Source organism: Fistularia commersonii, chromosome 17 (assembly GCF_037954325.1).
Source record: "Fistularia commersonii isolate RoL2024-O1a breed Wild chromosome 17, RoL_Fcom_v1.0, whole genome shotgun sequence".
In the NCBI taxonomy this organism is placed as follows: Eukaryota; Metazoa; Chordata; class Actinopteri; order Syngnathiformes; family Fistulariidae; genus Fistularia; species Fistularia commersonii.
In genome coordinates, this window is record NC_141300.1 from 17,806,530 (window position 1) to 17,875,345 (window position 68,816).

Sequence of the window (68,816 nt, forward strand, 5' to 3'; positions counted from 1 at the left end):
CAATTTGCAGTCATGGTCGGTTCTTCAATCCTCTTATCTCCAGTTCCTCTTTACGACGTCCGTATCAAATATTGAGGGCAAGGCAGCGCTGCTTCCAGGACATCTGTGAATTATGGCCTCGGGCCGGCGGCGTCTGGCGGAGTGTGATACCGAGGCCGTAAAGGTGCAGGCGAGAGCGCACGGCTCGCACGCTGGAACCGGCTCTAATTCAAAGTTAGACTCGAGTGTGTGAACACGCGAGGGGGTGACAGGCCGGGCAAAGGTTAACATCTTTTTTTTAAAGGTGCATTTACTGAATCAGTACAACGGCGTGTTTGTTCGCAGGTCGAGTTTGGCCGTAAGACCGCTGACGTGCGCTTGAACAAAATACCGGGCCGGTCAGCGTCTCCGGGAGAAGGAGCTCGATGTCACTGAGATAGAAACATTTTTATCCAAGAGAAGCTCGTGAACCGTCGTGCCGTTTCATTTAATCCACAAAAGACTCCTCCAGAGAACAACCGGTGACGGAGTCTCCGCCGGCGAGAACCTTCGATGGTGCGCTTGTTTAAGCTTTTAGCAAGTGACACCACAAGGTTATATTATGTCGGGATAATTGTTTTATAGTCAACATTTTCCAAATCTATGCTGAGCTATGACAGTTGCTGCATTATAAACAATTCACAGTCTTAAGTTTTTACTGTCTATGAATTTAACAAAAGTAAAGGAACAAACAAGAATCCTAATAACACAATGAACAATAGTAATAATGTAAACCCATAAATACAAAGATCTATAAAAAAATATAAATACTAATTACAAACACAAAAGAGTGATGTCTGCTGGGACGAAGTCCTCGTCGCACCAGGTGATCTTGGGCCTCAGAAGGTCGACGGCCGAATGAAAAATCAGGAAGTGGTCGAATGAAAACTGCTGTCACCTCCTGCAAAGCAAAGCGGGAACGTCGTTAACTTGTCGTGGTTCATTGTTCATCATTTTTTATACTTTTGTACTGCAGTATTGACAAAGATTGACAAAGATTGACAGAGAAGTTGACTATTTGCATAGCAGCGCTTTGGCGCCCTCGTGTGGCAGAACTTGTAACTGCAGCGTGATGCCACGCATCCGTCGGTCCCGCCGACATGCGGGGCTTCTTTGCACGGAGGCGCTTGTCCCGCAGGTGAAGGGAACAGAAACCGCAAAATACTCTGTTTTTTATTGGTAATTATTCCGCCGTACCTGCTGAGTTTGAGATTGATGGTTCGTTTGACAGAGGTCACTGGCGTCATGGAGCTGGGCGTCCAATCAGAGAGCTCGATGGGAGACTCCTGGGAAGAGACAACAGATTATTATTATTATTATTATTAGTATTATCATCATCTCTTTTTTATTCTTATTATTTATCTCAGAAGGCACAGACTCTGGCCTCTCCGACACTGCGCAAATATTATTGAATCTTCTTCTTCTTTGGTCTTTTCCCTTCAGGGTCTCCACAGCCAATCCACCTTCTCCATCTCACCCTGTTCTCTGGATCCTCCTCTCTCACACCAACCACCTTCATCTCCTCTCTCACCACGTCCATCCATCTTCTCTCTGGTCTTCCTCTAGACCTCCAACTCCAGCGTCCGTCTACCAATATCTTCCCTCTCTCTGGTCTGTCCATGACCCAACCATCTCTGACCTTCTCTCCAGAACATCTACCATGTGTCGTCCCTCTGATGGACTCATTCCTGATCTTCTCCATCCTGGTCACTCCTAAAGAGAGCCTCAACATCTTCATCTCTGCCACCTCCAGCTCTGCCTCCTCTCCTTTGGGTCTTTACATCTGTCTCTTGTAAAAGTCCTCTCCCTCCCTGACGTGCCCGGACAGTTGAGGGTCTCAGATGAACCTCCCAGATGTTTGTGGACGGTTGGCAGAAGGACACACAGACACGGGGAAAACATGGAGACTCCACACAGACAAGCCTCCTGTCGAGGACCTTCTTGATGTGAGGCGGAAGTGTGGACCACTGCAGCCCCGTGAACACGCCACATCAACATTGTTTGCGAATACGACGGCTTATTTTTGTACTTTAATGCACAGATGAATGTGTTTGGTTGGTTAAATTAAGTCCGAGCGATGGATCGCCGCCTCATCTGGCGTCGATTTATAGTTCAGACGGTTGGATTCTCACCAGATCACACCTGGACCTCTTCCCTGGCGTCCTCTCGGGGGTCGCCGGCCTCTTCGGACTCACCGGGTTCACGTCTGGTGAGGGTCGGGCGGCGGCGGGTGTGTTTGCGTTGCTTTCAGCGGAGCAGGAGGGCTGGTTCGGGACGGAGGCCGACCTCACAGACTGCTGCGCAGAACCAGACATGTTTTCTGACCCTGGTGCGAGGACGCTTTACTGCCAGCGCCGGAAGCCGTGCTCTTTGTCAAACTGAAGGAAAAGGGGAATATCATTGAGTTACCTCAACAGGCCTCGGTTCCTTCTTCTTCTTCTTCTTCTTCTTCTTGGCCGCCTTCCTGCCCTTCCTCTGCTTGTCCGGTTGGTCCGAGCCGACCGCCGCCGCCGCCGCCGGAGTAGCCGTCTCTCTTGCGCCGCCTTCCTCGGGCCTCGGCTCGGGGACGTACACCCTTTTCTTCTGACCGTTGGGGTTGACAAAGCACAGGTCCTCCCTCTTCATCAGATTGGCAGACAGCAGAATGCCCTCTTTGTTGATCTTGCAGCACTCCGCTTGACTGTAGACTGCAAGAAGGAAGGATTTGTTGTCTTTAGCGACATTCCCCCATGTGTACCCCCCTGGACCCCAAAACAACAAAATACCCACCTATATCGACAAAAGACTGGATGTAGGGTGGCAGGTCTTTCATGAGGTTTATGGGATTTAACTTGGGAAGAAGCCCAATCAGCCATTTGGTTCTCATCTCGCTGCAACACATAGACGTGCGGGTCGGTAGGTCGGTGCAGTGAAAGATTACCGATATTTACATTTTCATTACAAATACTGGAAAGTGAATGACTTTATCTTTTGCTATCGGCTGGTTCAGACATTAAAACCAGGCTTTGCATCCAAACACACACATGTACGCTGACAGTTTTCAACCAGAAGCCGCCACTTTTTCCACACGCTTTGAACGCTGCCGTTTAAACAACGATGCGGCAAATTTATGGATTTTTTTGGAGCTGATGAGCTTCACGCCGCCTAAACATTTAACCTCGTCACATCGGACCCAGGAAATGAGCGTGAAAAAGACGGCAAAGACGACGACTTTAACGGTTTTAGTGCGCAGGAGGAAGATCGAGGAAGACGTCGGCCGGAGGAGGACAAAGAAAATGGATGAACTTTTCTTTGTCTTATTTATTATTCATTGTTTTTGCCGACACTGTTTGTAAAAAAGCATTTCCAGTACGTAAAGTGGATGTGACCGCTATGGATCTCATGTTACAACGTGCACACCTGCGGCTTCTAGCGCGGCCTTCATATGTACACATTTTATTTATCTTTAGCCAGCAGCTTATATTCAGGTGTGCTCAATAGTCCGGAAATTGCAATATGATTTTTGTTTTGTTTTAATTTACGCGCACACACACACACACACACACACACACACAAACACACATGCCATAAATTGAAAATATATATACTTATATATTGTCACTGAAAGACTGTAATATATATGTATATTGTATATTGAGTGGCGTACATAGACACACACAAATTTAAATTCCATTTACAGTATTTATGATACAGATAAATTATATTTATAATACGTAATATTTGTAACTGTCACTTGCCATATCAACACAGCATAAATACATCAAATACAACTCAACTTTGCTACAAGAGAAAAACCACCCAGACCAAACTCCATTCAGAAAATAAGCATTTTAAAAGCTGCTTCCTTGTTGTCTCAACTCTTGTTGGAATTTATATCAGTGTGAGCTGAGTTTGGCATCAGTTTCCACTCATACATAGTTCAGATTTCTCCAAAAAGGCCCAAAAGAGGCTCCCGGCGGCGCCGGCCTTACTTGCTGTTGGCCCTCTGCGGGGCGGAGAAGGACTGCGTGTTGGGATGGGCCAGGGCGATGGACGGGTTCGTCTCCAAGCTCCGCACCAAGATCCTGATCTTTGACTCCACCAGGCCGACCCTGACGCGGAGAATCACGAAAAAAGGCAGATTTACAAGCGTCCGGACTTCCGGAGCCTCCATTCAAACGTTGCTCGTTTGAGAGACGGGGCTTCTTGCTTCTTGCTTGACTCACCACTCCAGGTGCTGCTCCTCAGTGGCTGCACTTGCTTCCAGCAGAATGTAATGTCTGAAACAGGTTCAAACCACTTATTCATTCATTATCTCTTCCATGTATCCTGCCGTCGGTGCCACCAGAGCTACACTATATGGCCAAAAGCATTGACTCCACCTCCTAAACGATGGGAGTCAGGTGTTCCAGTCCCTTCGGATTAGCGGGAGGACACTTCTCCATCTGGAGATCTGATGGAGGAGTCTGGTTTTGGCGGTCGCCGGCGGAACACAACTCGTCCGACCGCATTGTTCCGAGTGTGAAGTTTGTCGGCGGGATCGTGGTGCAGGCTTGTGTCGTTCCGGTGAAAGGAACTCTGAAAGCTTCAGCTCACCAAGACATTTCGGACAATTCCACGGGAACAGTTTGGAGCCGCCCCTCCTTTTCCAACATGACCGTGCACCCGTGCACGAAGCGGGTCCATCGAGACATGGAGGACAGAATCTGCTGCGGATGAAGTTGAGTCCTGACCTCGACCCCGTAGATGCCTTTGGGATGAATGGCTGAAAGCCGGGCCTTCTGGTCCAACATCGCCAATGCGCTTGTGGAAGAACGCTCAGAAACTGCCATCAACACACTCCTGAAGCTCCTGGACGGCCTTCCAACAAGAGCTGAAGCCGTTCTAGCTGCAAATCCGCGTCATATTGACCCCTTCGGATCAGCGACGGGACTTGGCTTCATCTGCGAGGTGAGCAACTACTTTTGGCCATATATTGTGTACATCGAGTGGCGAAGACGCGGCACGGATGACACTGTGTGCGATGAGCTCAACATACTGGTACTTCTCGAAAAAATTTGGAGGCTCGAAGAGCTTGGACCAGTCCGCCTTGTCCTGCCGGATCTCCCGGGCGATGTCATTCGCTGTGGAAGCGGGAAGGAGAGGTTTTGCATTTGGCCCGGCGGTGAAGCGCGGCATCCTGCCGGATACGGGGAAGCAAACCTTGCGCGATCTCATCCGACATGACGGCGAGCGTGAAGCGCGTCACGTTGACGGCGGAGTTCTGCTGCGGGTACGCCGGCGTGATGATGGGCATCACGTGCCAGCGGTCGCCCACGTTGACCTGGTAGACGAGAAGGACGGGGGGAACCTTCAGGTCCCGCTTGCACGTGAGCTTAAAAACCATTTGCGGCCGGCGGCGAAGGTAAAGGCTTACTCTGGGGTCCCAGACGGGGCAGCCCAGGCTGAGGTCCTCCACTCTCTGCAGGGTGACCGGAACCGGCCACTCCCTGCAAATAAAAACCTCGGGTATTCACACCGATGATCTGGGACGTCAGACGGCGTCGCCGCCCCTCCGATGCGGTGCGTTCGCATGACCGGGAAAACATTGGCGTGCCCCTTTTCTACTCACCACATGTTGAAGACCAAGAAGAACTTGGCCATCAGGGTGGATGCCGTGGCGTTGGGGTAGACCTGGCACACTCGGGCCACCAGTATGGCCCAGGATATACCGCCCAGGAAGCCCATTTTATTGGAGTAGATGTTTCGGCCTGGAGGACAAAGCCACGGACGGAGGATCGTGAGCTCGACGCACGGCGTCCTTCAAGCCTCATGTCGTAGACGGCAAAATATCATCGCAAAAACAGTGTTGTTGATTTATCTGTTTGACTTCATTCGTCCGAAAAGCAGTTTGCAATGTTTGTAAAGTTAACTACATGCACATCCATTCATGTTGTCCATCATTAGTTGCAATTGTTCTTGTTAGATATTTAAACCAGGATTAGAAGACGGTTGAAATAATTTGGTGTGACTTTCACGCTCTTCTCGGTGTGAGCTCTCCCACTTCTGATTGGTCGGTTCGTGGTCACGTGGTCGCTAAGGAGGAAGCGGATTGGTTGTGAAGCCGTTGCAGCGTGCACGTTGAAGCGAAGCCCTCCTGCAGGATTGGCAACCGAAGTTCCAAGCTCCGCATATGGAAATTTTAAGGTCCGTTTTCTCCCGTTTGATGACGGCGGGATCACAACATGGAAGCCGGTCGTGGCTCGTTTCACTCACGTTTAGCCCACAGCTTGACGGCTCTCAAGGCCAGCTGGAAGTTCTCGACGTTGGGCACAGAACTGAGGATCTCCTCCGTCACCAGGTAACCTGCGAGGAATAATGTAGCAGCCAAAGCAGAAGGATGTTTGGTATCACAGAAAACTGCATTTTGCCTGCAGATAATAGGAAACCGGTTCAAGGGACGTTTGCGGCGCCGCTTCCCGTCCCAACCGGGATCAGGCGAGAGACCGGGTTCATCCTGGACCGCCTGCCAGTCCATCCCAGGGCCACATATGGAGACATGCGACTGTGGTTCCCTCCTCATATCCGCATTCACATATCCGGACAATTTAGCATCTCCGCTGAACCTCCTGCGTGATTTTGGACTGTGAGAGGAAAGCGGAGAACCCGGAGGAGGCCACTGGCAGGAACTATCATCTCACATCTAAAGACTAGTTTGCAGAGTTTCCAGGCTGAGAGTGTCGCTCTCACATCTAACCAACATCTCAACAACAACTAGATTTGTCCGTGGCGGTTCTCAGTCCTTCAGATCTCGGTCAACTCTTGTGGTGGCACCTGGACTTGAGTTTGGGCCGTCATCCCGGAAGCTTCTTCAGTTCCAATGACCTGTGGGGAGTTCCCTGAAGAACTGGCTTTTTATATGAATGTAAGAGCTGATGGGCAGAAAGCAGGTCTAAGTGGGTTGTTGTTGGAACAAAAGAGCAACTTTTCCTGGATCACCTAGATCGGAATGTAAAAAGGTAAGACCTTGGCAGTTCAATTGGGAAGCTCCCTACAGGTCATTGGAACCACAGAAGCCTCTGGGACGAGGGACGAAACGTCTTCAAGTGAAGAAATTCAAGTTCAGTCGACGCGACCAGAAGATTTCAACGAAAACTAGATTCTTACAGCAATTTTTCCCACCGTGCAACGTTTTCGCCGCATATCTGCAGAGCCTCTGCTCCTTCGGTCCACTGCGTTCCTTCTCCGCTCTCTGCTGTCGGAGAGCTGACATGGTACAAGCCGGGCTGCTCTTCCTGCAGCTCCTCTTTCTGGACGGTCCTTACTGATTCGCTTTTATTGTTCATCGCAAAGAAAAACGAATTCCACTCTGGCCTACCAGGTTTCCTTTGTTCGGTTTTGTCGGAGCTCATCTATTGGTTAAGTGCGTTGTGTCACCGCAAAGACTTGCAAACATATGAAACACGATTTGAAATGGTGGTAAGCTGAAGATCAGGAAAAGACTGAGCTACAACTGCACTGAGACTGTAAGACTGTATGATTACCACTGTAAGATTACCACCTCACGTAACGACGAGATGACGGCGTGCGCCGCGACTCCGCAGGACTCCGGTAAAGCTCTTCAGATTTCTTTCCGACTCTCAGTTTTTAGTCGCGACTGCGAACGTCGTGAAGCGTGCGCCCAGTTTGCGGGATTCGCGGCGGGTCGTCCGACTCACCGCTGAGACTCCTCATGCAGCGTTTGTCCATGCCCTTCAACAGCTCCTTGTTCTTCAGGTTGAATTTGCCGTGGATGCTCTTCCTCTCCACTCGGGCGTACACCAGGTCCACCTGGGAGGTTCAGAGGCAAAATTAATGACCGTGAAGCGGCGGGTCGTTGAGGGCGGCCGGTTTTGAAAGGTCATTTATGAGGCGAAACAACCTCGAGTCCATCCAAGGCGAGCTTGATGACGGGCACCGACGCTTCCTCCACGACCCGGAGATCTTCGATTTGCTCCTGAGCCCTCAGCCTCTCTGAGAATCGGTTGAAGAACTCCTCTCTCTGGATGAAGCCGGGGCCGACGCAGAGGGCGTCGATATCGGAGCCTGCGGACGAAGAGGAGCGTCACGTTTCCACCCGGTCGGCCTCGTGATCTTTTGATTTGAAGAAGCTGCTCACCTTTGCTGTGAACGCCCAGGTGATAGGAGCCAAATGGGAAGATCTTTCCTCCCACTTTCTCCTTCACATAGTCGGGAATGTACTAAAATGGCAAAAAAGACATCCGAGAAACGAATGAGGACTTCGTATTTGACCGTACGGACAAATTCACTCCCGTGTTCCGAGTTAACGCCCTCGCACGAAAAGGGAGACTGACGGCGAAGAAACCGCCTGGTCGTTTGTGAATTTCCAGTCATCAGAGTTCTCATCACAAATTCATGAAGAACCAGAGACTCCTGCAGTTGTTGCAGTTGCATCAGGAAGGTCATTAGAAAGTGAAGACCGGGGGGTCCAGATTTGAGCCTCGATGCACTTTGACGTTGTCACTTATGTTCAGCAAAGTTTCCGAGGCCTACATGAACATGTATGTGTGAAAGGGACGATTCGATCTTCTTCTTTTCCTTTGGGCCGCCGCCTGACTCCGCTACATCTTCTCCCAAGCCAGATAACTTCCTGTCCTCTTTCCCTCCGTCCATGAATCTCCAGTATTCCTCTTGGCCTCCTGCCTGCCAGTTCCAGCCTCAGTCCTTCACCCGGATCTTCACGAAACCTCCTCCGTCCGTATCCCAACCGTCTCGGTCTGACCGTTGGACATCCGCTTCCCCTCTGATGGACTCGTTCCTGATCCTCGCCAGCCTCCAGACGCCCGAAGAAAACCCCAACATCTTCATCTCTGTCGCGTTGCCTCGATGCCAATGATCAGATCGGGTGAAAGTTTGACGTCAGCCATGATTTCTTACCAATTCTTCACACATTTGCTGCAGCCACTCCTGATAGAGACACTCCAGCTTTTCCAGGACTTTTTCTCTGCCGAAACAACACCAACGTTTTCAGTATTTCCTGGAACTAATATCTGGACGTCGGCATCGAGGACGCTGCCTTTTCTCACTGCTGCTCCGGCGACGGAAACGAGAAACAACATCGAACCTCCTGCGCAGCTCGGACTGGTCCTCGAACACGGCGTTGGACCGGAGGGTCTCCGTCAGCTTCTCCGTCAGGACGCGGTCGATCTCCTCGGGCAAGTCTTCGCTGATGGGAGGCGTAATTCCACAGCACTTGGTCGCCTCCGCCGGCGCCGTCGGTGTCGGTGGTGGTGTTGGAGCCGGAGTGTCTGTCAAACTAAAGAAAAGGGGCGGATGCTCCTTTTGTTATTTGATTTCCGTTCAGCCGACGACACGGCAAACCTTCGCCGCGCCAGAACGGACGGCGATCCGAAAGTCCGAAACGGTATCATTTCGACCCGAGAGCCGCGGGGGTTCGAGGAGGGAAACCTCCGGAGGAAACCGACGGACTCCGGGCAACGTCTTTGGATTCAAGCGCAGGTGTAACTGCAGCTGGATTACCTACCAGAAACACACGGCCATCATGGATATCGTGAACCATCGGCCTGTAAAACATGTCAAACACTTAAGGACCAAGTCGTGCTGAGTTCCTCCGGAGGAGCTTCAATGTCACACAGACGTTTCCCGGCCACTATCATGGATGTAAAGTTGTGTGCGAGCGCCATGTGAAGGGCTGATAACAGTGGCTGTCGCCGCACAGACGTGCACATTATAGTCCCTCCTCGGTTAAATGGAGGTAACTGTGCACGTGTGCGTGCGCGCGTGTCCACCGCTGCCGTGCTGTGAAAGGGCTGTGAATGGACCCGCGGGGGAAGCACGCCGTCTATGATGTCACCGCGGATCCCGCCCAGCCCCGCTATTGGTCCACGATCGTCCTCGGCGCGTGATGTCACGGCGAGGTCGCAGCTCCGGGCGCGTCCTTCGCCAAGGCGGGTACAGAAACCGACTCCGGGAGAAGGAAGAGCGCGAACGGCCCGAATCGCACGAGCGGACGCGGGTCAGAGGTCAGCGTGAACGCGGATGCTCGGTTTCAAAAAGATAAAACAATCGTCAGTGACCTCATAAATATTGCAAACTGGAAGGAGGCGTCAGGCGAGCGAGCGGCTACTCACTGAGACATCAGACGGTCGGCAGCAGGTCGGAAACAAGCGGCGAGAAGCTCCAAGTCCACCGGAGGAGGACGCTAGTGTGACCTGAGCTGCATGATGGCAAAACAATCCTTTTACTATTTTTGATTTATTTCTATCCTATTTTCAGTCATCGTTTTATTTGACACTTTCATTGTCGGTCACATCTGAGAGAAAAGTTGCATAAATCTTTCCAGGTTGTTTTCCGGGTAGCGCCCGTTCACAGTGACATCACAGATAGCATGCGCGCCCTGTGTAACATTACAGCTTCCCCTTTCACAGTGTGTGTGTGTGTGTGTGTGTGTGTGTGCGTGGGAGGGGTACGTCTTGGCTGCCCTTTGACATTGGAAGAGTTGCACCATCGCAGTTTCCCCCTGTGCCGGGGCAGGTAGCGCTTCATTTTGGGCGACGTCTCAGCTTCCTGGACCGCAGGCCACCTCGGAGGCCGAACGCGTCCTGACTGGATTTTTCACACGAGGACGAAACATACAAGGTATTCGGGGAGGGAGTTCGCCGTTTGTTTTGTTTTATTCATGACAGTCTTTTAAATAAATAAACATAAATATGAATTTGTGAGTGTACGAGTCACCAAAGAACCGCATAAGCCTTTCTTATTTTTCTAAATATGACCTTTACATACAATGTGATGCTGAACGTGGAAGAAACATGAAGAAGTTATTTCCGGCTGATAATCCATGTGGTTAAACAGTATATTCACGGGATTAGCCCACAAAATATCAACTGGAATCTGAAAATCACACGTTACGCCCGGACAGATGTTGAGATCACATCCATATTATAAATATCTTTGGTTATATTGATATTCCAGTGTCTTGAGGTCTGTTCAGAGACAGCTGCTGCCGAGTGTGTTCACTGTGTTTAGTGTCGGAGATTCAAAGTGTCCGGCATTTTCCTCGGTGTCTCACGGTTTCTTCTTAATCTGCTGAAATGGCCATTTCCATTTGTAATCCTGCGGGAGAGGGAGAAGGTCAGCGATTGGCCGACCCGGCCGGCAAGATCGCCGGGAGAGCTTTTAATCTTAATTCCTCACCTTTAATCCCCAGAATGCGTGGCTGCTTTTAGGCCTGATTGGCTCCAGAGGCTCGGCGCGCTTGGCGGCGTCCTGCGTCTGGCGAAGCCGCCCTCCATGCTGACGGCCGAGGGAAGCCTCAGAGCGAACCTCTGCGGGCGCCGCCCGGGATCTGGTTTCTGAAGTAATGTGGGTCCTGGTCGGGTGAGCGACGGCGCGGTGGCTCAGGCGTTCCAGGCCGGGGACGCTGGCCGGTCTGCCGCCGCACCGGTCCGACGCGGCGCCGGAGATGGCGTCCCTCCAGGCGGGCTTCGGACGGCGTCTGGGTGGCGTGTTCGGGAAGACGCCGGCTCTGTAAATCTGTTCTCCGTCAGATGGCTGGTCCAGCAGCGGCAGAGACCTGCTCTTGGCGTCCAACGGGCCGGGCTCCGAGTACACCGACCCCGAAAGAGGACGCCGCCAGGCTCGCCGCTCTTCAGGTCGGGTCTCCTGAGATCCGTCGTGGTGGAGCGACTCGGAGGGACTCGTGTGCAGGGGTCTCAGCGCCGGCCTGGACGGCTGCTTTCTGAGCTGAGCGTATAAAACCCTGCCTCGCTCGTCCAGGAGGACAGTTTCCCCGTGACCGCCGCTCCTCGCCAGCGGTACTTCCTGCTTTCCAAAACAAATGGAGTGTTTAAAGAGCGCCGCGGGAGACGTGAGCAAACCGCACTGAGCGTTCGCCGTGACTCGGAGTCGCACTCGCCTTCGGTGCGTCGACGCTCCTACGTCTCCTCGGCGCGTCCAATGCGGGCGCCGTCGCGAGGCCAACCCAGATTACGTCGTACACCTCGTCGTTCTGTACCTGAAGAAACATAAGGTACTGTTTAGGATCCAGGATTATTTAGGTCGTCTGCGCTCATCCATCGAAGAGTTCTGCCCGACCTCGGAGCAAGATGTCAGATACTCTCCGAACGGCTCGATGGGACTCGTCTTGTAGTGTTCGATCAGCTGGCAGATGCCGAGGTGTCCTTTGGTATCTCCAGAGACGACCAGCTGCCCCCATTCATTCTGGATGATCACAAAGTGGCGACAGCGTTCTTTGCCTCTGCACAGAAAGGGAGGGACCTTGTTTAGAATTGGCTCTAGCTTGGAAGGAAGGAAGGAAGGAAGGAAGGAAGGAAGGAAGGAAGGAAGGAAGGAAGGAGGGGAGGGAGGGAGGAAGGAAGGAAGGAAGGAAGGAAGGAAGGAAGGAGTCGTCAGACCGCAGAGGCCTATTTATTTACACTGTCTAAGCTTGTCAGCAGCTGCTGTGCGTCCAGCAGTCCAGCAGACGCGGTCAGGATCGTCCAAACTACGTATAAAAATGTACATTTCAATGGCAGCTGACGTCGGGCCGCATGTCAGTCGCGTGTCAGTCGCACGCCGACTCATCCGACCTTCTCATTCGCACCGACGGATGCCGCCGAGTCCTCGTGAACCTGCCGACCGCTTTTGAACGGTTGGAGGAAGAAATCGCAGAAAAGCCACATGGAAACGCAGAATAGGACCTGGTAACCTTCTTGCTGTGAGTCTCCTCCATGTAACGTCCAGGTGTTTACAGGAACGCTCACACACAGAAGTACCTTTACTCACTTATAAGACAGGATGAATCCCACGGCCTTGTCGCTGAGGCGGATGAGGAAGCAGCCCAGGCCTTTCTCTCGCAGGATCTCCTCAGCGGCGCTGCGGGACGAACAATCCGGTTTGAAAACAATGAAAACGTTTTCGCTCCAAGAAAAGGGGGCCTTTTTTATCAGATGTAGCATCTTGTAAGTTGCTTTGTTTAAAAGCGTCTGCCAAATGACTAATGTAATGTAATGTTAAGATTTTAGACATTAGCGCGATACATTACATTACATGAATGAATATCTGGCACGGCACACATATATTTCCTGTCTTCTCCAAAAGTTGAAAAGATCAAACTGCACCTCTTTTGAAAAATGCGCCGCACCCTTGTAAGCGTTCATTTAGTGAAAAAGTGAAACCCTGTTTGCTGAAACAATCCATAGTAATCTCAATGAAATCCTGATTAAACCCTATATTTATATGCATCAATTTAAGTTGCCATTTTAAGGCCCTCAAAATGAGGCCAAATGTCTGGTAGAAGACTTCTGGTGTCTTCAGCGAGTACTCACGCCCTGGAGATGAAGCCGAAGAACCAGCTGGGGAAAACTCCGTTCAGAGCCAGGAGCGACGCCTGGGTCTCTATGAACCATCTCAAGCACATCTCCTTGGGATTCCAGTCCGGGAGCGAGTCGGGCGTCGGCTCCATCTCCACCGGGTCCTGATCCAAACCAACCAGAACCAATAAAATTAGACCCGGTTGGAACCGCAGAAGCGGCAGGATGTTCTCATCTTCACAACCTTTTTATTTTCAATTTGAGTAAAACCACTTCCACTCCGCTGAGTCGACATCTGTGATCTAAGAGTGTATAAAAGTGCCGGCACTGAATTGGTCTCCGACCCTTAAACGTCTCTTCATCATCATCCAAGGAGACTTTCTATCACTTTACGTCTACGACCTTCTCCTCAGGCGGTCCTGCAGGCATCTGAAAACGTTGGCTCACCCTGAAGCCAGTCTTCTGGCCGTCGCTGCCGCAGGAGGACTTGACGAGTCTCTGAAACTTGTTCTTTGACCCAGAAAAGTGGCAGGTCTTCTCAAACCTGGGTTTCGGCGTCTTCTGGGGCGCACGGCGGCTCCCTCCTGTCCCCGGAAAATGAGTCTAATTCAGCGGCAGGCCGACATGTGGAGGCTGAGAGGCCTGTCGTGCACGAGCCGCACAACTTTTACGTCAACGATGGTCGGAGAAACATACCTTTCCTCAAGACCGCCGCTTCGTAGTGCGGGCCTGATGTCATGTCAAATGAGACGAAAACAACTCAAGAGAACACTCCGCTTGTCTTCTGAACCCGCAAGGGTGTTCTCAGAGTGTGTGTGTGGGTGTGTGTGAGACGGCGGCATACACACTTTACAGCCACAGATTTTCCCAGCGCCCTGCGAGGCGTCCTGGCCCCGCCTCGCTCGCCTGAGAGTCACCGGCTGCCGGGCAAAGTCAGCGCAAAGGGAGGTGGAAACTAGTGCGTGTGGTTTGCGTGCACACGGATGCTCGGGTTGTGCACGAGCGTGCCCGTGGCGAGGAGGTGTGTGTGTGTGTGTGTGTGTGGAGTTGTGTCGCATCACCGCACCCCACCAACGTAATGGCACGTTTTCCCCCGTCACAGCTGGGTGTATTATCATCATGGCTGGGTGTGTTATCATCATGGCTGGGTGTGTTATCATCATGGCTGGGTATATTATCATCATGGCTGACCCAAACAAACACACACTCAGGATAGAACCGGGTTAAAGCTGCGATCGGCGCATCTGAGAAGAAAAACCCATCGGTTTTGGAAAAACATGATCGTCACATTCCCGTGCTTACTGGCGTGCACGCATACGACTAAGTTCCACGCAGGATTTTGACATCACCGCCGCACTTCTAAAGGTGGTGGGACATGATGCGCTTCCTCTGAGGTGGGCAGAGGTTTTAGGTCGAATCTAATCACCGGCATCATCTCATGATGGATGACGGTTGGTACACGGCGCATAATTGACGCGTGTGGAGGGTTTTGTTTCATTTGGATGAAGCTGAAGGAACAAAATGAGGGGGGATCGGCAGATTGTATCTCTGCGCTGCACCTCTGCATGGAGGATGTGGGTTTTCAAAGGTCACGAGAAGGTTTTCGCAATGTTTTCGATGCAGCGAACCAGACGAGAAAACCACAACAAAGCATCTGCACGACAAACCCAGCGTTTAAAATATACCGTTGTGAAGCGACGACTTCGGAAAACAAGGGTGTCGAACTCATTTTCGCCGAGAGGCCGTGGAATAAATGTAAGTACATGTAACCAAATGTAATGTCAAATAGATGGAACGACTCCCTCATGGCAAATAAACAAGTTATGACTCATGCAAATCCATAATCTTACATTATGCATTTGCTTAAATCAGGGGTCGGCAACCCTTATCTCCCAAAAACACCTGCCTCTGTGCTTCATGTCATTATACACTGTCCTAATAAACCGATAAATGAAATGAAAAGAAACGGTCACTGACAGGAAAGGATGCCAAATAGATGAAATTGAAGTTGAATTTACCTCCCAGAAGGCTCAACATGAAAGTCTTCATTTTTTTATAATATCTTAAATAAGAGAACATCTCAAAATATAATTTTTAATTGTAATTTGAAAAAGACAGATTTATTCCAGCCGTGATTGGACGAGGGTCAGGGCTCGACCACGGCGCCGCGTGGGGACGCACGAGCATTCGACCGCTCATTCACACGTCGTGACAATTCATTGTGTCCTCCATGTTTTGGACCCGAGATGCCGGAGGGGAAAAGCCATGCAGACACGGGGAAAACTTTGACCCTCCCGACAGAAAGGCCCCCTGGTGGAAACCGAACAAAAACCCAGGACCTCAGACTGGAGTCATAGCGTTTCACTTCATTACATTTCTTACAATCCAGTCATTTAGCGGACGCTTCTATCCAAAGCCACTTACAAATATTGCAATTCAATGACCGAAAGATCCAAAGTACCGGTAGTTGTTATTCAGAAGTCACCACTCTACCAAATGGCCATCTCAAGACCACATACAGACATACATTTATTTTTTTTATTTTTATTTTTAGGGGGGGTGTAAGTGCGATGAACGGGCTTCCTTGGAAGGTGAAATGTAATTTGATAAACGAGCAAATCGAGTTGCGAGCTCGCAAGTCAAGGTGTTACACGGTATCTGCGTATCAGCGGGTGTCCGTCCGGTGAAACAGCGGCTCCCGGCGGCCGCCGCGCCTCCTGTCAGGCGCTTGCGCGGCGGCAGGAAGCGACTACAACTCCCGTGATCCCCCGGCGCGCAGCGGCCAGTCATGCGGGTGGAGGCGGGAGTGGGCATCCGCCGCGCTTCACGTCGACGGAGAGGAGGAAGAAGAAGAAGAAGAGGAGGAGAAGGAGGAAGAGGAGGAGGAGGAGAGTCCGAGGGAAGATGCACGACGACGAGGACGGCGGCGGCGAGACGGGCCCCTGCGCGGCCCCGCGGACGGTGTTCCCCCGGGCGGGGGACGCGGGGGACCCGGGGGACGCCGCGGACGGCCCCCGGGAGCAGGCCTCCAAGCTGTGCGGGTACTTGAACAAGCTGTCCGGCAAGGGGCCCCTGCGGGGGTACAAGCCCCGCTGGTTCGTGTACGACCCCCGGAAGTGCTATCTGTACTACTTCAAGACGCCCGCGGACGCGCTGCCGCTCGGGCACGTCGAGATCGGCGACGCGTGTTTCAGCTACGACGTGGAGGGAGAGGAGGGACACTTCGAGATCCGCACGGCCGGGAAGGAGTTCCTGCTGAAGGTGAACACAAAACACACCGCTTTCGCTTTGTCGTCGTAGAAAGGCGCTGCTTTTGCCCGCGCCCGTTCCCGCTCCTGACGCACACTTTTACCGAAAACCCAAGCGTGTCGGGCGGCGTCATGTGACCCGCCGGTCTTCTCATTGTGTTCCCCCTCGTCACGTGATGTTGACCTTTAACCCCTGAAAGTGGCCTTCTGGCTCCAGGGCGAGAAGGTCCCGGGTTCGACCCCGCGGGTCTTTCCGCGCCGGGTCTCCATGTTGTCCCGGCGCCCGGTCGGGTTCCTCCAACAGGCCCGAAGCGTGCGGCGGGACGCCTAAAATCACCCGGACGTGCAGACGAGAGTGTGAATGTTGGTGCACCCCTGGGGTACGTGCCAACCAGAGGGTGAACGGGTCAGGTGTTCTGTATGAGTGGCCCCGTGATGGAGCGGCCCCGGGCGCCCCGGCCTCTCGCCCAATGACAGCAGGGACAGCCCGCGACCCGGGCGGCGCCGAGGCAGTAGATGATGAATGATCGGAGGAATTAATAACCGGGCCGGCGCGCGGCTTCAGGCGGGAACCGAGACCGAAACCCCGGCTCCTTCACGTGACCGACGGGCGCTTCGGAGCCGTCTCAGAACGCCGCGCCGGAGACTCTGCTGATCCGGCTCTACCTCCCGGACCCGATCGTAACAGGGCGCGTTCCTCTCGGTCTTGTTTGTCCTCCAGGCGCCCAACAAGCAGATCATGCACTGCTGGCTGCAGCAGCTGCAGCAGAAACGCTGGGAGTTCAGCAACACCCGCGGCTCCGGGCAGAGAGACAGCTGGAGCTCCCCCACGCTGGCCTTCCCCCTCACCGGCCTCGTGGGCAAAGACAATGGTAGGCACACACACACACACACACACACACACACACACACACACACACACACACACACACACTCACAAATGATGAAAAATTAGATTTGCCTGGACATAACTCTCCAATTTACTCCTCGTGCCGTTTGCTCATCGGGCAAAATTCCTCAGATGTTCCTTTTTGGATATAAATTTAGCAGCGGATGAAAAACACATTCGGCGCTGCAAAATAAATGTTCAGGTAGAATATTTGAAGGTAAAAAAGAGGTTTGAAGCGCCGGCTTCCACGACTGATTATGTTCTAGTTCCGCTTTTCGGCCTCTCCTGTGCTTCACTCTGGGTTGTCAAGAAAAAAAAAGGCCAAAAAGTTCTGTTGATGTTTCTTAGAAAATGCAAAATAAATAGTGTTAGGACTGATCAAACCAAATCAATACTTATCAAACTGAATATCTGTCAACGCCTTACTTCAACACACATATATGTGTGTGTGTGTGTGTGTGTGTGTGTGTGTGTGTGTGTGTGTGTGTTCAAACACAGTTGCGAGGACACATTTTTCAGCCTTGTCTTGCCTTTTATAGTTGTGTTTCTAAACATTGAGCATTGGGTTTCTCCAACTCTCACACACACACCCGCACACACACACACACACACACACACTCAAACACTCCCCCACGCACGCACACACACTCAGATAAGGCAGAACAGTTTGCGTGTGCAGTGTAAACACTGGTGTGTAACACTTTGGTATCTAATAGGCTTGTATTAATGCAACGCTGCACACAAGCCATGTTTAGCAGGTTGTCAGATGCAGGTTCCTGCAGGTTCCTGCAGGTTCCTACTGGCTCCTGTGGGTTCCTACGAGTTCCTGCATGTTCCTCCAGGTCTCTGCATGATCACGGGTTCCTGAAGGTTCCTACAGTTCCTGCAAGTTCCTGCGTGTTCCTACAGGTTCCTACAGGTTCCTGAATGTTGCTATGGGTTCCTGCAGGCTTCTCCAGGTTCCTGCATGGAAAGGACCTGGCGAGGCAGGCAGGATGACCTGGACCACTGATTTAAAGAGCAGCCGCTGCATGTGTTTGTGTCAGGGAGAGAAAAAACAAGGAATTCTGTCTGCTTTTAAGGTTTGAGCCTGCAGAGCTTCCTGTCTGGGCTTCCAGAATAAAAGCACCTGTTAATGATATGGAGGAGAAAAACCCTGTGCTTCTTAATGAAGGCACAAGCAAAGTCCTCCAGTGCTGGGGAGCTTCAGTCAGTCGCCTCTTTTCCCGCTGGAAACAAACAGATAATGAAACCGAGGCGCTGTGAGATTTACCATGATGTGTTTGATCCGTCATCTTCAGTCTTTACGACCAGCATGTGATCGTCACAGCAGATACACAGGAGGGATTTTTCCCTCTTCAGCCCCCCGTCATAGGTTGTATGTTTAGGGAAATCATAGGTTGTATGTTAAGGGAAATCATAGGTTGTATGTTAAGGGAAATGAATTCAAGTTATTAAGCTCTCGTCACACGTCTCCCAATCTGGATCAGATTGAAAAATGGAAGAGTGGGTCGTCCAGCCGGGGATTCTCCTCCGCCAGCACCGAGGCTTCGTTCTTCCCCGTCGGCCCTGCTTTCATTTCCTGGGTGATCCTGTAGTTTTCAGGGTCTCGCAGACGTGACCTTTGACCTTGTGAAACGGACGTATGGATGCATGAGATCTGTTGGTCTGTTGTTCTGCCAGCGGCCTTCAAATCCCCTGTGGGGAGGCGGCAGGTATTCATAGATAGCATGCGCTTTGTGCGTTTGGTTTTTCAATTTCAGAGTTCTAACATTTCTTTTTTTACTTCAGCCCTTAACCAATCACAACTCAGCTCTTCAAAAATATCTGCAAAACTTCTGTAGAAAAGAGAAGGAAGTTTTGACTCGCTCTTAAGCGCCATGCAAGTCCTTTTACTCACAATTGCCTAATGATGTGTACCAGTTGCTAAACGTGAGCCCTGAGCTGGCGTTGGTTGCCGGGGGCAACAGTGGGCGGGGTCGGGGGGAAACACATCGCCAACCCCGCGGCGCTTCGCGGTGAAGTAAAGTTCCCGAGCCAGAATTTAAAGCGAGCGTTAGTGTGTGGATGCAGGGGTGCCATTTGATCGGATTGTTTGACTTTTCAGACGCCTTCATCTTTGAGAAGCCGAGCGACAGCATGGAGAAGGTCCGCAGCGATTTCGCCATGGAGACGGAGGCGGAGTGCGGCGGGATGGCGGCGGCGGCGGCGGGGCTGCACACCATCAGGTCGCCCTCAGCCGGTCCTGCAAACATCAACTTCTCTCTGAAAAACTTAGGGACGGAGCTCAGGTAAGAATCGGAGGCAGGGAAACCCAAGTTACCCGGAGTTTAAAAGAGACGCCAAATCTGTTTTTTACTTCCTGCCCTGCGGGTAAAACTAGTTTCCCCAGTTTTGCCCCAAAGGCGCCTCAGTGAGAACAGACCCCGGCCTCCCGGCTCTCGCCGTGTCGTCGACTGAAACGGAGGAAGTTCCCGCGGCAGCGCTGGTGTTGAGCAGCTGCCGGCGGTTCCTCTTTCACGCCTCGCCACGCAGTTTATAGCTCGAAAACGAAAAAAAACGTGGGCTGGAAAGGAAATGAATGAGATACAGCGACTCACAGCGCACCTGTGAGGTGCAGCATATAAGGGAAATGATTTTCTTTTTAACTGTTGGATTCGGTTCCGTCCCGACGAGGGATTCTGTCATCTTTCATTTCAGCTGCTTCCAGACAGAAATGTTCAAAGAAGTTTCCAGCTCGGTTTTCGTTCTAGAAACGAGTCACCCGACCGCGGCAAAGCCTTTTAGCTGAGCGTTTCCGCAGGCGGTGAGGGACGGCGGTAGGGTCCGGCGGGAGGCAGGCTTCAGCGGCTGAAGTTAGCTAACATCGGTAGACGTTCCTCTGCGAGCCCCTGAAGAACCTCCGGAGGCGCAGCAGGCCAGAAGAACTCGGGCCTTTTCGCGGCTCCGTTTCTCGCCGCTTCTGTCCAGAGAAAACATCTGACCGATGACCACCAAAGGTTTTAAAACTAGCGCTCTGCGAGAAGTGTCTGCTAATACGTGTGGCTAATCAGCTCCACCAACCACCAAGTAGCTATGAGTTCCCATGGAACCGTGAGGAGATCCTGCCTCGAAGGGGGAACAAGACGGGTTCAGGAACTGAAGCCCTCGTTCCTTAAAATGTTTAAGGAACCGTAAATCGTTGGGCGTCTGACCTCAAACGACCAGGCGACCCGGCCGAGCTCGGACAAGGAACCCCAGAACCCTGCTGCTAGCTAGCCCCGCTCATTTAGGCCAAAATGTTGCTGATCCTCCGCGAGCCCGGGAAACATCTCTGAGTTATAGATGGACAGAAGAGCTCGGACCTCGTCGTCCGTCCATTTCTCACCAGATATGTTCATTTTCTGGGAGAAGATAGCTGACCGGTGACCATCACTTCCAGACGATTGAGCGCTCCGGCTACGAGCCGCACCCAAAGGGATTTACATAAAGAGGCCGCTGCGTTTCTTTTTTTAACAGTATATTTTTTTGAATTTTTAAGTTAACAACACAAATTAAGGACTAAAGAAAAGAAAAAAATAAATTCTAAACAGGACCAAACAAATGGACATATTTAAAGTATTAAAGGAAATACACTGCTAAACAACCATATTTTCCAAACTATTGCGCGCACCTGAATAGAAGCTGCATCGGCTAAAAATAACCAAATAAATGTATGTGCACATATAAATGCTGCACTCGTCTAGAAGCCGCAGGTGTGCACGTTGTAACGTGACAGATTCCCCTCCGCCAGCTGATGTCTATCTGGGTCTTCCTGCCGCCCACTTATGTCGTGTTCTGCAGAAATTCCTCAGAATTTCACGCTCATTTCACGGGTCCCATGTGACCAGGATAAATGTTTTAGGCGCGCGGAGCTCCTTAGAACAGAAAAATACATAAATTAAGATAAACTGCATTGATCCCCATTGGGGAAATTCTTTTGTCACAGCAGCGTGAAAGTTATTAGTGTGAATAAATGTAAACAGAGAGAATTAGAAGACAATTACAAAATGGCAAAAGAAAAAATAAACAGATAGACGGCAGAGAAAACAACAGCAGCAACATCGAGGATAAGAAAGGACAACACAACAATGGGGGGAATAAAAGTAGCCGCATCGTTGTTTAAGCCTCAAAGCGTAGCGGCTTCTAGTCTGGGAATCACGATGTATAACTTTTTAGAAGTTTCTTCTCGTGGTTGTGGCCTCGAGTTCCGGCGGAACCGTAAAAAGTTCTGCCTCGGAGCTCAGAGCTTCCGGGTGACTCAGGGTTCCTCTGCTGCTGCATTTGAGTCTCCGGTGAATTACCAGACCGGTTTGCACCCGTGGGAGGAAGACGGAACCCGACGGAGAACCGGGGGAGAAGGTTTAGAGAAGGCGCTCTTTCTGATGCAGCTCCCTCTGACTCATCCAGGAACTCCATGTCGTACCTCCGGCCCGGGCGAGGAGGCGAGAACAGACGCAGCGTGTTCTACACGGGCGGCAGCCTGGAGGAGTGGGAGCTGGTGGAGGCTCCGCCCAAGGACTTCGCCGAGCAGAAACCTCAGCCGGACACACACAGGCGTACGTTTGCTCGCCGCCGCCAAACCTCCGCTTCGGGCGTCGGAGCCGCGGTGGCTCAAAAGCGTTGTTTCTTCAGATTCTTTGGGATCGGCGTTGGAGTTTGTGCGCAGCGGCTCCCGGCCCCGGCGGCCCCTGCTGCGCGACATGATGGGCTCCGGGAGGTTCGGCCGCCTCGGCGAGACGCGCGGCGGCGAGAGCTCTTCGCCGGAGATGAACGGCGCCAAGCCTCCGGAGACCGGGCTCCGCCTGCAGGCCCAGCAGGAGGAGCTGAGCCGCCTGCAGCAGGAGCAGAACAAGCTGCGGGAGGAGCTGGCCGCCCAGAAGGTGAGCGGGCCAGGTGGCCGGCCAGAAGGTGAGCCGGCCGGCCGGCCGGCGGGTCGCCGCGGCTCGGCTCGGAAACGCCGCATTTCGGCCGGCTGTGATTCACACGGCGGCGCCGGACGACAGCAGACCGTTAGTCACGGTCTGGCGGGGAAGTTGCAGCCGTCACGGACGCACCGACATCCTTTATTTAAGATAGGATTGACTTTATTATTTTTGTCACAGCGGCGTAACGGTTTCAGGATCAATAAACGTGGGTATAAATATAAACAGACAATTAAAAGATAACAAAAGACATCCACAAATAGACAGCAGAGAGAACAAGCATAAGAATAGACAACAGAAGGAAAAGAATAAATATATATAAGTGTAAAATATTTATTATTCTTAGGAGAGCGCAGTTAAAAGGATTACCTTTTCCACGTCACACGGTTCAATTTTGCTTTATGATGCGAGGCGAGATCTGAGTTTCAAACGATTCTGTTTTTTTTTTAAATGACCAACATTTCTGGACATAAAAGCTGCTCTTTTTTTCCACACACTTTGAAAACTGCTGCGTAAGCAATGATACGGCTCAATTATGGATTTTCGGGGGCGAACCAGCTTCATGCCGCTAAAACACATTATTATTCATCTTCTCCAGTCATGTTACAGGCACCGTTCTGAAAAAAGCACTTCCAGGTATTCGTGGATGTATTTAATTAAAAGTAAAAAAAATGTTTGTGTGTAAATCTCATATATACATATATATATATATATATATATATATATATATGCATGCGCAACCCGTGTTGAGACAAGGTACTCTATTCATAATACTAAATACTAAAATATAATAATAATTCAGTAATACCTTGACTTAGAAGTTGAATTTGTTAGATGACCAAGCTTTTTTCTCATTCTGCTCATTCATCACAATTTAATTTCCCCTTTGCATTGAGTTGAGATGCTGTTTCAACATATACTGGGACGACGTCAGGAAAAGCGGTAGAGTTGGTTGCCAGGTCGTAGAGAAGGACGGTGGATATGCTGTGTGTCCAGGGGAGCTGGTGAAGAGGTAACAAGGCTGGAAGCTCAGGAGAAGGTTTGAGGGAGTGTTGTGTGGTTTCCAGGGAGGAGTCTAAAGAAGCTTCTGGTATTCGGGAGAGCTTCCAGATGATTGGACAACTGCAGATAATGTGATCAGGGAGACGGGGAGGACAGAACTTGGTGTGTCGCCCGGAAAGAGAGTAGATAAGGAGACCTGCTGGTGGAATGAGAAGGTGCAGGAGTGATTTGTGGAACACAATGGAGCAGAGATTAGCAAAGGTGAAGCGAGGAGGCCAATGAAGAGCATGAAGACTGGAAAGGCAGTTGGTCCGATGACATACCTGTGGAGGTGTGGAAGTGTCTCGGAGAGGCAGCCGTAGAGTTTCTGACTAGATTATTCAACAGGATCTTAGAATAAGAAGATGCCTGAAGAATGGAGAAGAAGTGTGATGGTGCCCCTTTTTCAAGAACAAGGGTGATGTACAGAATTGCGGCAACTCTAGAGGGATAAAGTTGATGAGCCATAGGATGTCGTAAAGGGAAAGAGTAGTGGAAACTAGACAGAGAGCAGAAGTCAGCATTTGTGAACAGCAGTATGGCTTCATGCCTAGGAAGAGTACTACAGATGCAGTATTTGCGTCTGTAGTACTTGCTTTGAGAATGCTGGTAGAGAAGGTCAGAGAAGGTCAGAGGGAGCTGCATTGTATCTTCGTAGATCTAGTAAAGAATAGGATAGTGTACCAGGAGATGAACTCGGGTATTGTATGAGGACGTGTGGAGTGGTGGAGAAGTCTGTTAGACTGGTGCAGGACTTGTATGCTCGCTGCGAGCCAGTGTTGAGCTGTGCTGGAGCTATGACAGAGAAGTTCAAAGTGCATGTGGGACTACCTTTTCAGGCTCTGTCGCTTAACTTACTGGCTACACACTTAATGCTACCATGTGTTGCTAAAGGTAACTTGCACACTTTGCTACACTTAATGGCTGAACTCCATTTCGCAACGGAGTGAATATCGTTCTTCTTTTTAACGGATCAAACTGTTCCCGCGGTCTGCGGCACCAGATCCCCGTATACATCTCCTGCCTTCTTACAGATGATGCTCTCCGTCACCGTATCTCACCGATAGCAACTTCTCCATCTCTTGATGGACAAAACTCATACCTCACTCATATTTTCCATGATTTTCTCAAGGCTGCCCTAGTGCCGGCCCCAATGTCGGACTGTTTTTATACACCTCCTCACGGACAGCTGTGGCCACGTCGGTGTTAAACGCTCATCCCGCTTGTCTTAACTCAGATCTCGGCTTGTATCAACAAAGCAAAAAAATCCACAGTGTCGCGGCTCATATTTTGGAAAACTGTCGATGTACTCGCAAATCCAGGTTCCGCTGTAATACTCGTAATCTTCTCTGGTCAACCAGGAGCTGGTGCGGCTTCTCCAGCAGACCCTGAGGACCACCCAGAGCGAGTGGCCGGCGGTTCACCGTCCGGCCGTTCCTTCGGATCCCTCGGCCGAGCCGGATCGGACCCCGGACTCGGCGGCGGCCCAGGAGCAGGAGCCCCAGCTGGACGCCCTGCTCCGGGAACGGGACGGCCAGATCGAGGGGCTGTGCGGCCACATGGAGCGCCTGGCTCTGGAGAAGGAGAGCCTCCAGCAGGAGCTCAAGGGCCTGAAGGTGAAGGTGGGGGAGATCAACGACCAGTTGAGCATGCTGATGGAGACCATCCAGGCCAAAGACGAGGTCATCATTAAGCTGTCGCAGCAGACCTCCGAGCAGAGCGCCGGTCCCGGCGACGCCGCTTCAGCTCCGCTGTCCAGCAAAGAGCAGCAGGAGCTGGACATCCTCAAGGTACGGGCCGGGGCCAAACCTGGACGATCATGTCCGCGGTCCACCGCGGGTCCGTTGGACCGGCGGACCTGCTCTGACGTCTCTCCCGCTTCCAGGACAGTCTGCAAGGCTACAAATCCCAAAACAAGTTCCTGAACAAGGAAATCCTGGAGCTGACCGTTTTGCGCAGAAACGCAGAGACTCGGGAGAAGACTCTGGAAGCCAAGGTAGGTCTCGGGTAGTCCGGGTGGAAGGAGCGCCACCTCGGCCCTTCGGTTCTCCGGACCACTAAGCTTTTCCCCCGCAGTACACCTCCCTGGAGGCCAAGCTGTGCCAGGTGGAGAGCAAGTACCTCGTCCTGCTGCAGGAGGTGAAGACGCCGGTGTGCTCCTCCTCGGACCAGAGCGCCGCCCGGGAGGTCATCTCCAGGCTCCTGGAGGACGCGCTGCAGGCGGAGAGCCCCGACCCGCCGGAGCACCCCGTCTTCAAACCCAACACCGTCAGGTACGGCAATTTCAAAGTAGGGTGAACTCGTGCATCTGCTCAGAGGCCTTTCGTTTCCACGTTTTGGAAACAGAACGCCGCCATATTTAGAAATCAGATGACACCAATAGAACCAAAACACAAAGGGAAGTGTGAAGTTAAATGAGGCCCGTCTCTTTGTTTCAAGTCAGCAAAAATAGCTCAGACCTCTTACTGTTCCCAAATCTTGGATGCGTGCCGACCGCAGGGGTGCACCGGTGACCCGGGAGTGGTGGCGGCACGGCGGCTCGGCTAACGCCAAACAAACCATCCAAAGTCCAGGGAACACTTTGTACGGGACACGACCAAGACCTGTTTATTTAACCCCCGTGTCCGACGACTCTCCATCGGTTCGTCCATGCCAAGCCTGCGTGCAGGCGCTCAATTTACTTCTGTGACAGAAGCTTGTTTGGGAAAAAAAAATCATAAATTTGCCGCATATTTAAGTAGGGTGTGAAAAAAGTAGCAGCTTATTGTCTGGAAAATACGGTATCGTGGAGAGACTTTGGTATTTTTGGGTACATGTCGTATCCGCCCGGTCGACTGGTCCTTCCTCTAGTCCAGGGTTCGGCAACCTTTAACACCCAAAGAGCCATTTGGACCCGGTTTCCTCAGAAAAGAAAACACTGGGAGCCGCAATTACTTTTTGACGTCTAAAATAAAGGCACCACTGTATATATTGCTTTTTATTACCTTTACACTTTGTATAAACAAGTGTGTTGTGTGTTGCTTCTGAAATTCACAAAGTATTACAGAGAAAATTACATTTTATTTATGTAATGAAGTCATTTTGAGCTTTGGGCTTTCAGAGCGTGTAGCGGAGCCTTGACCTGAATTTTAAAAATAAATCGGGGAAAAAACACCAGTAAACAATAAAAAATAAATATTTGCTAAATATCTTCATAAATATTTATTTTACCAGGTTTATGGGACTTCTGCTCCTGAACTTCTGCGCACAGCATCTGCACATCGGGACTTTACCGGCTGGCGGGTATACCGGCTTATCTTGAGCGGCGAAAAATAATAAATATAATTTTATTTAATATTTCAAGATCACAATAATTTTCCAACTTAGAACTAAAAGTTAAAAAAAGGAATGAACACAAATTAAATACACTTCAATTAAATATTTATCATTTATTTTAAGCCACTCGGAGCCGCGGTGGAAAGATGGAAGAGCCGCGGGTTGCCGACCTCTGGACTAGTCAATGACAAGTTGATGGCCAAGTGCTGGCCATCAACTTGGCCATCAACTTCCGAGGTGTTTCCTCGGAAGTTCCATCACGCGATTTCACCTTTGGCTTCTTTTTCCTCCGCCCCGCCCAGCGAGTACGACGTGTTCGGCTTCAAGACGGTGCCGGAGGAGGAGGAGGAGGAGGAGAAGCTGGTGGCCAAGGTGAGGGCCCTGGAGCTGAAGTCCCTGTCCATGACGGACCAGGAGGTGTCCGTGGGGGTGAAGTGGGAGAACTACCTGACGAGCACCATGAACAGGGACTTGGTTCGCTCGCCGGAGCTGAAGGCGCTGATCCGCTGCGGCGTCCCCCACGAGCACCGCTCCCAGCTGTGGCGCTGGTGCGTCTCCACCCACGTCAAGAAGTTCCGCGACAACCTGGCGCCCGACTATTACGAGACCCTGCTGAACGTGGCCCGGGGGAAGCCCAACCCGGCCTCCAAGCAGATCGAGCTGGACCTGCTGCGCACGTTGCCCAACAACAAGCACTACTCGTCCCCCGGCGCCGGCGGCATCCAGAAGCTCAGGAACGTCCTGATGGCCTTCTCCTGGAGGAACCCGGATATCGGATACTGCCAAGGACTCAACCGGTGCGGCGGCCCTTCCACCCGGGTTTCTCTCTTCCCAGACCGGCCGCTAATTCCTCGCATTCCTTGTTTTGCAGGCTAGCAGCCATCGCGCTGCTCTACCTGGAACAGGAGGACGCCTTTTGGACTCTCATCGCCATCGTGGAGGTGTTCATGCCCAGGGACTACTACACCAAGACGCTCCTCGGCTCGCAGGTAACCGGCCGATCCGGGACCGTCCGATCACGCGCAAAAAGCGGCGTCCGAATTTCCCCGCGCCTTTCCTGTGCAGGTGGACCAGCGCGTCTTCAGGGACCTGATGAGCGAGAAGCTGCCGCGGCTGCACGCCCACTTCGAGCTGCACAAGGTGGACTTCTCCCTCATCACCTTCAACTGGTTCCTGGTGGTGTTCGTGGACAGCGTGGTGAGCGACATCCTCTTCAAGATCTGGGACGCCTTCCTGTACGAAGGCCCGAAGGTAAGAGACCCGTTCTTCTCCCGGGTTCCTCCCCAAGTCCACGACCAGCCATCGGGCCCATGGAAGGCTGGAAGGCTGGAAGGCCGCTGGATTTGTGAAGCTCCCTGGAGATCATTTCATTTTCCTCCGCAGATCATATTCCGCTGCGCCCTCGCTCTCTTCAAGTACAAAGAGGAGGAGTTCCTGAAGTTGCAGGACTCCACCGCCATCTTCAAGTACCTGAGATACTTCACGCGCACCATCCTGGATTCAAGGTGAAGGCTTGGCTTTATTTTTTGTCTTCGTCTAAAACTGCGGAACCGGTCGGTCGATACGAACCTGCTCCCGCCGTCTTCCAGTAGTAATTCAAGGTAGATGCGGTGGAACCTCTGGAGTGCATCCACTGCAGATTCTCCTGATAGTAATGGAGAAACAGGAGCGTGTTGTGGACGCGTCCACGCAGAGATGAAGATCCGGAGACGGAGAGCATCATCTGTGAGAAGGCCGGAGACGTTCACGGGGATTTCATGCGGCTGCCGGACGGAAACGGCTGTGGACGGTTTGCTCAGTTTAAAAAGAGGAGCGGCTTCATTCTGTCCGTAAAAGTTTGTTGGTAAACTGAAGCAAAATGTGCGCGTTACATTTAGCGAGGCTTCGTGGCATCAAGTGTGTATCCAGGAAGTTGAGTTAAACAAAAGAGCGCCAGATGGAAAAATCCCCTCGACCTCCTCCGCCATCTTTGTCCGATCTTCCAGGCAAATACACTCCATAAAACCAGTTCATGTCTTTAGGTTATTTTTTTATTGTTTTTTATACGTTAATCGTCCTTTTCAAAGTACATTTTTCTTATTTGAAAAACACGCAAAAAAGGGGACGCTGGAACGGGTTAATAGCGTCTCAATTCATTTCAATGGAGGAATGTTATTTTACATCGAGTTAGGAGCTCGTTCACGCAACTAGTTACGGTTTTAATTGGTTTAACCCGTTTTATTCACGATTCCATCCACCAAGTCCTCGACAGGTAAAGATCCATTCGTCACCTATTGTGGATATCCTGCGCTCTGGACGATTCGGGGTCTCCAATGAACCTCCTGCATCAGTGTTTGGTCTGTAGGAGGAACCTGGAGAACATGGAGACTCCACGCAGGAAGCTCCTCTGCCGGCATCCAATCAGGGACCTTCTTGCCGTGAAGTGAAACCACGGGCCGGTCGGGTCCCGCTCGCCGCTGCCGGTTCGCTCACCGGTTTCTTGTTCCCTTGCAGGAAGCTGATGAACATCGCCTTCGTGGACATGAACCCGTTCCCCATGAGGCAGATCCAAAACCGGCGCTCCTTCCACCTGGAGAAGGTCCGCCTGGAGCTGACGGAGCTGGAGGCCATCAGGCAGACCTTCCTGCGGGAGAGGGAGACGTCTCAGGACGGACGCGCCTTCGTCAGCGACGACGAGGAGGATAATTGAACCGGTCGACGAGGCGGCCGGACCTCCTGCGGGGTCGGCCTTCGCCTCGGAGCCACGACAAATCGACTTTGCACACATTCTGGCCGGAGCTGCATTTCGAGGAGCGACAGCAGGCGGTCGGAAGGGCTTCCTATCAGTATTCCTGCCTTCTTCTTTTTAATACGCTCCTTCCGTACGCTTTCTTTGTCCATGTGACGGAAAGCACGCACTTCCGCCGCTCGCAGTCCAAATCAGTGTTTTGTTTTTTAAATTTTGATCTGTCTTTTTTTTACAACGGTTTTATGCCTTTTTGAAGGAACAGTTAAGCGATTTGATTTTTTTTTTTATCATCTTATTTTAATCCCCCCCAGGTCCGGCGTCTGCAAACAATCAGACCAGGGCCGTCCTCGCCCATAATTGCACATTGTTGTACTTTCGAGCAGACGAGGCGCATCGGTCAGCAGGTGTTTTGACAAAACTGTCATCAAATGTTTACAGTTTCATCCCTCTTTCTGGTCCATCGGGTTCAGCTTCTTTTATATAAAACTTACTCTATGTTTCATCTGAAAATCAAATGCTGGGCTGGTCGATCGGAGCTTCCCGGCTCCCCGGTGCACCGACGCCCCCGGCCTCGGGGGGGCGGCGTTGCGTTTGTGTGCCCGGCGCTCAGGACCGACAGGGCCGTCGCTGATCTTCTGACCAAACTTCCCGGCAGCGACTGTCTGGGATTATCTGAAGAGTTCTAATCTATGAGTGAGACCAAAGGAAGAAGAATCTCTTTCAGGGAAGTGAAATAAGATGAACTGGCTCGTCCTGCTCAGCAGGCTGTCACTGACCGGGGCGACACGCAAGTCCTATTAATCACCACCTGGAAGAGAAAGATAATCAATATGCAACGTTGCCGTTGGCAACTGACATCCAAAAGGGGATTTAATATCCTTTACCCACCCCCCCCCCCCCCACACACACACACACCTTACCATATTTACTGCTCTTATTTCAATCATTAAAAGTTTACAATTTTGTTTTCAAAAATGATCATTTCATGTTTTGTTTTTTTTACATATTTTAGCAACTGAACTTCGGGACACGTCACATTTTTTTATTAATTGTTAGTGAGGAAATTTATAAATGGGGACAAAATTGCCAATGAAATGAGAGCTGGCCTCTCAAGGGATATTTTTTTTCTACCTTCCCCCTCTTTGCCTTTCAGTCAGTTCATTCCACATTGAATAAGCTACCTTGACACACATTATTTTTTTTGTTATTTTGCTTCTCCCAGCAGTGTATTGCACAAGTATACCACCAAGCCTTCCGAACATTGTATGCACTTCTCTCTCCGATAGGTAAAATCTGTCTATTGATTTCTTTGTTGTCAATCAGCATTATGTATGAAAAAAATGGTAAAAGGTACATTAATTGTTTTTTTTGTAATACTTGTTTAAAAAAAGTCAAATAAAGATATAAATGGATGAATGTGTCCAGCAGGTGTGTCTGGGTTAGTAGTTCTGCCATCTTCCCCCTAGAGGGCGCCGCCCCGGGACGCTCAAAAAGCCTGCGTTGGCGAGCGGCGAGGTCAGAGAGCTGCAGGCGAGCGGCAGGAGCGCTGCTGCGACAACGGGACCGCAACCGAGACCGGACCCAAACCAGGACCGGTGCAGCCGTGGGAGACCAGCATTTACTTGCGAGGAGGTGAGACCGGGCTTGTGTTCTGGGGCAACATTAAATCCAGCAGAGAGGAAGTTGGTGTCGGTGCAGAAGTTACTTTTTGATCCTATTTCAAAGTGTACGTGCCTTTTTTTTCCACAATAATGAAAAGTAACAATAGCCATAGTCAGAACGGCTGTTTCTCACACATTCGCACTGTTGGTTTCCACTAATATGTGCTGCTCGCTGGAGGATTTTTTAAGCGCATCTACCAGCTGCTGCGGCCTAAAGATGCACCTAAAAGTTAGTTTCTAACCACGGAACACAGCAGTTTGCAGGAAATGGCAATTACCAGCTCCCATGCAGCAGCAGCTGCTGACATGCCCTCTCTTCCTCCCTCTCAACCTCATGAAAGTCTTTAACTTTTGAATCATTTCTCAATCCGCCCCCTTGAGACCTCAAGGTGAAAGTTAGTGGGATTCCTCACGGCGAGCCGGGACACGCGGGGGAACACCTTCGCCGTCTCGTCTGACGATCGCTGAAAACAACCTCTCCATCTGCAGGGGCTGAACTTGCGCAGAAGAAGAAGAAGTAGACGCGGTCGGATCCGGGAGGGAGATAAGCCACATCGATGAAGACACCCGGCATGGCGGCTTTCAAGCAAGAGGCGGTGGAGGACTTCTATGAGATCGGAGAGGAGCTGGGGAGGTGAGATGTTTTCGCAGCTGCCTTCTATGCATAACATGATCCATCCTATTCCGCGTGAGTCAGTGTGATTCACCCGCCGCCCTGCGTGCCTCCTGACACAATGGACATACATTCGTAAACAGCTGGCCTGTGTAGGCTTGAACTTGGGGAGTGTCGCCCTGTTGAAGAGGCCTGACGGAAAGTAATTTAGCTGCGGGGGGGGTTATGTAAATCGTCCCGCGGGGAAACGAATGCAAGGAAGCGGGCAAAGTGCAGGCAGGGCGTGGATGGCGGCGCAGGTCGGTCCGTCACGGGAGGACGACGTGGGCGCGTCCACCTGTCAGACGGACGTGAAGGTTATGAGGGGAGGAAGGAAAAATAAGCGGTGTGTCGTCAGCGACTATCAGAATACGGCGTTCCCATCGGCGCGCGTAAGGAAAGGGTTTGGTGAGCGGGTATCAGTTCCCATTGTCACCTGCTGTTTGCGTTCTGGGCTTTTCCATCTTGATTCTGTATTTGGGCTGAAAATAACTGAAAATAAAGCCCGACTCACAGCGGACGTCAGGAGCAGCTTTACCGCAGAACATCGTCTTATGAATCGAATTCATTCTTTAACTACGTTCGCGAACCAAATCCATGTTTTCCATTGAAATCGATGCATCCGTTGATCTGAAAACCCACTGCACTGGATTGAAACTTTGTTATGAGTTTATTTGTGGCAAAAATACAGAACAGAAAGGGATTTAAGATAACTTTAATTATTGCTGTGTTTCTGCTGTTCTTTCTCTTCTTGTCAGAACTTGTACTCTGCTTTTCCTTCGCTAAATCAGCAAAAGTAAAGCCTTCTTGCACGAGACTCTCGCTAACGCTAACGCAAACCGCAGCAAGCTGTCTTTCATTAATCCCAACCAACAATAACTTCTCTACTTCTTCAGACTCGAGACCTTTGCGTCATTAACGCGGTCGCCCTTTAGCCACATGAGCCGTCTTTAGCGCGTCTTCGTTCTTCAGGATCGTACAGATGGTCGACTTAGCCGTGTCGTCGTGTCTGAAGACGTCCGTAACAACAATGCTGTTCTCACATTTAGGTATCGTTTTCTTCCTATAATCAACTGTAATTCCTCTTAACAATATTCAATTGAGAGTAATCAATATTACTCTCACTTTGAGCTGTGTTGGGAGCCATAATGAGGGCTAGCGTACATAAAAAAGCACAAAAAAGGAGAACAGGATGTAAACAGTGTGAAGTAGCACACACCACTATGCTACGTTACAACACCGCAACACGGAAAACCCGCAAGTTGTTTTTTTGTGTTTCTCTACAAGGCTCGATTGAAAATTCAACCAAGATCTCTGTCCGTCGCCCGATTTGTTTGTGATTTGAGGCGATTCGTCAGCCCAGGTCCCACTGTAGTTGTTCTCCCATGTGCAAACATCGACATGGACATGGAGGTGTGCGACGATGAATCCGCTCACAATGGATGATTTTCATTAATCCTAATGGTTTATTCACGATATTGTGACCACGGGCCTTGTTGCCATCTTGATACCCAAGAAGTAAAAACAGACATTTCAAACGTGAATGGAGAAAAAACAGAGAGAAATTCTGCTTTTGCCGTTTCCTCATGGACTGGAAGCGACAGCCTCAGCCGTTGGCGCCGCTTGGGGTCAAATCTGGAAAGATCTGTAGGATCTGTAGGTCATGTTAGTTGGGTAAAAAACACAACCCCCCCCACCGATCGGACGGTTGGCGGTTCGATTCCCCAAATCTTCCGTCCCGTACGGCAAAGTGTCGACCCGAATGACCCGGATGGCGCCTCGCACAGCAGCCCTGCCGCTGCCAGCGTGCGAATGCTTTTCAGGGGTAATTTAGTGGCGTACGATAGGAAAAGGTGCTTAATGTCGTTGTCGCGGCGGCTTCATTGTCACACCATGACCGTCGTGCGGCTCGTCCCAAAGGACGCCGTCGCCCCGGCGTGTCCGTCCTCTCCAAAGTGCAGATGTCACTGGGGCGTCATCAGAAGGATGTCTGTCCTCTGTTGGACGTGCAGCTCTTCGTTATGGAAAAGCTTCTATGACCATCATGAATGCTGGTTGGCTGCAGTGCTCAATCCTGATGTGCCAGTTATGAACGAATCGTTCAAAACCGCAGTCATTTTACTGAGTCATGAGTCTCTGGCCCCTATTGACTTGTTCACAAGTTTGTCCCCAACTTCTTTCCACTGAAAAGACTAGACAACATGTCACTATAGCATGACTGCTATTCTAACTCCATCTGTATAAATATATCAAATTAATCCCTGGATTAGCCCTGGGGGAAGAGCAACAGCTCCGGTTTCTTGTTCCAGTTCATGTCCCCCTTTTCCGTCCCTGCTATGAGCTGTAAAGAAGATTAACAGCCGGTCACAATAGCCTTCCCTCCTCACACATTGAACGACTCAACAAAGGAATCACACAGTAGCCCGGGCTAGCTTTCCCCGCTCACAAAACCAACGACTCACACATTAACCCAAAGAATGAATCACACAGTAGCTCACTGTAGCCCTGTGCACTCACAAAACCAACGACTCATTAGCTCGACGAATAAAACGCTCAGCGCGGTCGCCCTCCACGCTCACAAAACGAAGGACTCCCCCAGTAGGCAGGACGACCTCCGCAGTCACGGAGCAAACTACTGGCCCAGCGACTCAAAACCCCGATTCCTTTAGGCGAGTGACTTCTATAAACTCGGTTATGAAGTCGGTTGAAATAATTATCTTTCCCATCACTTGGGTAACCTTGATCGTCAGTACCAAACCAAAAAAAACCACCCTTCGGTTGATGTTCGAGGCGTTTACTGACAGCCGGTGCTTTTCCCGCTGCTTGATGGCGTGATGGAAGCGTGAGCTGGCAGCTGCCACCAGCCTTTCCATTAGACAGAGGAGACTTAGCTGTTTCCGCGGCTGTTATGCAAGAGACCATGGAGGCGAAGGCCGATAAAGAGGCAGATGGTCGGTGTGAACGCCGCCTGTCATCAGCATTCCTTTTTCCCACTGTGTTTCGTCGCAACACCCGAGGCCGGCTTTGGCCCGGGCGCCCTTCTGGGTCTTTGCCGAACCGAGCGGCGATGTTTGGGCCGCGCGGTCGCGATTCAAATTACAAGTCTCGAAAGGCCCCCCGATGGAAAATCGGTGACGCCGACTCCGGAAGAAGCCTCATTGTGCCGGCTAGCGTTACCCGACGCTAACGCCCTGCTAGTTATCTGACAGACACGCTAACGGCTCAGCACGAGATGTTTCCACGTGCGCCCGAGGAGCGTTCGTGCCATTTCGGTTGGATTTTAGCAAAAATAGCAAAAGACGGCTGTTAGCAGCCCTCTTTGGGGTTGAAGATCCCAAAACAAATCCAAGCTTTCATTTTTTCTATTTTGAATTTTAGTTCACAGAAAAGAAGGGATCGATAAACGCAAGAAACAAAGAAATGGTGTTTAAAAACGCAACATGTAGCAACAAGCTACTGTGACTGCTAAAGTACTACGCTAAAGTATTTACAAGCTGAAATTAATTTGAATTGGCAAGTCATTTATTCTCCATGGAAGTTTTAGAGATTATCAGAGTCTTACTCAACTTAGCGATTACAAGCTAATAGCTAAGTAGCTGTTAGCTTCCTGGTTGCAGCCTGAGAAATGAGGCGTGCAGAAGGCCAGATATACATCGGTGTCTGGTGCAAGTTCCCGCCGCCTGGCGATCGGGAGCGCAGCCTCTCCTCCGCCAACCACCCGAAAATGATTAAAATGCTATTTTCCGCCCCCCGGGGCCGTGGGCCCTGCCGAGCGAGGGCTTGGAGGATCGCGCCGTTGAAAGCGCCGAAGGCGCAGAGGCAGGTGCCGAATGTCAACCCCGGAAAAAGGGCTAGAATTTCTCCAAAGGGATTTACATAACGAGGCCTAACTATAGCAGCCGCTGCGTTTCTTTTTTTAACAATATGTTTTTTGAATTCTTAACATTACAACATAAATTAAGGACTTGTACAGAAAACAAACAGGCTATTTAAAGAAGAAAAGGAATTACACTGCTTAACATCTTCCGCATTATCCGAACTATTGAGCGCATCTGAGTAGAAGGCGCTAACAATAAAGAAATAAATCTATGTGTACATATAAGGGCCACACTTGTCTAGAAGCCGCAGGTGTCCACTTCGTAACGGGAGATATTTACACACAAACATTTTTTTAACTTTTAATAAAATCCAGACTGGTAACATCCATAAATACGTACTGGAAAGGCCTTTGTTTCCCGAACGTTGGCTGTAACACGGCTGATGAAAAAGATGAATCATTTCTTTGTCCTCCTCCAGCCGACGTCTATCTGGGTTTTCCTCCTGCGCACTAAATCCATTCAAGTCGTCTTCTTCGCCGTCGGAATAGAACGGCCTCACAATTTCACGCTCCTTTCACGGGTCCGATGTGACCGGCCTAAATGTTTTGGCGGCGTGAAGCTCGTCAGTCCCAAAAAATCCATTCATAAATAAATACAATGAGCCAAATCGTTGTTTAAGCCGCAGTGTTTGCAAACGCTAATACTCACGATGGAGGTGGATGGAACACTGTGAATGTTATTGCCCGACAGGATCGACGCCGTGCTGAGCAAGATGATCCATAAACACCTGCTAATTTCTCAAGACTGCCCATCAAACCGTAGAAGCTCAGCTAACGGAGGTTCATTGAGGAGCAGCATCCGACGTCCAGTCTGAATAATACTGTCTTTGCTATCCCCGAATCGTACATATCGTACGTAGCGGTGCATCTGTGCAGCCGGGGAAAGAAACCCCAGACAGTGCAGTCGGGTTCAAACCGCCATACGTGTCAGCAATCATGTGAATGTGTCACACCTGAAAATATGGCGTGTTGGGCGAGTCCAGAGAAGGTGGGTCGGTGAGCCTCCTGCGGATTTATATCCATCACACGAAGGGGAAACGTCAGGAAAAGTCAGTGTAATCTCAAATCCTGAATCCTGTGGGAAAAGAAGACTTGATGGCTGGCACTGATCCAGCAGGACGGGCCCTTCGGACGCCGTCTTCCAGCGATCCGCGTGCCCAGTTCCTCTTCCCGGGCCGTTCTCAACGTGCACGAGCTTGTAAATAGATCTGAAAATCTATCGAGGAAGGTTGAAACATGTTTCTTTTTGCTAGATTCAGGCCCGGCAGAAAGGCAGCGGCTGTCAGGACGAGCAGGGCGAGATCCTGTCCGCTGAATTAAAAACACATTTGACGGATGAAACCGGGCGCTGACCTGCAGGCGCCCCGTCCAGGAGAGCAGTCTGGGAGGGATTGGATGATTTATGTGTTTTCTTCATTTGTTCTGGATACGGATCTATTTTTCTTTCTAGTTCCAGAACCCGGCCCCGGTCCGCTCCGCGCGGGTCAAAGTACAGGGCGTCGGTCGCTCCTTAAAATCGGGGCCGCGTCCCGGAGGTGGCGGGGCGGCGCTCGGACCCCGGGCTCGGCGCCACTCGCCGGAGCATTCCTGCAACCTCGGCCGCGGATAACGACCTTCAGCTGTTAAGAGGCGGAAGGTGCGCGGGGAGATAGCGCTCCCGGCCCCGCCGGCGGCTAACGGCCGACACGCCCGGCCCGTTGTGGGACTCCCCTCCCCGCGACACGCGATAACACCCAGGCGCTCTTTCTCGCCAGGGCCTTTGTGCCGACCCCGCTTTCTGGTTTGCGCTCGACCTCCGTGGGCGGAAACGTCCCGTAAATAGATTCGCGCGTCGGGAGGATATCGCCCTCCACCCGGCTTTGCCTCACCACCCCCTCCGATCCCAACGGAGAAGCCGTTGTTTTGAGGGACGGCCCTGCGGAGCGAGCAGTGTCAACGGGGACAAACATACATCACCGCATGAATTACACCGCACGCATCAGACCCTGGAAGAGCCGCGCCCATTTTGGCCTTTTTGTTTCCTTTTCTACCGTCTATAAGCCGCTACCTTTTCACACGCTTCGAACGCTGCGGCTTAAATGACCAGTCGGCTAATTCATGGGCTTTTTGGGCCGACGAGCTGAACCGCCACGACGTTTAGCCTCGTCACATCAACCCATGAGATGAGGGTGAAATTCAGACGCTGTTTGGATAAAAAGCCCTTCCAGTGCGTATTTGGATGTGACCGCTATGGATTTATTTAAACGTAAAAATAATGTTTGTGTGTAAATATCTCATGTTACATCGTGGACACCTGCGGCCTTTATATGTACACATAGATTTATTTGGTTTGTATTGTTAGCCGGCGCAGCTTCTGTTCAGGTGCGCTCCATATTCTGGAAATGACAGTATTTGAATCTCAGGTCAACTTTGCACGCCTGCAACTGACGCGCTGACTTGACAACCAGAGCTTTGGACCTCATCAAGATCCCATAATAGCACGTGTGTGCGAGTGTGTGTTTGTGTACGTGTGTGTGTGTTTGAGCTGATATAAGGAATAATTAAAGGTGCGTCAGGAGCTGTGACAAGCAAACGGTCAGCTGATGCAGACGTTGCAGAAAGGGCGGAGGCCCTGATGAAAGGTTAGCCGTCATCGGGTCCCGGGGCCTGTCAGGTGACCTCTGCGACCTTTCACCGCGTTTGCTAGTTTTCATCCGCGGTTCGACAGATTCACGCCGCCTCAGTGCGATCCTCCTTCTACATGCAGGGCCGGTTTTCGGTTCGTTGACGCGCTCAAAGGTGAACGAGGTGAACAAAAAAAACCCAGCGGCGTGTTAGTTCAACGCTGGGACGGCGGCGGGGGAAAGGGTGTGCCTGCCAAAGAGCAAACTGACTGAAACATCCCTGAGAATGACGGAGGAGGTCGAGAGCCGCTATTTACCTTCGGACTTTTGTGAGATTAAGCATATTTAGCTGTCGGATGGTGGCGGAACTGCTCCCTTTAAAAACTTGTTCCCGTGTCTGTTTTGAGACGTCCTTCGTCGTGCCGCCGCTCCGCCCGCAACGCTCTTTTTACCCTCCCGGCCATCAGGATAAAATGGACGCTGCCTCGGACGTGTTCTCGTTCCCCTTCCAGCGCCACCCTGGAATGTCCGTGTAAACAGAAACGTTTAAACTGCCCGTCGGTTATCATCGCCGAGCGTTTTAAAATACAAGCTGCTTTCAGTTCCCTGGATTTACGGCGGCCCGCGGCTTCCCTGAATGTTCCCTGAATGTTTCCCGCTTAAGATGAACTTGTTACTTCAACCTATAAACTCGACGTCCATTCCCTTCGACCCACAGACTTCATTTGAAGCAGGTTCATTGAAAACTCAAACTGCTTTGGTCCGAGGGCCACACGATGCCGAGGGGGCCGGACCGGTACAATCTGAGCGTAATTACCAAGAAGTTGCACAAAGTTCAACTGTTTCCTCTGTTTTAGCACAAAGCAGAACAGGGAAATGATACAAATCTTTCTATGTAATGAGCCGTTCCTTTAAGAAAGTGGTGTGTTCTCTCTGTTCTCAGTTCTCTGTGCATTTTGTTGTATTTTCCACCACGGCGAGTCTCATCATGGCACCAAAACTCGCTGCATCCACCCGGTCATTTTGGAACTTTATACTGTGAATGTATACAGCGTGTATTTGAAATGTGAATGAGTGAGTGAAATGTGTTTCGGGGCTGCGTGGCCGAAGTGATGTTGAGACGCCGAACCCCGAACCGCTCCCGTGGCATCGTGGCATCCATGACGGCTGAAAAGCAGAGTGGGAGCTTCCCTGCAGGGATTCATAAAGCATGAATGATTTTGTCTCTATGCTGTGTGAATGAGAGTGTGAACGGCCGTCTGTCTCTGTCGTCCCGGGTCGGCAGCCTTGAGCTCTCAAAGTTTCCCCACGGTAAAGAAAACAGGAGGAGCCACACGCTGAAATTCACCCGACTGGAATTTAAAATGAATTAACACGGCACACAACATTATTTTTTTTGCCTTTATGCTCTGTATAAACAAAATACGTTGCATTCTTTTAGATCAATGAACAACTGCAGAGAAAATGACATTACTGCATGCAAAAAAACATTTTGAGTCGAAGGTTGCCTTAAGCAAAATACTTAATGTCTATTTGAGTCCTTCTTGTATTTATGGAAAAAAAAAAGCTGAACCACATGATCCGCCGGCAGCAAACCAAAACCCTGGTCCTCTTTTTGTGCGCTCAGACTTTCACTGGTTAAAATGATCTCAACACTCTTTGTTTAGATGTTACAAGATCGCCATCATCTTCAAATTTAAAATGACATTTTAAAACTGAATGAACTGTAATAAATAGATACTCGCTAATAATTTTCAAAAGCCACAAGGAGGTGGCTTTTGAGCGTATTCAGCATATTCAAATATATGCTGTATCCTCGGGTTGGCGACCGCTTGCTGTCGGACGCGTGAAAGAGCCGGGGAATCTTTCCACGCCTGTATGAGATGAGAACGGTTGTACCGCTCGGGGGGAACCCCACTCCTCGCCCAGCAGCAGCTGGGGTACACTCCAGCAACGCTCACCAGCCCGACTGCAGGATGAGCGAAGAAATAAGAGGAAATAGACTTCATTCATCCCACAAGGGGAAGTTCTTTTACCATAGCAGCGTAACAAGTATCAGTAGATAAGGGAATAAATATAGAGAGAGAGACAATGAAAGGATCGCAAAAGATGTCCACAAATAAACAGACAGCAGAGAGAACAAGGAAAAGAATAGACAACCAAATGGTCAAAAAGAAAAAAGCCAGCGAGGGGGAGAATAGATGACGACAAGTATAAGAACAATAGCGACAATAGCGATGACAAAAAATAAACAGGATTGGAACGGACTGAGACCGAAGGGGACAAAAAAACACGTTATACATCGTACGTCGTTTCCTAGCGAATCAATTCTCTTCCGCCGTTCCAATTTCAGATAAAATGTGAGGGCTCCAGACTCGGGGTCACCCTGTGCCTTTCAGTCTCAGCTTCAGACGCAGCCAAACTTAAAGCCGCGTGAATGTAAAGAGCGGCGTGACGTCAAACAGAAGGAGCGGCGGCCGACCCAGGGTTTGGTATCACAAACACGAAAAAGGGAAAAAGAGGTGGAGGTCTTTTTGTGAAAGGACGAAACGCTTTGATACTTCTCACCGCGTCCCGGAGGTGCAACGAGAAGGAGATATGCGACTGGGCGTCGCGCGTGGGGAAGCGATCTCACCCTTCCAGGGAAATGTCAACATCCAGTCCCACCGACTCGTGAAGCCGCAACAATGATCCACTGAGACGGGATTCCCCGAGCCGCACCTCAGCGGGGAAATATGTGGATGCGTCTTCTCTTCTGTGAGCCGAGGATGCTAGAAACTTGGCAGGAAGGCCGCGATGCGTGGGAGGACGGCGGCTCTGTCCTCGCTGTGTGCGTTCGATTGTTCTTCTGTCTCGCCCGAGGGGAGAAACAGGAAGTGGTGGATTAAACCGCAAGATTTCAGCCACTTCTGACGTCCGACTTCCCTTGTTTATCTGCACGCCGAGCTGCATCCGATCGGCCGATCGCCATTAATCAGAATACTTTATCGATCCCCCTGCGGGGAAACTGCCTTTTCCTTGCAAGCGGCTCCTGCTACGGAGTCGAGAGGGGAAAATCCAACTAGAACGCGACATGAAAGTAAAAAATAAAATAGCAAATAGTAAAAATAAAATGAAAAAAGCAGTCAGGATCAAAAGAAATCAATAAAAATGAAGTTAAAGGTCTGTAAATATATATCACATATGCAACATATATACCTGTGTGTTTACATATGCATGTTTATGATTACATGTGTTAATTTGAGTATAAGTAAGGGTTGTTGTCAGTAAAACATTTATTGCACAGAAGACATGAAACTATTGCACATAAGGAGAATTATTGCACACAAAACACATTTCTAATTTTTAAAGTGCAAACTCATCACAGCAAAGATTTTATCATCAGTAACATCAGTGTCTCTCTTTTATTGATTTTTTGGGGGGATTTTTTCCGCAGCGGTCAGTTTGCTGTGGTGAAGCGCTGCGTGGAGAAGAGCAGCGGGCGGGAATACGCCGCCAAGTTCATCAAGAAGCGTCAGAGTCGCGGCAGCAGACGCGGCGTGAGGAGGGAGGAGATCGAGAGGGAGGTGGACATCCTGCAGCAGCTGCAGCACGCCAACATCGTGTCGCTGCACGACGTGTACGAGAACCGCACCGACGTGATGCTCATCCTGGAGCTGTGAGTCCGTTCGATAACGTGCCCGGATTTTGCCGGTACGAGTTATTTAACACAAAGGAGTCGTTTGACATGATATTTGGTTCAATGGAGTTACATTAATGCCCTCCACGCTGATGTGGCCGCCTGAGAAGGAGTTTGACCCTCTGGATTAAATGGTTTCTTTCCCTTTGGAGCAAAGTGATCAAAGTCTACTGAGGCGGCCAACTTTGTGTGTTTGCTAAGCCGCGTGTTTGCTGGCAAATCCCTGCCAGCGTTTTTTCTTTTAAGAGAGAACTGAATGTCCCGCTCCCAAATCAATGATGCCTGTTTTTTTTTTGGAAACGATGCCTCAAAGAGTCGCGGCACCGTAACGGACCCAATTAGGACCGGCTCCACGGCCAGCCTCGTCCAGGCGGGAGGAGGCCGAGCGAGCGAGCGAGCGAGCGAGCGGCCCCGGTCAGCGGCGGGGAGCTCGCGGGCCGCCGTCCCTTCAGCGCCGCATTGTACAAGAACAGCTTGTGCTTACGAGTTGGCAGCCGCTGAAAGAGTCTGGAGCTTTTCTAGAAATGTTCTAATCAGGAGCCGGGACGGACTCAGAAGTGGGGCAAACAGGCCGCGCTCGCCTGCCGCCGCGCACAACTGGCTGAAGCACACTGGAGGGCTGCGCACTTGTGTTGGTCTGCCTTATCTCAGTGTGTGTGTGTGTGTGTGTGTGTGTGTGTGTGTGTGTGTGTGTGTGTTGCAGGGTCTCTGGAGGAGAGCTGTTTGATTTCCTGGCCCGGAAGGAATCCCTGAGTGAAGAAGAGGCCACTCAGTTTATCAAGCAGATCCTGGATGGAGTCCAGTACCTCCACTCCAAGAGGATCGCACATTTTGACCTGAAGGTATAACATATAAGATAAATATAACGAATTAACTCTTGGACTAAATTCTCAGTCTGCTAAAGAGCGGGTGTTGAAACCGCACATCGCACATCCTTCCTGTTCTCTGCGGCTTCCGTCCGGCCCGTCCGGCTCCGTCAGGTTATCTCATCAGCTTCAGAGAGCAGAAGTGACGCGTCGTAGTGACGACAAAATGACTCTTGAGCTTGTAAAAGCTCAAACAAGACGTTGAGCCCGTTCTCTCTCTCTCTCTCTTCATTCTTCACCGTCCCTTCCGTCTCCAGACTCCCCCCATAATATATCAAAACATTGCCATTAGCTTTCTTTTGTGCACGACCGCTACTTTGCACTGAGAAATCCATGGTGCTGCTCTTGCACCAGAGAGCATCGCGGTACTTCACACTGACCTTCGCACCAAACTGCAAACAAATATCAGTCCGTGTCTACGTGCGCTTTCTACTTCAAACCGCATAGTTTAATGTTTACCGGTTCATGTAACAGTTCACTTTACTGCTATTATTATTTTCTGAATTTCATGTTACCGTGGGATTGTGAGAAAGGTCTTCCCCAGCACTCTGTATGTACGGTGCGTTCAAGGATTCAAGACTTTTATTGTCATTACAGAGTGCGACAAAATGCAGAGATAGCAGCTCTCAGTGGAAACAAAACAAAAAACACCTTAAAAAGGAGGACACAACACAACAATACAACAAGCAGTAACTCTGGGTTAGAGATAGAAGAAAAAATATAAGACCAAAATTATATTGAAAAAAAAAATTAATGAAAAAAAAAATGTTTACGAAATATCAAAACTAGAACTACAAACTAGAAGAACAAATAGATAAAAGTCAAGATGTGGAAAAGAAAATGTAAATTGCAGTGCAGTGTGTATGAGGTTGAAGTGCGCTGACCTTTCTGGAGTTAACACTGTGTTTCAATCTGTTTCTTTTGCCCCGATTGTCCTAAACTGCCCCTTTGACGGCATCAGTCTGGGGTGGGAGGTCTCCGGGGTGGGACGGATCTCTGAGGATGCTGTGGGCTCCGCTGAGCGTGGACTATTCTCTGCGTTTTGGGACCTGAAGGCGTCACGTCTCCACCCGACCCTTTAAAATATGCACAAATCATGAATAAGTGTCTGGGACTGGGTGGCGCGAATCTTGCGTGACAGCCGCTATCTGGCTCGCTAAATCCGGATATCTGCGAAAGATCTGCTTTGCTTTATTTTGCCTGTAAATTGTGTTCGACGTGAATTTAACCGCTGCATTCTTTTCCCCTAAATGCTTGCGCGAAAGGCCGATCCAAGCAGGTAACCGCCGTCACGACTCGCACACGACTCCGGTTATGGCTGGTCATAATGCGGCGGCGGCGGAGGGGCGGGCGAGGGTCAGGGCCGCGGTCGAAGCCGCCCGTCCGCCGGCTCTTCCTCCCGCCGTCCGAAAGCGGGTTCATCGAGCACTCGTTCGTCGTCGCGATCGAGAGAGACGGTTGGTTGTCAGCCGCCGGCCGGGTGGAGCCCCGGGTGGAGCCCCGGGTGGAGCCCCGGGTGGAGCCCCGCCTCTCGCCGCGTCTAAACCCCTCCATCCGTCTCAGTTTTCGGCATGTTATCGCCATATTTATCCCGCCGTATTTCTAACTGCGGAAGGCTCTGGAGCCGCGTGAAGCTTTGTCATGATTTTAACGTCTCCGTGTCCTTCTCTGCGCCTCAGCCTGAAAACATCATGCTGCTGGATCGGACGGCGCCTCTGCCCCGCATCAAACTCATCGACTTCGGACTGGCACACAAAATAGTGGCCGGGGCCGATTTCAAAAACATCTTTGGAACCCCGGAGTTTGTCGGTGAGTGTTTTTTTTTTTTTTTTTTACATTTTTTCCAAGTGGTCGTGAATGTCGAGTGTGTTGGGTAAGTCCCCCGGAGGAGGCGTGTGTTCTCCCCGGGACTGTTTAGTGATGCCGGAGTGTCTATTTTCAGCTCCGGAGATAGTCAACTATGAGCAACTGGGCCTGGAGGCAGACATGTGGTAAGACCTGTCGTTACCCCCGACCCGCAAAAGGCCGCAGAGCATAACTCTGGATTAACCTTGTGCTATTTTTCGTAGGAGCATCGGAGTCATCACCTATATACTGTAAGTGCACGGTGACTCGCCGTCACCGACGACGACCCCGAAACCGATCGGCGAGGGCCGTCTGAACGGGACTGCGCTCCTGTTTCAGTTTGAGCGGCGCCTCGCCCTTCCTGGGCGACACCAAGCAGGAGACCCTGGGGAACATCTCGGCCATGAGCTACGAGTTCGACGAGGATCTCTTCAGCAGCACCAGCGAACTGGCCAAGAGCTTCATCAGGCAGCTGCTGGTGAAGGACACCAGGTGAGCCGGCGCTCCCGCACAAAGCCGCCGAAGCGCTAGCTCGCCACGGAAGGGGAATCTTGAGCACATTAAATGTCCAGACGGTCGTTTCGGCAAGTCTGCGGGATTTAGACGGGATTTGCTCCGGTGACGCAATTTTAATACACAAAGTAAACCGACCGAATGGACGCGGTTTAATAACCGGCATAATTATAGTTGTGTTGTTTCATCTAGTTTGTGTTCCACAAGGTTCAGGTCCCGGCGGCTCACCGGAATCTTATTATTTCGGGCCGAGCTTTTACGATTAGTGTTGGTAATGTGAGGGAGCGGCGGCCCGTCCCGGCCGCCGTGGGCCGAGAGGCGCCGATCCTTCGCTCATTCACGCATCCGGGCGGTTTGGAGTCTCCAGTGAACCTCCTGCAGGGTTTGGACCGAGGGAACCGGAGTGGAACCCACGCAGGAACCAGGACTTCATGGAGGCTCCACACTCCCCCCGTGGGATTAGAACCGGGGCTCGCTAACCGCGCCGCTCTAAACGTCCAGATTAAATCCCAATATCTTTCTCTCCTCTTGGTGTTTCCGGTCCGAGTCGCCTCTGGGTTGCTATGGTTACAACGGTCTCTCCCTCTCTCCTGCAGAAAACGGATGACGATACAAGACGCCCTCAACCATCCATGGATTAAGGTACCTCTGCTCGCGACAGCATGTTTCTGTGTTGCCTGTTGTTGCCGTGAAACTCCGCAACGGCGGCGATCCGTTAACCGACGTGCGTTTCGGGTGCCGTGCGGCCCGTCCTCGCCGCCGAGGCACAAACCCCCCCGATTAATGACGCCGTGCATCTGGAACAGCCGTCAGAACATGAGCTGCTGCTTCAGAGGCCGATCTCCACCGCCGCGCTTTGTAAAGGCATGAGGTTTGAAGCAGCTGTTTAACTCCCAGGACCGCGGCTCCACGGCCGGCTGCCGGCGTGCACGTTCACGTTCACGCGGATGTTTTCCCTCTTCATCCTGTTTGGATGAAAGCATGAAGCCAGGAAACATACTTCACCCGTTGGAGTGCCCGTTGTGGTTTTTTTTTGGAGCTCTCACCCGCCGCAGGCTGGCAAACTAATCCCACAGCGCGACGCCTGCCGGGATGCTCGTCGGCGGCCCGTCACTCACTGTCCCTCCGTCCCTCTGTCCCAAGTCCCGGCGGCAAACGGGAGAGGCGGCCGGCGGGCGGCGGGCCGAGAAGAGAGCGGAGCCGCCGAAGACGAGGCGCCTGAAGGAGTACACCGTCCGGTCTCACTCCGCCGTCCCTCAGAACAACACCTACGCCGACTTTGAGCGCTTCGCCCGTGTGGCGGAGGACATGGATCTGATGGAGGCGGGGCTGTCAGACGTGGCGGAGGCTCGCCGCGCCATGCGGGGCGACGTCGACGCTCTGCTGTCCGTCTACAACCGCAAAGAAGCCCGGTGCAAGGAGCGGAGCGAGGACGCCGGGAAGCGCCTCTCCCAGCTCCGCTACGAGTACCGCGAGGCGGAGGCCGCCAGGAGGCTGCTGCAGGAGGACCTGGAGGACGCGGACGCCGGCCTGCGGACCGTCAGCGGGAAGCAGCTCCAACGGCAGAGCCGGCTGGAGGCCCTGAGGCTGGAGCTGAACGCTCAGCTGCGGTGGCTGCAGAAGGCGGCCGCCTCCGCCGGTCCCGAAGGAGACGACGACGGCGGCCTGAGCGCGGAGGTGAAGCGAGCCCTGAAGGAGCTGCTGCAGCAGTCCTGCGGGGGGGAGCTGCGCCCCGAGGCCCAGCCGCCGCTCACGGAGTCCGGTTGACCCCAGCGCACACCGGACTTTAACACAAGCAGCTTCACACCCGTACGCGTTCCCGATCCGGACCCGCCGGACCGATCCGGACCCGCCGTCTCCACGCGTCTGCGACCTGGAGCTTCGGCTTCAGCTCCCAGCCTGCAAAACCATCCATATCCACAAACGCGCATGTCTCCCCCTGTGAGACGAAATGAGGGCACGGTGATCCCAAACATGAAGTGACACCCGTCGAGGTGGCGCTAAAAAGACATAAAAAGATATATTTATCTTTTATTTTTTACCTTTTGAATGGAATGTATCTCAGCATCACAATTAATTTATTATTTCACTCATTCCATGACTTTGTCGCGTTTTGAAGCGCGTGCAGTGCGTTCATGTGTTCGCGGCGGCAAGGGGAAGCGGCGCCGCTGCAGCTTTATTCCTCATCTTTATTTCTTCCAAAGAGCACTTTCGTCAAAGACTGACTTGATTTACTTTGAATCCCTTTTTTTAGAAGAAGAGAAAAGGCCTTTATTGTCACTTTCATTTAATTTATTTCTTGAAAATGTTTCTCCGCTTGGAGACGCGTTTATTTTGTTGACGCGTTCATGTGTTGCACTTTTTAGCTTCTGTTCTGATGTGTGCGTTCACCTCCTCCCAAATAAATACATCAGACGTTCACGTTGTTTATTTTGAGATCTTACCAAATATGACATTTGAACTCGACTAACTCTGACTGACGCTGACGTGAGAGTTTCTTCGCCGTCTTCTTTCCGCAGCCCTCGAATCCCAGGCAGGCCATGGTGAAGAGGCTGTCGGTGGTCAACTTGGAGAACTTCAAGAGGCAGTACGCCCGGCGCAGGTGGAAGGTAAAACCAAAAATTCCACCGATGGTTTTCTTTTTCCCCTGGATAAGAACGCTCACCTCTCACCTGGCTCCCCTGCGGCCGCCCCAGCTGTCCTTCAGAATCGTGGCTCTGTGCAATCACCTGACCCGCATCATGAAGAAAGGCCACAAGCTGCCCGACCAGGACCAGGTGGGCACTCGCGAACCCCATGTTTTTTTAGTGATTTTATTTTATTCCTGCTGTTCATCATTTTGATGCTTCATGAAACCCCCCGATCGCCCCTCGCAGACAAATTTAGTTGTTCCGATTTCTGAAAAAAACGTCTGGTTTTGCCAGAGGGACTGCGAGAGCGACGTGGAGGAGGACGTTCAGAAGAAGAGGCCGAGGACCAGAAAGAGGAGCAGCACCTCCTGAAGGCGGCAGCCGGAGGCCGACGCGCCCGCGCTGCGACCTGCGATCCATCTGTTCCGGGGTCGAGACGGACCGCTGCGGGTCCAGCTCCCGCTCGGCGGACCGGAACACTCCTTCTGAGCGTGAGAGCGCCGCTCGCCAACTTCTTCTCCCCCCCGAGCCCCGCTTCCTGTTATCATCAGATAGAACGCGACTTGTCGACGGGAAACGACAAGCGCGTGTTACCACAAACACAAGAACGTAGGCGGCTTCCTCCGCGAGGGGCGCGGGGGTCGCGTGCGTAGATCCGACAGAAAAAGGAGGCGTTCCGTCCGACGTATTGACAGACCGGGGGGTTTTAGCGCCGAAGAACAATAAAACGGCATCCATAACCAAATGTTTACACGTTGCACGCCACCTCCAGCTCTGTATTTCAAGCGTAAAGAACATTTCGGAGCCATTCGCGTACTCTGTGGAACACGGGATCCTTTAGCTGGCTTGAAATAGCTTTCTACGTGAAACCCCGCAGTTTGTACTGAACCTCTGCGTTTTCATGTATTTATCATGTAAATATAAATATCTGCCAAATGTCTTACTTTCTACTAATCCTACTTTCATCACGGCACTTCACAGTTGCACATTGAGCACCTAATAAATTAACGACCGTGAATGTCATTGAGATGTTTCTCCCGTTTCATTCCGTTCTGACCGATCCTGCGTTATTGATCAGGGTGAGCAACTCATTTTCAATCTGCTCATGTTGTGATCATTTTTTTCTCCAGCCAACTTTTAAGTCTCACAACAGAGATGTTGTTTGGGTCCAACAGTGCTGAAGCAGATTTGGTCGTGGTGGTGTGTGTGACTGTGTGTCTGACTGTGTGTGTGTGTGTGTGTGTGTGTGTGTGTGTGTGTGGGTGGGTGGGTGGGGGGGAATAATTTGACCTGATCCGAATACATTTTTTGGCAGCCGTGCAAAGTAGGTCACTTCTGCAAAGATGTCCCAATCAACAAGTGGGTCAGTCTTAAATCTATAATCTGGTTTGTGAATTGGTGTCACTGAATGATTTTCTTTATTAGAGTCCCATGAGGGCCAAACCCGGGCTGTTCTTTTTCACCCGGGGTGAAAGAAAGAAAACAAACACGGCCGAACAAAAGCCGCTTTCGGACAGAACGCTTCACAGAACTATTAAGCTCCGATGCGCTTCCAGGAACTAGCCTCCACCATGGGAATCGTGCATAGTGTCGCGTTGTCGCGCGTCATAAAGGGCCGCGGGCGGGACGGTTGTGGCGTGATGGGATCCTGAAACGCCGCGCAGAAAAACAAAACTCCCCGCAAAGAACGGGGAGACGACGCCGACAACATGGAGAGCGAAGATGCCTCGCAGTCGTGTTCCACAACAGCAGAAACGATAACCAAGGACTATCAAATGGTTTGAAGGGTTTGTAGCCGTAAGCTCACTCCGTATTTATTCGAAAATGGTGCTCCGCAGTCTGCAAGGAGCGTCCGGTCATGGCCGTGGCTCATGACTTCCACCGATCATCTACATCAGCGGCCCCCAACCTTTTTTGTACGAATGGCCCGATTTTATGCATGAAAATGTATCCGTGGTCCGGTTGCAGGCGCAGGGGTTCAAATAATAACAATAATTTTCAGTTCGCAGTATTTAATCTGAATACAACCATTACACTTTATACCATACAATTGCAATCATTTTGCACTGTAATAAAAAATAAATACTAACAGTAATAAAAATGAAATGTTGAGGGTTTCATCATTTCACGAGCTGCCGTTCACAGCAAATAATGCATAAGGGGCGCAGAGTTTGTGTATCAGCTGTTGCGATGAACCCGTAACTTGGGTAGGATCTTGATATTTTCCTTTAAGTGCAGTTCTTTTTGCCGCCAGTCTTGTGCTGATGTGTGAAATGGCTGACGGTCAAGTGCGGCAGTGGGGCAAAGGCGGAAACGGTCCCTTTTCAAAATGAATTGTGCAAAAACTGCAAAAAGTCCATACAGTGCAAAAGCGGCTAAAAAGGCGAATACACATTCAGCCAGAGAAAATGGGATGTCAAAAGACATTCGGATACTTTTTTACGAAGGATTCGCAGAGTCTGAGGCTTTGAGCGAAGAGAGAAGGTTTGCCGGAGCAGATCGAGCGGCTCGGCCCGGAAGCTCGTTGAAAGAAAAAGACCTGGAACGCAGGCGAAGAGTCAGACCGCCGCCTCGGGGGGGCGGCGCCCGCCTCCGAGAGACGTTTCTCAAGATGCCGCCGCTCGGGAGGGATCGCCTCCAAATAAGGTCCCGCAGAAATGATTTCACCAGATGGCTGGCAAGTTCCCGCAAGAAGACACATCAAACAAGCAAAGACAGGAATCCGGTGCGCGTCATGAGGCCACGGCACATAAAAACCAATTTTCTGAAGGGGACACTCGAACCGCGTGAGAGTTGGCGGTTCGGACGACCCGGTGGACGTGAGTTCTCGAAGGAGCGGCTCTACGGGTTCAAGACGGCGAAGAACGGAACGAAAATACACATTTTGCAAGAGCGTGGGCTCAGAGGGGCCGAGGGGCTCGGACTTCGATCGGATTAGGAGCGAAATATGGTGAGACGATTCAGCCGGCCACGAAAACGGCGGCGGTGAGGCAAGCGGCCAACTTCTGAGCGCCCCTCTAGAGGGGCTGTTTGATGCTGTTTGGCCACGAGAAGGGATTCGTCAGCCATCGATCTAACATCTCAGGAATGGCACGGGTCTCTAAATATGCTAAACACGCATTGATGACCGATTAAAAATAGCACCGTCGTGCAAAGGAATCACTCCCCGGACCTGAAAACCCTCCCTGGAAGCCGACCGGGGCGACGGCCGAGGCCTGCGAGCATTTAAACCATTCACATCTGGTGAATAACATGAACCTCCCTGGATTGCCTCGATGGCAGATGATAATAATAAAGGATCAATACCCCGGCGTTCTGATAATCTGGGTTAAATTGGTCAGAACAGCCTTTTACACAGTGGCTCTCTTTGCAAGGTGGGCTGACTCAGTTTCCTCTGCGGAAGAATACATCCGTTAGAGGCTTAATTACACTCATATCCTATTGACTCACAACAGGTCAAACTTTCAACTGCAAATTCCACACGCATTGGATCATCCGGCGCCGCCGGCCGTGGAAAAGTTTGCAAGACCTTCGCGATGTAAACACAAAAATATCAATGCTTTTCTTCACATGAATTCATTTGTTCATTATCTATACCGCCTATCCTGTGCTGAAGGTCAGCAGTCCCAGCTGTCAGTGTGCAGACCGGGCTTCACCTTGAACACATATGGAGATCGCTGGTCTCATCATGATTCCAGTGTTTATTGTCCTATGTACAGCTGGAACATGTGTTTCCCTGCACAATGAAATTCTTATTTTGCTGTCCACAATTATAAGCATAATATATAAATGAACATAATATTATCTGTACAAAATCTACACGACAACTTTCTGTCTGAGACCACAGAGATAAATGTGATCCAAACTGAGCATGAAGGGCCCAGTGAAGGTAAACGCAGGAAAAACACGTTGAAAAAATTAAAACCTGTAGAAGTTGGAATTGTAATGTCAGTTTTTGTTTCCTTTTTAGTTTCGTGTCCTTATCATGCAAACACAAACACAGTTATGTACATCAGAACACAGAAGAACACACTTTTTTTTTCCAATTTTTTTTTTTTTTTTAATCTAAACATACATTGATAACATCTAGACTACAGGGGGAACAGCAAAAGTAACAGTAACATATAGAACATATAGATGGAACAAATAGGCGGACAGATGTACAGTTTAAGATGCCAATACTAAATGAATAAATACATAAAATGTTAGAAAAATGCAATGGGAGGACAATATGTATTTACCTTTACGAATCATCATAGAAAGTTTTTTTTGGCTTTGGGGTCTTTTCATAACCTGTAGGAAATGTTTTAAATCATTCAAAATCAAAGTTTAAAGAAAGTAAGATGGGGTCGGGGGGCGTTTGCATTCTGTTTTTGTGTAGGAAGAGCTTAGCTATACATAAACATTACTTCCCTTCAAGGACTTTTATTTGAAGCGATGGCAGATTTGACACCCAGTAGTTTTTTTAATTTATTTTTTTTATTGAACATAAATACTATAAACAGGTAGAAGGTAGAATCAAATGTCAATGAATCAACATGGGAAGAGGAAGAAAAGGACATACCTTTCTCATTCCTTGTAAAATAGAGATTTGTTGCGCGATCTCCCATGTTTGTAGTTTTTTTTTTTTTTTTTTTAATTGAACGTAAATAGTATAAACAGATACACAGATGTCCAAATAAACATGGCAAGGTGGAATTGAATGTCAATGAATCAACCGGGGATGAGGAAGCAAAGGACAGGAGGACATTCGTTCTGTATGTAATCACTTAATTGTTCAAGTTAACAGTGTTAAAGGTTTGTAAGAAATGTTTAATGCTAGAAGAAAAAGAAAGTTAAAGACAATAGATATATAAATACATTTATTCAATAATATAATATGTATTTAACCTTGTGGTTCACAAGGAATCTCAGACAACAAACTGTAATTTTTTTTGTTTTGGGATTTTTCCACAAGTTTTAAGGATTTTTTTATATAATTCAAATTGGTTTATAAAGAACGTAAACTTGGACGAACACTTTGGCATTCCGTTTTTGTGAATGAAGAACTTGGCCAGGCCTAAAATAACATGGACACAGAGTTCCTCTCTTTTGTTGCTTAAAAGTAAACCACATGTTATATCATCCCTTGAGAGGGAAACTGGTGACGATGGAAATTTGTCTTTAACCCATTTTTGAGTTTTAGCCCAAAAGCCCTGCGCTTTTCCGCGCGGCCATGTTTGTAGTCCCCAGCGGCGCCGGACGCCCACTTCCTGGTAGGACAAACCCGGAAGCGCTCGGAGCATGCGCATTGTGCAGCTCAAGCGTCAGCCATGTTTCGCGTCCGTCACCGGCGGGGAACGGAACGACACGCTTTCCGGTTAGCCGTCACGCCGCGGTGACGCACCTGTTGTAACCGAGTTAGAAGGCCGGTATACGGGGATCAATTCCGCGGCGGGCCGGCAGCGTGCCGCCGGGATTAGACGGTTCACGGCGGCGGTCGGTCGAACTGTAAATAGCGAGGAGGCGCAACCGTGTGTGTCACCGGGACGTTATTTACAGAACCTGAATGCTTCGCTCTTAGAATAAGCTACATTTTCTTCATTCTGTAATAAATTTTTTAAAAAAAGAAAACCGTCACCACATGCAACAAATTAAGTATTCATTAATTACGATTCAAAGACGACACGTACGTTCACTCCTTGCGAAATAATCTGGTTAGCATTTAACATTTTTATCCTGTTTTACACTCGCTATGCTAATAATGCAAATCTAAACCTCTTCTGAACTGCTGTGCAAATTGAAATGTCCCCTTTGTGCGTGTTTTCAAGACGCAATCTTTTATATTCGATTCTAAAATTGAATAAAAACAGCAGCAGCGAGTTATCTTGTGCAACAGCGCCCCCCAGCGGCCGCCCGGCGGCAGTGAACCTGGTTCGACTGGACTGGAGCGCCGAGGAACTGCGTGCAAAACAGCTGCTGCAAAAACAATATTCCTGCTTTTTTATTCCACCACCGAACTGAACAGTTAAATCTTAAGCACAATTTATACATATTGTTCCACACGATCGTGTGAATTCCAGCGCTAGGAACCGTATATCTTGATAAAAGCCACATTTACACGAGTACATTTCCGTGAGCCATTCGAAGGCCCGGCCGTGGCCGGCGGAGCCGAAACCCCCGGTGGTTGTGGTGGTGAGGGATTAATCATGAATGCCGGCCCCTCGCCGTGTGTGTGCGATCATTAGGCCGTGCTTGAGCACAATGATCACTCTTTGGGAAATGAGCTCCTCGAGGTTACTTTCATTATTCATACCTACGAGAGCCCGCAGTCTGAGTCCTATTCCTGGAAATGTGATTTAATGAACCGCGGCCATATTTAGGCCCTTGATATGTTACCGGGTGGTGTGTCTGGGTTAGAGGGTCCCCTCCCCGTGTTTTATCATTTAGAAATCTGACTCCCGGCACCTGCGAGATTAAGCCTTTGGGCGGTGACAGATGTTATTCATCAGAGTGAGCCACACTGAAGATGACTACCGTTCCCCCTTCAAGGCAGCGTCTGCCGTTTGATTGATTGACCTTTCCGTCCACGTGGTGCGCAGCTGCGAAAAGAGCAGCGGTGGATCCGGCAAGACGAGCCCTGGGATTTATCCGATAAACACCGGTTGTCCAAAACCCCCGTTTCACACAACAATAGCATTACTTTGAGAACAGCGTAACTCATGTTAAGCGTTCGGGTGAAATTTATCGGCGGTTCTCCCGCACATCTTGCAGCCTCTCGGGCAGGAGGAGACGACTATCTGGTCAGGATGAGCGGGGAGGCATCAAGCGAATGCTCAGGTGACTCATCTGCATTCAGCCTGGCGGAGGGGTCGGGGAGGGTGTCTGTCTCCAGGCTGGTGACTATTTCAGCCGCATCTCACTGAAATGTGAGCCGGGTACTTTTGTTGCTTTGTCACGACCGGAGAATGGAATGGCGTGCCTTCCGGTCGGCCGTCACGTTCGGGCCCTATGCCGTCTGGTGTTAACCAGGCCGCGGCCGGGGGACGGGGGGGGGGGGGGGGGGATCTGTCCTCGCCCTCGCCGGGTCGTCGCTTCCCGATCGTGGGCTTCCTGGTCGCGATCTGTGTGTTCGCCGTGAAGCCCAACCTCTACCTCTTATCTGCCGTGCAAAACAAACGCAGCTGGTGTGCTGCCAGATGCGCCGGCTTTAAGCTGCCGCCCGTTTGTTGTTTTTAAGCACGATTCGCATCTTGCTGGGACTTCAAATGCCCAGAAGAGCCGGTCAACCCCCCACCCACTCATGACGCATCGCTGGCATAATTGGTCTCAAAGGTACCAGCAGTCCACTCCTTGAAGAAACAGAACAAAACAGGGGCCCTACGATTAGGCGATAAAAACAAAGATTACGTAAGATGTCCTGCGGTGAGCTTAACATTTCTGATTAGATGTATTTGTTTTCCTGTGACAACCCATTAATGTGGATCAATGGTCATGTAGGCCCTCTAATAAGAATAATCTAATATTAGCACATTTCCCAATCTGTGGCACAACCGGTGGCTCTGTTTGTTTTCTGGGGCGCTCAGTTATTAATTTTGCATTTCAAATTCAATAAAACAACCACTCCCTGTTTTCTAATGTGGACAGTTGCGTCAGGCTCCGAGCGATTCGGAGATAGTCCTGCCCTTCAGTTCCCTGGCCGTGTTCTTTTTAACTCCGTATTAAAGAGGTCGCCAGAGCCGCCACCTTCCATATGAGAGACACGACTAAGACGGGACTGAAGGACTCGTGCATTGGTGACGTCACCACTGGATTATCTTGATGTGCTTCAAGATTCAAAGTGTCTATTGCCACACGTACGGTGTAGAAACGGGCTTCCTATACAGTATCATTCCTACTTTGCTGTCCGCAGTGCCTTGGGACACGTGGCGGTAGAAGAGTGTAAACATTGTTCTAAATATGATTCTGGATATGAATGTGAACATGAGAGTGGAGCAGCGGTTCTCCAGGCTGCCACAGAAGAGTCTCCAGGGCCCGCAGATGGTCCAGGTGCTGCGACCCGGCCCTCGCCTGGCTCCGCTGCCGGAGCAGACTTGAAGCCGCTGCTCCTCATCCACGCGCCATCTTATCTGACGTGGTGAAATGAAGTCGAGCCTTTTGTGTCCCCGACGTCCGGAAACGTCTTTTGCCGAGAGGCCTTTTCTGTTCGTGCGCCAACACGGCGGAAGGATCCGCCGCCTGACATCAGGCGGGCCCCATCCCGTGATTCTTTCAAGCAAAGCCGAAGACCCGCAGCGGTTCGCGCTTCCGCCTCACAGCAAGAAAGACCACGGTCGGATTCCGACAGGAATGCGATTGCATGCCTCTGTGTTTGGCCATGTGATCCACTGGGTCAACACCCCCCCCCCCCCCCACTGCACGCCCCGGAGGGCGAGGGAAAGTGTGTGAGATGAATGAATATTTAGGTGCTCAAAAAATGAAATCATCAGCTAAATTATTTGCAGACCAAACAGCAGTGTGTTTGAACAAAATTTGCAGAATCATTTTTTATAATTGTGTTTCTACTTCTGTGTTTTTCCAATGGAAATCAACAGCACCCGATAATGTTAAGGATGTACTTGGGGATTTCACAATACAATATTTTTTGACTGAATTTAGTGCCTTCTGAAATAAAAGAAATGAGCTGAAGGTGGATAATGGGGTAAAGCGTTTGTCACCTGCTGCAAAAGCAAAACACTTTTCATCATATCAATTTCATGCTTTAATATAATCCCAGCGGGATTTCACACGCCCACGCTCCTCAAGTCACTCATGCTCTGTCCCCCACTGTCATTTTGAAATTTGATTTTCTCTTTTTTTATGAAGAAAAATCTATTCCGGTGCTGCCGGTCAAACACACGTGTCATTAAATATATCTCTTTAATAAATAAATGACCTGTCAGAGACGGTGGAATCCGTCGGGCCCCGATGAATTGCCGCCGACCGTGATATTCCCACTGCAATATCACCGATATAGCAACATCGATATACTTTGTCTGCACCAGTGTGTGTAGTATTGATGACAAACAATAAAAAACCCATTTGCTCGGTCACATAACCAAAGGCGTGCCGACCCCACCTGCTCATCTGCTCCCGGGCGAGAAGCGGGGGAAGGACCGCCGCCGACGCCTCGACGCTAATTTGCCCGCTCTGCTAATCATTTAGCGAGGAGGCAGCGGGGAGGCGGAGGATATTTCAGGTTTGCTCAGCTCTTAATAAAAGGTGCTCAGACCGGCGGCCCACGAGGCCCCTCCTCGCCACGGGGGGCGGGGAGGCAAATGAAACGTCTGCACGGCTTGCGCCGGGGTAATGAGTGGCTGGGGGATCGGATCATAATGCGACGCAGTCTTCCTCATCTGCTTCCAGGCTCCGAGGCTGCAGAAGGAACACATTAGCGCTCCTCCTCCTCCTCCTCCTCCTTAAAACCCCTTCTCTGGTCGCAGAACCTGTGCCTTCTTAAAAGGAGCCAGAGGTTCGCTTTGGGCAAAATCATCTGCTGACTGGCCCTGAACCTCCGAGGTGCTTAACTGGCTTTTTTTTTTTTTTTTTTTTCAAAAACAATCATGGAGTTAAACGCTCCTTTTCCGGTAGAGTAATTCTAATTCTGCGCTTCAAGCGGCCTCTGTCGACGTCAAAAGCGCAGGGGTTCGGTAGATTTCGACGCAGTGATGCCTAGAAAAAGCAGATGAGGGCCGTATTTTACCGCAATCCGAAGTGAAATGAATTAAAAAGAGGAAGGACAGGAATGGAGATAAAGCGCGAAAAGACCTTTGGCTCTGCTGTCACTTCCTTTATGCATGTGATCGAATTGTGGCTGCGGTTTTGCGCCATGTGTGAAGGAACGGGCCAAGAGTGCCGATGTTTTCTAACCATCGGCCACTGAGGCCGAGAGGAAAACACAACCTTGTTTTATTGACAGTTTGACTTAAAATGAGCTCAGGGCGGAAGACTTGAGCGAGACACATGTTCGATAAGGATCCGGGGTGATGGATGGAGAGGCGGCGCCGCTCCGCTCCGCCTGACATGCGCAGTTCCGCTTTGTGGTTTCACTCGCGGATGGCGCCCCCTGGCGGACATTAGCAAGAATGCTACTTAGCTCCGCTCGCTCTCCCTCCGACGCCGGCCGTTCAAATCCACAACAGACCATCAAATAAATAGATTCAGGTGGAAAAGACCGTGACTATAACATTTTTTTCCGCAACGAATTTTTATTTTCACTCGAATTTAATTCTATTAAAGTCTTGCCGCGGAGCTTCCGGTGCGCACGGCGTTGAACGCACAGCCGTTTCCGGTCGTGCCGCGCGTGTGAACCGGAAGTTACAACTCGCCCGGAAGTACAGGCCGGGTAGCTCGCGGAGGTCAGAGGTCAAGGTGGAAGTGGGCGTTCACTGACAGAGCACACACTCCAAACTCAGGTAAGCGTTCCTGTACTCATTTAGCATTAATGTTAGCATTTCAAAGTATGTTAAAAGCCACCTCCTGAGCTCAGGAAGGAGCTTGAAAGCGTTGGTTTTAGAGTCGGTGAAGGAAGCAAAGTGGGTCCCCAGGTTTTATTTTCAAGGCCGCTAACGAGTAGCCGCCGCTAGCTGATATACTTTACATCAGCCGGCTGAGATTCCAGGAAAGTCAGAGCCAAACGCATGTCATTGTGTGTCCCGTCCGCACCCGCCAAAGCATAGATGCTTCTGGAAGGAGGTGCTCGCTCACTGATATGTCACAGTTATGAGTAGAGGAGGATTTTGGAAGGCGGTGCCGCTGTCGTCCACCCGCGACCGGTCAAAGCTGCCCGCGGTGACAGGCGTCTCCGACACCGTTCTCCGGCTCGGCCGAGGCGAAGCCGCGCCGCCGCCGTTACGAGGAACTCGTGCGAACAATTTACATGGAAACATGGCGTATAAATAACCGTGACGGAGAGTGAGGCCTTCTCTGATTGACCGGTGCACAGCCTTGTCATTTCACACCCAGCTGGAGCTCAAATCAGGGCCAATTTGCAATGAAAGGTAACTAGAAGAGAATTAAGCTGTATTTATTATTCCTTCCGGCTTTTTTGCAACCGTAGCCGCGAACCTGTGTCCCTCCTCTTCCTCCCCCACGTTTCTTTTGAATGCTTTTAACAAAAGGCTCCCATCTCGGCTCCTCCAGCGATGATTAGGCTTTGTAGTTTTAACCCACTCAGCTTCCACCCTCACAGAAATAAAGGGAGAAAAAAAATAGTCTGACGTCAATGCGCTTTCATTGAGAATAACCTATGCCAGCTCTCTGCGAGAAGCGCCGTGATTTGTATTTCATAGCTCTTTCATTCTCTGGTCAATAATATGGTTAAAACTGACCAATCAGGATATCATTTTTTTTTTTTTGTTAACTGAACAGCATATTGTTGCACTTGCTGGTTTTCAGTCAAGTGTGAATGGCAGGGTGATTAATTTGCCAATAACGCCTTTTTTTACTCTCTATAAATAGTGGGGATCTCCCCATAGCTGTGGCCCGGTATCTCTTCCGGACAGACTTTCAGTTGGATTTACTTTAACCCGATAATCTTGCCTTGCTCCGTCTTTCCTGCTGTGCCGCGTGATTTCGCCCCTTAGTGTGAGGAGACAGGTAGGCTGTTGTTGTTTTTGTTGTAGACGTAGATCTTCCTATCATTCATGGCAGCTTCCCCTACTGCGTGCGGAGAGGGAGGCGGCTCGGTGCCAGCCGCCGTCGGATGCGGACGCCGTCAGGCAGCCCGTGCACGTGAGCCCAGACACTTAGCTTTGGCCCGAGAGATGGAATCTGGGGTGGCGGCGCTGAAACAATGCAGCCCCGGTAATCGACCCCTCCACATCCTGCCAATCAACCTTTTTTTCTTTTCTTTTCGTCCGGAGGGAAAAAGCCGGCACGTGACTCCGACGCTTCCTAATTTAGCGACCGATGCAGGGAGCGCCCAGCCATTTCTCTAATCTTCACATCCCACTGACAGATCTCTTTCCTGCCGCGTCGCACACATTTCTCCGAATTCTCAGCAGTCAAGTCGCTCGGCGGGATGATTGACAGCTTGGCAAAGGCTCGATCCGAGGAGAATTCATTTCATTGTGGCGCGACTGATGAAACCGTGAAGCGATGTGGCGCCATTAGGGAAAGGCGGCAAAAAGCTGTCGAGGCGTGTTCCGTTCACGGTCGCGTTGAATTGTGTTTCTGCCACGGCGGACGTCTCGGAGCCAACGATTCACATCTCCGATCTATCAATAATAACCTCCCGGCCTAAAGATGGCAGCATTCAGTCTGGGAGGCTGTAGCGCAGCTTTCCCTGGCGTTCAGGCGGTGAGGATCCTCCTCCGGAGCCGGGGCCCGTTGAAAACTCCGAGTGTGCGTCTATAAAGATCGCACGTTATAAAACCCAGCCGTGTCTCCTGCAGGAGCCGGGCCGGCCGCAGTTTGACGAGCGAAGTTTACTACTTCCTCATTTAGTAATTTGCGCAGTATGAAGCAAACATCAAATTCCACCTGCCTGAGTGAGTGTGACGCTGACGAAGTGACATTTGGAAAAAGGTCCAAATTTCAAACTCGACTTTCTCACCTCGCTTGTTTTGCTTTGTAGAGCGAGACGCCTCCGACACGCCGAGGTCGGCCCAACTCACGGCGCCGCAGGTCGGCTTTCTGTTTCTCATAATCCGACTGAGCCTTTTTGGACAATGTCATGACTGTAATACCGACGTGACATATGATACGTGCGTTTCCTCAAGCGTGCGTTATTCTTGAGAAATAAAAAGAGGAACTCGGCTAAGAATGAAACCCTTAGGACAGTATTTTTCCCTTTCGGTCATCTGGTCATCTGAACAATGAAACAAACAGTGTCTTTTTTTTTTTGCATCAAACAAATATACCCACATTTATTTTGAAAGTATAAAATTTCACACTATAAAGGCCACTTTTCAGAGTTAAACCGACGAGTTCTCCGCGAAAACGCACAGAGAAAATACCTTTATCCCCTCTGCCGGTCTGACACGCGGTCCAGTTCTGTGGCAAAAACGAAACAAACAAAAAACGAGAGTTGTTCTGCTCCACCACAGAAAGTAGTTGGCAAGATCGGAATAATTTACTCGGTACAAGAGAATGGCAAGAGAGCGAGAATTCCTGATTTGTACATCCCACGGAGAAGCAGGCGTCCCCGATGTTTCTCTCTTTGTGAACCGGCTTGCAGGCACAGCTTCGACATAACAGGCACTGTTTGCCTTCTGCCGGGAGACCCGGGGGAAAAAAAACAAATCTGATGCTGAAATTCTTTACAATGGCACCAGTCAGGCCACAAGAGGAACCCCCCCCCCCCCCTCCCGTGTGTCGCTGTCGTGGACCGCCGGGCTCGCCGTGGATCCGGCCCAGCGTCCAGACCTGGAGTGGTGCTTTCACATTCCTCGCCATAAGAAAAACAACCAAAAAATAACAACCGAAACAAACCAAAAAAAAACATGACGTGGTGCCGGCTGAGGTAGAAGAGTTGTACCAAAAAGACTTTATGTTTCATAAAGTGTACAAATGAGTAACAGTCACATTAATAAACTTAAAAAAGTGGAGTTATGATAGGGAGAATTAATTAGAAAAGAAAAAAAAAAAACAAAAAACAATTTCACCCACATCTCAGCACAACAAGTACACCACGGACATTTCTGGATATCTGAAAATACTCCCTTCCGGCTCAAACTACTTCTGCGATCGTTTCCCTTTCAGGGCACAACGGCAATTTTTACGGATGCTGGAAAACTATAAAAACAAAACGCGCCGCGGGCACGGCGAGCCGGCGGGGGCGCCGCGGTCGTGAAATTTTTACTCCGGCCTTCCCGACACGTGAACCCCTCGCGCCGACGCTAAGTCAAGAGTGCAAACGAAAAAAAAAAAAAAAAAACACAAAAGAAAAGTCAACAAAAAAGGGAATAAAGCAGACGCTTGTCAGGTCAGAGGGACGTTCCCACACAGAGTACGACGTGTCCGTCAACGCTCAGAAACATCTCCCGTGTCCCTTTTCTTGTTTTCTCCCAAGGCTCCCGTCTCTCCTGAAGGCTGGAATGGGCTTTGCGAGCGGACCGGCTCCTTGGCGGGGGCGAGGCTGGACGTCCAGCTCTGCACGTGGACTAGGACCAGCTGCTGTCCATCAAACCCGCCATCCCCTTCCGGGTGATGATGCTCTCTGTGGACTTGAGGAGTCTCTCCAGACAAGGTGCGTTGATTTTGCCCGGCGGCGGCGGCCCCCTGGGCACCGAGTCCGTTTTGGCGTGGCCGTCCGTGCTGGAGGACACGGCGTTGTCCTGCGTTAGGTCCCTGTCTCTGGGGGACGGCGGGTGCCTGAGGCCGGCCGGGGCCGGCGCCGCCGTCGGGGAGCAGATGGGCGACGTGTGGAGCCACTTAAGGTTACTGGCAGAATAGGCTCCGGGCGGAGTGAGGTCGGTGACCCTCAGGGCTTTGGCGCCGAGCGGCACCTCGCTGACGGTGACGGGGCTCACGGCGGCAGTCATGGTCACGGGAGATAGCTGCTGGGAGAGGAGGACGCCCGGTTCATTTAGATTCAAAAAGAGCGCGCCGTCGCTAAAGGAATAAACATCTATTGATGAAGCCATTTAAGAAGATGTTATTATAACGATTAGACTCGCGTCTGAGACTTTTGGCAGCCCCGGGCGTGAAACGTCCTCGCGGGGAATGCAGAGATAAGGAGTGTCTCACCAAACCGCAACCGACACGGTCACGTTCCGCGCGGGGTTTCGCACGAGGCGCCGCTAGATCCAATCGCAGGTGCGACGCGACGAGCCCGTCCGCTCGGAGTTTGGCCAGAAACAAGGCGTTTCAAACGCTTCTCGGTGACGGGATGCGACCCGGGGGCGTCCGATTTGGGCTTCCCAGGTGAGCCGAGCACAAATACAGCCGGAGCGTGGAGGGGGCGGCTTTAAAAACACCCGCCGTCTTTTTGGTTCGACACGTGGTCCGGGGGGCTGCATTAATTTTAGTTTATGCCCGGGTGTGTCAGGATTAGCCGGAGCAATAAATCCTCTCTTATTAAAACGCCAAAGAATGTTTCAGCGTCTTCTGACCTCTCTTATCCCTCTCCGGGACACTCCTCCAAAACAACCCGTTCTCCTCTGTCATTGTTCACCGGGAACCTGAGACGGCGGTAATACCAGAACAAAAATAGCTTTTAATCCTCCCCTCCCCGCTCTCAGACCTGTGATTAAATAATAATAATAGACGTTCTGGTCGTTTCACCGCGTCAATGTGACGTTCTTGGCGGCGATCCTCGGCGAAATAGGGGGTCTTACGCAACAACGTTTTACAAAAATAAAACCCACCTTGGCTTTCTTGGAGGGAACGGCTTCCTCTGCGCGGGCGACGGCCGGCTGGTCGTGGAGTTTCACATTGGGGAACCAGCTCTTCAGCATTTCCTCCATCTTTTGAATGATATTGATATATTTCTCCCTGCGAGGAGGACGGGTCGGGGGTCGGGAGGGGCGGGCAGATAGAAAGGACAGGAGGAACATGGTGAGTGAAGCTGCAGATGCTCAACATATCATGCAGAGGAATCAGACTTTTCAGAGGTCTCGCGACCCCGTTCCGTGAGCTGTTATCACTCGATGAGGCTCCAACAGGAAATGTGCAATCTTAAAACAGCATGTGAACGAGAACCCCCTTGAAGAGAAACCTGTGGTGCACGTACGTGTGTGTGTGTGTGTGTGTGTGTGTGTGTGTGTTCTCTTAAGTACATTTCTCACATGTTTGGCGCTCGCACGTGGGCCCCTGATGTATAACAGTTCTGCTCGCCTCTAAATATAAACGGCAAAGCCACAACTGCCTCCGACAGCGTCATTGTGAAAATAAACTGGTGGTGGTGACGCAGACGGCGCAGGGGCGTCCCGTTCCGCCCCCCCGCCCGTCAAAAGCAGATGGCGGCCGGGGATTAGCCCGGGTCATATGATCGGGACCTCCCCGCTCTGCCCCGTTCGGGCCATGTTAAATTCATGCGAAAGATTATATGCGACGGCGACCGCTAAAAAAGTCACTTTGATCCGATCTGCCGGTGCGACGCCGCAGGAGCCGCCAGCTGGCGGCGAGGAGGGGTTTAAGTCCACCTTCCATATCTGCCCCCGACGAGCTGCGCGGAGGCAAAAGGGCCACGCCCACCCTTTGTCTGCCCTCTGAAGGCGGCAGCTGGTGGGTGAGGGCTGCAATTAGCCTGAACCAAACTCATTTCATCTTTTATCACCATCTTTGATGCAAATCTCACCGAACCCTTCCCCCTCCCGCACGCTAGCGCTGATTCTGACGTCTTTGCAAGTATAGGCTTGACACACTGGTTTTGTAATCGCTGCCTTTAAGATGGAAACATGGCGGTATTTCTAAAAGCAGCTTCATGTCATTTTTTTATAGAAATAATGCCAGTTCTGGCAATCGGAGACACATAAAGGTCGCAGCTTCGAGGACAATTTATGGCCCCGTTTTAAAACAAAGAGGTGACGTGTGAATTTTTGTTTGTGAACGGCGCAAGGACAACGCACACTATCACCATGTTTGTGTGTGATATTTTCCATTTTGTCCTGAAAATTAAAATGGCCTTGATAGAGCCACGTGCAGCCTGCGGTCCGCTTGAAAACAGACCGCCCGAAAATAGAAATCAAATTTGTATCCCGAGCTTTTGAAGAGGCCTCGTCTTTACCGACGCCGCCGAGCGCGTCCCGAGAATAATCGAAGGTACGGCCTCGTTTTTGAGTAAGTCGCGAAAAAGAGGATTCGACGGGCGCTCTTTTACCGCGTGGGGGGAAAAAACCGATGCATAGGAGGCACTTTCTCCTTTAGAGGCGCATTATAAACCTCCATCTGGCCGGCGAGGAGCTAATCAGGCAAGACGAGGCTGCTGCTGCTGCTCCCGCAGCCGAGCCTGATTCATTTTTAACAAGATGCCAGGCGAAGGCGAGACCGGCCTGTGAATTTATGCTAAAAGAGCACCGGGGGGGGTGCGGAGGGGCGGGGAGGGGGCGGGGCCACCCGATGACGGCCACGTGGCCACGGACGGGCCGGACGCCGCCGTGACCGCCACCGAGATTCTTTCCCCCCTCCTGCTTTCCGTTGCAAGGAGACGCGTGATTTACGGGTCATTTTCGCCCACGGCGACCGGCGCTGACCTGCCGTTCATCACCGACGCTTATCTGATGATGGGCGAGAGGACGGGGCCGTAAATCGACCCCATCCAACCGCGGCCGAGAGACGTGTCAAGTTAATGTTTGGTTTTATTTATTTATTAGAAATGAAACTTTCCAGCAGCCACATTTCCATGGCTCCTCCGGATACGATAAAAAAAAAAAAGAATTCAAACTAGCTGCGTCAGCGAACGGCTCTATCTTTACCCGCTCCATCCCGACGTCGGATAACAAACACTTTTTGGAGTTTAAATACAAGTCAGATATCTTGGAAACAAATTTGCGTCTGTCCAAACAATGTTTGCAGCTCCACCGCCCACACGTGTTGGGTGGGTGGGGGTTTCTGCAGGAGACAATGTGGATCATTGTTGCGCACGAAGGAGTAGGTGGGTGAGGCGGAGGACACTCACCCCATGCAGGGGTTCTGCAGGACACCCATGATCCTCTGGATCCTGTCCATGGCCACGCTCTCCTGGAAACTGCTGAGTCCTGGAAAAGGGGAAAGTTTGTACCACGTGAACAGAGTTGACAGCAGGGCCGAGTCTGTTTGGCAGATGGGTTGTGTAGATTGTGTGTGTGTGTGTGTGTGTGTGTGTGTGTGTGTGTGTGTGTGTGTGTGTGTGTGTGTGTGTGTGTGTGTGTGTGTGTGTGTGTGTGTGTGTGTGTGTGTGTGTGTGTGTGTGTGTGTGTGTGTGTGTGTGTGTGTGTGTGTGTGTGTGTGTGTGTGAGAACGCGAGAGAGAACAGACTCCCTGTCTCTTTGGCCAGGAAGTGCTGGGTCACACAGGGTTTGATTTTTTTTTTTTTTTCCTCCCTTTTTCCGCTGAACATCTCCGGAGCCGGTCTGAACACGGGGCTATCTTTTTCCGGAGACCTAACCGGAGCTCCTCTCTGGGACGGTACGGCGTGTTCCCGCTCGCGTGGGCCCGAGCATCTAATTTATAACAGTCTGATGTGTGACGCTGTTTGTTCTGGAGAGGAAGAAAGGGGGAATAACACCCCCCTTGTGTTTTCTTACTAATAGGGACAGCTCCATTAGGGCCCGGCTACATGGAGCTTCACACAAAAGGAGCGCCATTACATGACACTTACACTAAATGCTAATGGTTTCTTAACAGCCTCCTGAAACAGTAGAGTTCTATCTTGCATTTAGTTTGGTTTTTTTTTCTTTGAGATGCTACAGAACATGATTTAGGGGAAGGGTGGGTGGGTGGGGGCTACAGAGGCGAGCCACTTACTTTCTCTGTATCTCCCAGAACGGAGGCCGTTCAGGATTGACGACAAGGGGTGGATGTAGCACTGGAGCTCCAAGCACTGCAAGCGAGAATACACACATCTGCGGTTAGATGTCGTCTTGTGGGCCGTCGCCGAAAAGGATGACCGATTCTGCTCATTCCGTCATTCGAGCTCCGCCAGCGGCGGGCCGGTGAGATTTTGTACGCGCGGCGATGCCGTCGAACCGTCCCGCTCACCTTTCTGGTGAAAACCAGGTCTTTCTCCGATGCGCCGGAGATGAGCTGCCGTTCCCCGCGGTCCTCCCCCGCCGAGCCGCAGTGTCTCTTCTGTGCTTGGTGCGGCCGTTTGCCGGCCGTTTCCCCGGGTTGGCTTTTACAAAGACCGGCGGCGTTCCAGCCCCGCGCCTCGGCGCGGCGCCCAGGAGAACCCTGGCCGGGGGCCTCCCTGACCTCGCTCCAGTCGCCCTCCAGCCGGTTCACGTTGCCCAGGTGCAGCAAGGCGGCGGGGGACGGCGGCGCCTCGGCCCGCGGGCGCTTTCCGGCGCGCTCGGGCTCCCGGTCGCTGTCGTCGTCCTCATTGTCACTCGCCAGCCAGTCGATGGAGTTGTCCGAATCCGTGGCAGACATCCTTGGCCGCAGGCTTCAGTTAACACTGACCATCACTGACCTGACAGGGAGGGCCGGAGAAATACAGCATGAGTATTCGGGGCCTCGCGGCACAAACATCTGCCGCGGCAGCCACAACACCCCGGGAGTGTCCTTGAGCTCCGCTCAGGACCACAGAGACGGAAAAAAACAAAAGCCTGCACCTCCCGATTCAGGCGGCGTGAATAATGGCGGGGCACGGCGAGCGACAGCGGGGCCGCTCACACAACAGTGATCTGTTTGTTTTGCAGATGCAACACCTGAGCCAGTAAACGCGGCGCGAAAGCAAACACCCAAAAAGCCCCCCCCCCCCTCGCGCTCGCCACATACGCCACAATCCTACAAAGCGTCACGATCTTTTGGATCTTCGCCGCCTCCCGCGACGACAAATCTGCACGTTTGGCAAAAGAGTCGCCGGCCGTCCGAGCTCCGCCGGCTGGCCTTTCAGCCGCCGCCGCCGCGGCGCTCATCCATAAACATGGGCCGCTCCTCCAAAGGGTGCAGGGGTCTGCCGCCATGGCGACCGGCCGCTCAGACCCAAGGCCTCCCATCAACGCCGGTGACAGTGACGGAGGCGGGCGGGGGGTTTACAAAACGGGAGCGCGGCCTTGTTTGTCCACGGCGAGGTGGATCACGCCTCGTCCGACCGAACGCTCGGCGGCCGGGACCTTCACGTCTCCGCCGCTCCTCCTGGAAAGGAAGTGAGGACGGCTTTCGCGGCACAGATATTATTTCTGGCATTAAAGCAGATAGCGCCGGTCACGCCTCCTGTTTCCTGCCAAATTCTGCGGGCACGAGACCCCGTTCCCCCCCGCCTGCCCGCCAGCCCCTCCGCCGCTCTTTGTCTCAGGACGACCACCTTCTGATCTTATCTCGCGGGCGGCAGGGTGGAGCCAAGATTTACGGACATAACAAAAGGGGGGAGGAATTAAGGCTCAGTTACAGAGGAGCGCAGCTGACTCGCTCCGGTGGAAAACACAATGAGTGCAGGAAAGCGCACGGACACCGGTCGGGTTACCGACGGCGGGCCGGCCGAGGGAAACGGATCCCGGCGGCGCCCGAGAGAGAGAGAGAGAGAGACGGAGAGGTTTCCAGCTCCCGGACGGATCGGTTAGCGGCGGACGGGAGCCAAAGGCAGCGGCGGGCGGACCTGCCGGCGCCACGCACGCCCCTCCAGGGGTCACCACGGGTGGGTCGTGGAGACGCCCGGCACTTTCACCGTCCCACGGCGACACTCACACACCCGGGAGGCTTCTGGAGGAACTCCAGGCAACTTTCACAGGATGGCTTTCACCCCGGGGTCACAGAGCTGGTCACCAAAACAAAGCCTCCTGTACTACACATCGCTGCGAACCCCCCGGCCAAACACACCTCCGGAATTATGAAACAGTCAAGCACACTCACACACACACACACACACACACACACACACACACACACACACACACACACACGCACCGTGCGGTCTCCCTATTTGCATGTACCTGTGTAGGTGGGGCGCCGACCGTTGGTGCGCAAAAAAGAAAGGAAGACGTGCACGAATTCAGGCAGAAATCCCACGGTAGGTCAGGCAAATTTTTACACGTCTGGTGGAGACGATGACAAACACACACACACACACACACACACACACACAAACACACAGACGCAAAGTCCTACCATCTACTAGCCCTTCAGACACAATGGACTTTCTCATCAGCGTTAGTCAATTTGGCAGCGCGCAGAGTAGGATTATATAAAACACACACACACACACACACACACACACCTGGGGTGAATGGCCGCAATATCGATCGGTGATTGGAATTCAATCGCGATCACGTGCACTGAGTCCTCCCTTTGTCGCAGATACATGTTCTAGACAAATAGTAAAGACGCTTTAAAAAAACAAAAAGTGCGGGGCGCTGCGGGGTCTCGGCGGGCTCTCGGCGCGGGTTCGGGACGCACGGCGGCTCCGCGGCTCCGT

At 51.1% G+C, this 68,816-nt stretch overlaps 5 protein-coding genes and 1 pseudogene across 8 annotated transcripts in view; 3 read left to right on the top strand and 3 right to left on the bottom strand.

Annotated features, from left to right (window-relative positions):
• Nucleotides 1-2,154: 2,154 nt before the first annotated feature.
• LOC147225424 (poly(A) polymerase type 3-like) lies at nt 2,155-9,537 on the bottom strand. The gene is made up of 16 exons (XM_086163709.1): nt 9,521-9,537; nt 9,101-9,292; nt 8,914-8,980; nt 8,135-8,216; nt 7,898-8,061; nt 7,695-7,806; nt 6,253-6,342; nt 5,609-5,747; nt 5,414-5,486; nt 5,200-5,320; nt 5,036-5,120; nt 4,224-4,277; nt 3,990-4,109; nt 2,788-2,888; nt 2,428-2,705; nt 2,155-2,262 (listed from the first exon to the last, which is right to left on the bottom strand). Exons 1-16 carry the CDS (start codon nt 9,535-9,537, stop codon nt 2,155-2,157), a joined length of 1,803 nt encoding a protein of 600 aa, XP_086019835.1.
• Nucleotides 9,538-10,659: 1,122 nt separating this feature from the next.
• Nucleotides 10,660-14,145, bottom strand: LOC147225425 (uncharacterized; annotated as a pseudogene). The gene is made up of 6 exons (XR_015107367.1): nt 13,758-14,145; nt 13,326-13,474; nt 12,784-12,873; nt 12,094-12,256; nt 11,194-12,013; nt 10,660-11,112 (listed from the first exon to the last, which is right to left on the bottom strand). The product of XR_015107367.1 is annotated as an uncharacterized LOC147225425 (transcript).
• Nucleotides 14,146-16,108: 1,963 nt separating this feature from the next.
• Nucleotides 16,109-30,886, top strand: tbc1d2b (TBC1 domain family, member 2B). The gene is made up of 13 exons (XM_086163515.1): nt 16,109-16,571; nt 17,280-17,430; nt 19,555-19,738; nt 21,876-22,024; nt 22,101-22,348; nt 24,793-25,221; nt 25,317-25,427; nt 25,508-25,704; nt 27,049-27,543; nt 27,618-27,735; nt 27,812-27,997; nt 28,130-28,251; nt 29,240-30,886. The coding sequence occupies exons 1-13, from the start codon at nt 16,215-16,217 to the stop codon at nt 29,433-29,435; spliced, it is 2,943 nt and encodes a 980-aa protein (XP_086019641.1). The 5' UTR covers nt 16,109-16,214; the 3' UTR covers nt 29,436-30,886.
• Nucleotides 30,887-30,978: 92 nt separating this feature from the next.
• On the top strand, nt 30,979-48,824 carry dapk2b (death-associated protein kinase 2b). The gene is made up of 12 exons (XM_086163117.1): nt 30,979-31,106; nt 31,625-31,769; nt 41,704-41,925; nt 42,650-42,788; nt 44,492-44,621; nt 44,755-44,803; nt 44,882-44,908; nt 44,997-45,149; nt 45,767-45,812; nt 47,690-47,779; nt 47,867-47,947; nt 48,095-48,824. The coding sequence occupies exons 2-12, from the start codon at nt 31,693-31,695 to the stop codon at nt 48,170-48,172; spliced, it is 1,092 nt and encodes a 363-aa protein (XP_086019243.1). The 5' UTR covers nt 30,979-31,106; nt 31,625-31,692; the 3' UTR covers nt 48,173-48,824.
• Nucleotides 46,143-47,080, top strand: LOC147225428 (death-associated protein kinase 3-like). The gene has a single exon (XM_086163118.1). It carries the CDS (start codon nt 46,263-46,265, stop codon nt 46,935-46,937), a length of 675 nt encoding a protein of 224 aa, XP_086019244.1. The 5' UTR covers nt 46,143-46,262; the 3' UTR covers nt 46,938-47,080.
• Nucleotides 48,825-60,653: 11,829 nt separating the features above from the next.
• ciartb (circadian associated repressor of transcription b) overlaps nt 60,654-68,816 on the bottom strand; it is an 8,302-nt gene continuing 139 nt past the window's right edge. The window contains exons 2-7 of one of the 3 annotated variants that reach the window (XM_086163727.1): nt 68,619-68,707; nt 66,443-66,872; nt 66,209-66,284; nt 65,382-65,460; nt 63,130-63,256; nt 60,660-62,322 (exon numbers count right to left, since the gene is read on the bottom strand). In XM_086163727.1, coding sequence (XP_086019853.1) covers nt 61,924-62,322; nt 63,130-63,256; nt 65,382-65,460; nt 66,209-66,284; nt 66,443-66,832 — 1,071 coding nt within the window. In that variant the 5' untranslated portion in view covers nt 66,833-66,872; nt 68,619-68,707 and the 3' untranslated portion in view covers nt 60,660-61,923. Of the gene's footprint in view, nt 62,323-63,129; nt 63,257-65,381; nt 65,461-66,208; nt 66,285-66,442; nt 66,873-68,618; nt 68,708-68,816 lie in introns of all 3 variants that reach the window. The other 2 variants (XM_086163728.1, XM_086163726.1) reach the window with 2 other exon arrangements.

Coding starts and splice junctions, on each gene's coding strand:
- LOC147225424 (XM_086163709.1), bottom strand. Junction 7,807..7,897: donor TCGCCTTGGATGGACTCGAG/GTTGTTTCGCCT, acceptor TGAACCTCCCAG/GTGGACCTGGTGTACGCCCG. Junction 4,278..5,035: donor AATTTTTTCGAGAAGTACCA/GTATGTTGAGCT, acceptor AACCTGTTTCAG/ACATTACATTCTGCTGGAAG.
- tbc1d2b (XM_086163515.1), top strand. CDS start 16,215: ATGCACGACGACGAGGACGGCGGCGGCGAGACGGGCCCCTGCGCGGCC. Junction 17,431..19,554: donor CCTCGTGGGCAAAGACAATG/GTAGGCACACAC, acceptor TTGACTTTTCAG/ACGCCTTCATCTTTGAGAAG. Junction 25,222..25,316: donor AGGAGCTGGACATCCTCAAG/GTACGGGCCGGG, acceptor TCCCGCTTCCAG/GACAGTCTGCAAGGCTACAA.
- dapk2b (XM_086163117.1), top strand. CDS start 31,693: ATGAAGACACCCGGCATGGCGGCTTTCAAGCAAGAGGCGGTGGAGGAC. Junction 45,150..45,766: donor CTGCTGGTGAAGGACACCAG/GTGAGCCGGCGC, acceptor TCTCTCCTGCAG/AAAACGGATGACGATACAAG. Junction 47,948..48,094: donor AGCTGCCCGACCAGGACCAG/GTGGGCACTCGC, acceptor TGGTTTTGCCAG/AGGGACTGCGAGAGCGACGT.
- LOC147225428 (XM_086163118.1), top strand. CDS start 46,263: ATGCTCGTCGGCGGCCCGTCACTCACTGTCCCTCCGTCCCTCTGTCCC.